Raw genomic sequence first — 72,089 nt, forward strand, 5'->3', positions numbered from 1 at the left:
GTCATTTAGAAATGTGACACCAGTGCATTTCTAGTCTCCTAATATCACTTTGCTCTAGCATAATTCCTCAGGCTAATGTTTGAGACAGAGATATACAATAAAGGATTTACAATATGGGCTTAATTTACTCTAAGATGGGCTATGTATTTTGGTAATCATAGCGCCATCAGAACCATGAACAGGTTGGTAGTGGAGAGAGAAAGAGGCTTTGATTAAACAGACTTCTCCCATTATTGTGATCTTGGGTCCTCTGTAAGATCCTTACACTTCTTATTTGTCAAAGTAAGTTTGAACCAGATGAGCAAAAGATCCAATATTCTCTGAACTTCTACGTTCAGTAGCTCCACACCCTTTCAGACAGATTGATAAGGTGACGATTGGAACATTGAGATGTGTCATTTTATGAAGGCTTCCATAACTGAACCAACCATCCCCACTGCTAAACTTTGGAGAAGAGTTTCTGGAAGGAAAATTGGCTTTCTTCTTCCTCTCTTTACTGTCTCTCAACAAGTAAAGATATGTGTATATGTGTATGTGTATATACTGGCATGGATGTGTGTATGTGTGTCTGTTTTGGAAATAGAAGAGAATTTTGTTTTTAGTTAGAAAAGAATTATCGAATACTGCTTTTAAACTTTCTTTATGTTTTACTTTTTAATAATTATTTTAAAAAACCTTATAGACCACTGTAGACATAACTCATTAATTTTCATTCTCCCAGGCAATGGAAGAGAGAGGCATATGTTATTATTACAGTTTTACAGATTAAGATCTTAAGAAACCCAAGTTTGAATGGCTTTTTCAGCTTCAGGAATAGATCTGACACATGCTGATTTCCAATTTCCATTTGACTCTACAGATATTTCCTATAATTGAGGAAAATTGTATTAACAAGTCCAAATATCTTGAATTTTTGCCTTTCATCACAATTCTGTTGGATACCAGAAAAAAGCATTAATAGCTTGACTGTGTAATACACATACCAAAGGGTGGATTAATGAGAATTATCATCCATGAGACAAAATAATTCAATTCAGTTATTTCAATCAGAGCAATGATTCTTTCTTCATTTAAACACCAAAGTTCATAAATAAGCTGTTCAGTAAATTCATGTTGGAAGCAGGAAGTTTTCAATTTGTATAACTTTCCTGTCTTTTTCTGCAACTCCAAGGTAATATTTTGCATAAAATCTGAGATCATTCCTGCTGCTTTGGTTACTGATAGCAGTCCTTAGGACTGCTGAGTCTGGACTTGAGTACATTTCAGACTTACCTTCCCTAGTGCATCCCTCCTGACCAGACTTCACCAGGCCCACGGACCCTAGATTGACTGCCTGCTTCTGTCTGCCTCATCATCCTTGTAGACTCTGCTTGGGTTTTTTCACAGGATGTACACTTTTTTTCATACTGAATATTAGAGTTTTGTACTTCTCATGTCCTTCTCCTACTTTTCTGGTCATGCTAATATATAAAGTATCTATGGATTGATGCTATCCCCACAGCACTGATATTTAGTTCCTGGAGGCTCTCTCAATAAGTCATTTGTGTAAACCTGAGTTGTTCTTAAATATGTCAATATTTTTTTTTCAGTGAACGTATAAACCAGAAATACACCTGAGGTGCTATTAGCTTAATTTTAATGTGGAATTATGTCCCTTATTCTTTAAGCTTGTGGTTCATTCCAGAACTTTTGTATATTCTTTTCCTAACGTTCTTATATCCACCTTAAAGTTTCCAGCATCCTTCTGCTCTTACGCTCAATAAAGCTCCAGACTTTTCTTCCATCAATATGTACACAGAAAAGTGATAAATATAGCCTTTTTCAATTTTAAGTTTTTTTTCTATAAATATTCCTTAAACTTATATCAGCTGCTTTTGCTTAAATTTGTGTGAGACAAGGTCTGATTTTGCACAAAACTGCACTAGTTATTCGAAGTTTAGCATCTCAACAATTTCTGGTGTTCCACATAGAGCGATAACTCTGGAGCATCTGCTATCTGAAGGGTGAGGACCTCTTATTTGGAGAAGTGTGCCTCCCAATTTATCCACAGTCACAGACTTGACATCTTTCTTTGAATATCTATAGGTCAGCTCTTGGGATATTTCAGGGGGAAAAAAGCTTCCATGGCCAAATCATTGTAGGAATTATTCCATATTTGAACTCTTCAGGCCTTCGTTTTTTAGATGGACCTGCCCTCAAACTTTGATTAGAAAAAAAAAAAAAATTGTCCACAGCTTATTTTCCACCATTTGGGGAGAGAAGTTCCCATGGGCTCCTTTTATAATATAGTTCAGCATCTTAGAAAATTTACTGACCAGAAATTCTAGTATTTAATCTAAGCAGCCCCTGTTTTGGACCTATTGTTGACTCCAATTTGCCATTGATTAAATGCTGTTATTTAGATTGTTAATTTCTTGAAGGAAGAGTGAATATCTTTACATGACTTCTGTGACATGTTGACACACATTAAATATGTGAGTAAAATTAGTACTTCTATCAAATACATTGGTGTGAACCAAATAAAAAGTAGAATACTCTTGTTATATATGTAGCTACCTGGGTAATGGGAAAGGCCATCATCTCTTTCTAAAGACCCTAAGCCTTAACATGGGAATTTTTTTTTTAAAGATTTTGTTTACTTATTTTGAGAGAGAGAGAGAGATAGAGAGAGAGAGAGAGAGCAGGCAGGGGGAGGGTCAGAGGGACAGGGAGAGAGAGAATCTCAAGCAGACTTCTCACTGAGTGCAGAGCCTGACTCAGGGCTCTATATCACAACCGTGAGATCATGACCTGAGTGAAAAATCAAGAGTCACACGCTAAATTGACTGAGCCACCCAGGCACCCCTTAACATGGGAATTCTTAATCCTGGCTGTATAATAGAATTACTTGAAGTGATTTTAAAACTTGTGATGCCCCACAATTATATTGTCAACTGATCTTTGACAAAGCAGGAAAGAATATCCAATGGAAAAAATACAGTCTATTCAACAGATGGTGTCGGGAAAACTGGACAGCAACATGCAAACGAATGAAACCAGACAACTTTCTTGACCATATACAAAAATAAATTCAAAATGAATGAAAGACCTAAATGTGAGACAGGAATCTATCAAAATCCTAGAGGAGAACACAGGCAGCAACCTCTTTGACCTCGGCCTAGACACATCTCTGGAGGCAAGGGAAACAAAAGCAAAAATGAACTATTGGGACTTCATCAAGATAAAAAGCTTTTGCACAGGGAAGGAAACAATCAGCAAAACTAAAAGACAACCTACAGAATGGGAGAAGATATTTGTAAATGACATATCAGATAAAGGGCTAGTATCCAAAATCTAGGAAGAATTTATCAAATTCAGGGCACCTAGGTGGCTCAGTCTGTTTAGAGTCTGCTTTTGGCTCAGGTCACGATTTCAAGGTCCTGGGATTGAGCCCCACGTCAGGCTCTCCACTTAGTGACGAGTCTGCTTCTCCCTCTCTCTCTGTGATCTCTCTCGCTTTTGCTCCCTCTCAAATAAATAAATAAAACCTTAAAAAAAAGAAAAAGAACTTATCAAACTCAACACCCAAAACCCAAATAATCCAGCTAAGAAATGGGCAGAAGACATGAACAGACATTTCTCCAAAGAAGACATACAAATGGCTAATAGACACATGAAAAGATGCTTAACATCACTCATCACCAGGGAAATATAAATCAAAACCACAATGAGATACCACCTCACACCTCTCAGAATGGCTAAAATTAACAACACAGGAAATAACAGATGTTGGTGAGGATGCAGAAAAAGGGGAACCCTCTTACACTGTGGGTGGGAATGCAAGCTGGTGCAGCCACTCTGGAAAACAGTATGGAGGTTCCTCAAAAGTTAAAAATAGAATAACCGTATGGGCACCTGGGTGGCTCAGTCATTAAGCGTCTGCCTTCTGCTCAGGTCGTGATCCCAGGGTCCTGCTCTGCGGGAAACCTGCTTCTCCCTCTCCCACTCCCCCTGCTTGTGTTCCCTCTCTCGCTGTGTCTCTCTCTGTCAAATAAATAAATAAAATCTTCAAAAAAAAAATAGAATTGCCCTAGGACCCAGCAATTGCCCTACTAGGTATTTATTCAAAGGGTATAAAAATCTGATTCAAAGGGACACATGTACCCCAATATTTATAGCAGCACTTTTAACAGTAGCCAAATTATGGAAAGAACCCAGACGTCCATTGACTGATGAATAGATAAAGAAGCGATGGTGTGTATATATATAATGGAATATTATTCAGCCATAAAAAAGAATGAAATCTTGCCATTCGCAATGACATGGATGGAACTAGAGTGTATTATGCTAAGTGAATTAGTAAGTCAGAAAAAGACAAATACCCTATGATTTCTCTCACATGTAGAATTTAAGAAACAAAACAGATGAACACAGGGGAAGGGAAGGAAATAAAAGATAAAAACAGAGAGGGAGACACACCATAATAGACTTTTAACGACAGAGAACAAACTGAGGTTTGCTGGAGGGTGGTGGGTGGGGGGATGGGCTAAATGGGTGATTGGCATTAAGGAGAGCACTTGTTGGGATGAGCACTGGGTGTTACATGTAAGTTATAAATCACTAAATTCTACTCCTAAAACCAATACTACACTATATGTTAACTAACTTGAATTTAAATAAAGTCTGGAAAAAAAAAAGAATTTGTGGGGATTTTAATTCTGGCTAAACCTTCAGGTTCTTACCTCAGGAGACATCACAGTGAGAGCTGAGGTTTTTGTACCCAGGCGTTTTTTCCCCTTTGAATAAAATAACATCAAAAACAAAAACAAAAAACAAAACAACAATAAAAAACCTTGTGATGCCCTGGTCCCATCCCAAACTAGTTAAATCAGAATCTTTGAGGAGCAGGAGGTTATGGGGCCCAGGCACCAGCATTAGAACTCCCCAGAAATTCTAATGTACAGCCCCACTGGTTAGTTAGTGAGCCATTTGTTGGTGAAATATCAACTCATTTCCGATGATTTTCTTTATGAAAGTTGGTGCCAAAGAGTTGGATTTTTCTGCTTAAGGGTCATCTGAGGAATTGTTGTGGACTCCCGGGACTTAAATTTCCCAAGGCACACCTTGGGATATGAGATGACCTCTGTGTGTGCTGCCAAAGAGCTGACATGACCAGCTGGGTAAAAGCCAATCCATGGGCAAACAGAGCCTGCGATTACCCCATGGGAAATGTTCTCTGAGCTTTAGGTTCCCAGGATGGAGAGAAATCAGTTTGGACTCCCACAGGCTTTAATGTCTGAATAGAGTTAAGAGAAAAGAATTTGTGGGTCAGCTCCCTGCTTCATTCACATACTTGCAGACACCTTTCTCTATAACCCCAGGGTCCAGGCCACTCATTTATTTCTCAACTCCCTTTGGCAGTTAGGTCTGATCAACATCTATTGGCTAATTGAAGATACAAGTATGGTTTGCCAACATCATAAAGCATTAATGACAATATAATGTGTTTACATGCAAAAAACCAAAACCATAAAAAAAACCAACCCTGCAATCCATTAACACCTGAGTAACATACATTTGGGTGAGTAAGCAATGGATAGTTTCTGTCAGATTACCCTCTGTGAAATCACCATCTTTCCCCCTTCCCATGCTGTTGATTTCTTTCTGAGTGCCTCCATCTTGGTTCTGAGTGTGGGGGGCCTGCCTACCTAAGTCTGGTCACAGGGACCCGTCACTGTCTTGTCTCTCCCCACATGGGCAAACACCCAGGTCACATGGTAGGGGTGGCTGAGTGGTCTGTTGAGATTTTGATCTCCTCGACCTCCAAGGAGGCTGGATGGCCTCGGGGTGGCAGATGCCACAGGGCAGCCTCCTCCTGGTACTTCAGTATGTACTGCAAATACGATCGCTTTCTATGTGTCCCACGACATGAAAGAGTTTGGGAGGTATATGTTTGCATGTCCAAAACTGAATTATTTTTTTGATTTGAGAATATATGTATAGGCATAGATAAAATATTGTATCTACTTAGTAAATTCCATTTACTAGAAAATAAAACTCTGTATTTTATTATATCACTTAAACCTTGACATGTATTGATTATGTGTTGGGCCATAATGAGACCTAATTTCCATGAAAGAATTTCTTCTAGACATTTCTCAGGAAATTTGTCTTTTTTGAATCCTCAATCTTCAGAAAAATTGGTTGAGAATTCAGAAAAATGGGAAGAGGCATTATGATTCTCCTGTGAAAATTAAAGCTTAATAATCAAGAAGTTATTGGTTTGAAGGAATCCACTGATGTTAAATCAAAAGCAAGAGCAGAAAACACTGACAAGGGAGTTGGAGTGTCTAGAAACTGGAATGGGAGGAAGGGGGAGAGAAGTGGTCACCATCTAATCAGCCAGTCTTGCTTGGAGTTGTTGCCTGATTGTAAGTGTGTGTTTGTGGCCTTGTCTGCTGCTGACACAGCCAGTCTTGCAGATGAGACAATTATTAATAAGTCCATGCACATAATACGTTTTATACAAGTCCTATGAGTGGTCTTCCATGAGATAACAAGTTTTGGAAGAAAATAACTCTTTAAATTGGAAATTTTGACATGTGAGACTGTGTAGTGTTGTTAACTTTGCTAGGTAATCCAAATGTTTCCTTCTTTGAATACTACCCAATAATGTACTCTGTAGTTTTCCAGCATCTGAATATTTGCTGGAGGCTACAGTCCCTTGTAAGTACTTTAGAAGAAAAAATACAAGGAAAAGAAGTGAATTCAGTACTCAGATAAGAAGGCAAAAACCAATCTAAATCTAAATTAGCAAAAGCAATATCAATTTCAACAGCAAAACCAAAATCAGAGCAAGCAGACAAAATATTTTCATCATTCAAAAAAGAATCAGTTCATATGAAGTAATTTGCACCCTAACACCCAGCTTGAATGTACTTTTGGATGTACTCTTACTTAGCATTGCAAAATGAAAGCTTTTCTACATCTTTAATATTTGTCATGGAACAAAGGTCAAGACTATTGGATAAGGTAATTAATGCTTTGTATGTTTAAATTTTCATTTTAAGAGTAGCAGCTCTTAAATATTAAATCTTTATGGTAATGTTTTTTAATTTTTTAAAAGGAATTTTTATTGGTATTTTTGTACTACTGATTTCTTTTAATGTTTCCAACTATCAGATGTTTATATCAGATAGAGATCATTTTTATGTTACTGAATTTTATAATATATATTGTTTTATAATGTTAACAAGTCATGCCTTTGTTACAGCATGTTTCGTTAACAGGAAAACCTCCCAAAGTTTAATAGAAGACCTCAGTCAGAAAAATGATTTGCTTTTCATTATCATGGTCACTCTTTTTTAATTAAAAACACATAAAATGTTATGAAAAATACATAATGCTATGATTTGGGGAATCCCAGAGAACTTCTTGTGTCCTAGTATTGAAGATTAATATCAAGAATTTATACCACTAAGATATAAACAAGATATCCTAGGGGCCAGTACCAGGGAAAGAGAAGAGTTACATGACGCCCCAGCAGGGAAAAGTTGGAGGGTTAAGCCAAGTTCAATTACAGGGTGTCAGGACAGAAGGCTCCAGGAGCAGAATGGCGTGGACACCAGAATTGGAATCCTGAAGACACATCAAAGTCAGGAAACATCAGAGGCAAATGAGGGGGCAGAAGGGGAGTTAAAAAAGAAACTAATTCCAGGGGTTAACATCTTCTGGAATCAAGATTGCCTTAAAATGGCTGAGCATGGATCTCTGTGGTCCTTGAGGCAGGAGATCTTAAAGGAACAGCCTATTGTCGAGTGTTGTCTCCTGCAGAGTTTAAGGATTTAAAGATACACATTTGATAAATTTACCTTCTGGTAATAGACCAGTGGGAGATGGTGATAAGAAAGAAATCTATTTCTATAATCAGAATTTTCCTCACACTTCATGGATTATTTGGCATAACTTTTCCCCTTTCCTAATTTCTAAGCAGAGGACTAGGGGGAGTGGGAAGATAGAGAAGAGAGGGGACAGGGCTGATGGCTGAAACTTGGGGAAGTGAAGTCATTCATTAATCTGAGCAGGAGAGAGAACTGAGGTTTTTATTCTTTTTCTCTTCTCATAGGAGAGGGAAGGGAAGTATTCTTCATCCAAGTTAAGTGAGAGACCTTGACGCAAACAATGAATCATGGAACACTACATCAAAAACTGATGATGTAATGTATGGTGATTAACATAACATAATAAAAAAAAAAAAGTGAGGGACCTTGAATATACTTGTAGAAATTGGAGGTGCCTAAGAGAAACAAAGATCGGCCTCCTGGCCCTCTTTAGACTTCTGTTAATGTGATCTCTGTGACTACTTGGGCAGGAGGAAAAGACAGTTAGAGAGAAATGTCAGGCCAAGAGAAAAGATGAATAGCCCCATGTGGTGCGGCACAGCGGTGGTCTGCTCCTCTGGGCCCCTGCAGTCTATACTAAGTGGCTAGACCTGATCTGATTGGCTGAAGACACACCTAAGAGAACTGGAGGAATGATCCTCCTGCAAGAAGCAGGGAGGAAGCCTACCCACTAGGTTGGAAGAATTTGATATAGGGACATCTCCCATATCAGGTGTCAGTGGAAGGGGGGATCAGCTGCACCTGTGCCCACATGGAGCTCCAGCACTTGTGCGCAGGCCACCGGCAAGTCTTCAGGTACCCAAATCAGCAGAGCTGATTCCAACTGCACATCTAGGGTCTTTCCTCTAGTTTCTTCTAGACAATCATAGTCCAGAGGTGTTTCATTGTCATTCCTGCCTTTCCAATTGTATTGATCTTTTCAAGTTCTTTAAATATACCACACCTCTGTTTGTTTCTGGGCTTCTATGTATGCTGTTCCATTTGCTCAGAATACCTCCTCCTGTTCAGTGACTCACCAACTCTTATTAATTCAAAGTTTAGTTTAAATGTTGTTTCTTTAGGGAGGTCATCCTTAAATCTCTAGTAGTTTTGCCCTCCATAAGTTATGCTTTCTTACCACCCTGAAATTCCACTTTTTAACAAATATGCCAAGGATCATGCCTGTCTTATTCAAAACTGCACTCTAGGATCCACTACTGAGCTTAGTGGTGTATGGGTAATTAATGTACATTCTTCATCTCAACAAATGAAAGAAAGTAACTATAGTCACAAAAGGAAGAATGAGAAAACAGAATTCATACTATGAATAGAAATCAGTTGTATACTCTAAACCACTTGCACTTTGGGAACATTATAATGGCCTGATAAAAAGTCAGTTGTTTTTGTCTCTAGCCATCTACCTGTAGGCGATCACAATTCCTATGTCAGCATTAACAATACTGACTTTGATTGTTCTATCATCTATCTATCTATCTATCTATCTATCTATCTATCTACCTGCCTACCTACCTATTGGCATGGCGCATGGTTGGGAAGGAAGTTATGATTACACCCAAGTAGGTCTTTCACGGAGATGAAGTGAGCTGTGGTTGGTTTACATGACATGCGCTGAAGCATCTTGAAGCATCACTTACCTTAAAGATCTCTACCTCCTTAGTCCTCATTGTGCTAGAAATTCCACAACTCAATTAAATGCTCCTTTAAAGTGAAGGTACTAGGAAGAGATGCATTGTGGGAGTGTTGGGGTTAATATGGATTATGAAGCAGGTTTCCTTTGGTCATCTTGTGTTCATGTGCCATTTCTCCTCAAGGTCTGAATCTCCTCATCTAGTTTGATAGATCTTTCCTGAATGGTGAGCAAAGGGGTCCTGAAGGACACTAGGGACTTTTAGCTTCTTTCTTGGGTTCATCTCCAAGGTCCTCATTAACTTTGGCAATCCATGATTTCACCTAAAATGGGTCAAAAGATCTAGTCTTTTGTCATTAACAACCTTGGGGAGTGTCTGGGTGGTGCAGTTGGTTAAGCATCTGACTCTTGATTTCGGCTCAGGTTGTGATCTCAGTGTTGTGAGATCGAGCCCTGCATCAGGTTCCGTGCTCAGCGTGGCGTATACTCAGGATTCTCTCTCCCTCTCCCTCTTTCCCTCCTGCTTGTGCTTTCTTTCTCTCTCTCTCTCTCAAAAAAAAAAAAAAAATCTTAAAAAAATCCAATCTTGGATGTCTGTTAATTTCTCTGAGGTACAGTTTATTCCTCTGAAAATTAAGGGTTGTAATTTATGATGTCTCAGGACTTTTCCAACCTTATCATTTAGTAAATGTTGATAATTATTCCCAATAACAGGATATAAAGTAATGAACTTTGAAAATTGTCTTATAATAATGCAATTATTCCATCTATTCATTAAAAGCATGGGCAATTGGTACTAAATATGTTTTAAAAAGGAAGAGAGAAATTTATCTAGAACCCACCAAAGTGATTTAAAGAAGAAATCTCCCAAACATGATTTTTTATTACAATGTCCAGCTTTCCTCTCAAGGAAATCAAAGGAAGCACCCAACATTTGAGAAAGATGATCCAAACAGCAAAGTCTCTGGCAGGTTAAGAGAAGGAGAGGGAAAAACAAGATTACCTTTATGAAACACATTTAAGAGAGAAATTCTAGATGACTTTGGCTTTGGCAAAAATCTTCCCAGGAGTTAAAGGTCATACAAATTTCTCCAATAGATCTATGAATGGATTGATGTGTTACCGTATTTCTATTACTTCTTGAGTGAACCTCACAAACTCCAAGTTCTTTACTTCCGTATTAGGAGTTGAAAGGGATAAAAGGGATTAAGAAAAAGTTACCCTTTTGTAAACATTTCAAACCAAGTTTGCCCCCTCCATGTACAAAGAGGTATTAGAGAGGGGCTTACTCTCTTTGAGAAGTTGCTGCATGCTGCAGAAATCTGTGGCTGGGTTCTCAAGATGTCTCGTTTAAGGCCAGAGGTCCCGTTTCTCCTGAAATTCAAAGGTTATACTTTCGCTATAGGAGAGAGGCACACAGGGAAGATTCCTCCACGAAAGGTCGGGCGTTGGCCCTTCCTCTGAGACAGATACCATCACAGGGCAACAGGGGGTCTCAAGATCAGTGGGTTGAATTTCTAGCCTCTTTTTAGGGGCCTTCAAACTTACAAAAATTAATCCGTTTGATTGACTCTGGCTTCTAATCTTGAAGATAAGCTCAGAACATTTACCAGTTTTCAGCACTGCTCACCAGGCCAAGTCTTAGCACCAAATTATGAATTTTGTCATCAGTGACCTTTCCAGTCTTCCCTTTTTACCTGCCCACTTGGTAGCTCAAGTCGTCCTCCTTCCTCCTCTGTGGAAATTTATGTCAAAGTGTTCGGGATTGTTAGAGATTTAAAGAGATCAAGTCATTCAGTCATTTCATTTTCGGAAGAGAAAACTAAGATCTGAAGATGTTAGGTGACTTCCCTAAAGATATGTTTTTAAATCCTCTTCAGGGTTTCAATATAAAGTATCTGAGTTAGTGACTGACGTTGGGGGAATCATTATTAATTGGTTTGATATGTAGGTCACAAAAATTTTAACTTGGTATCACCACCTATCATTTCTAGATACTCAAGTGCCAATGCAGGCATGTTTCAAAATAATTTAAATATCTTTAAATGTTTAAATCATCTCCTGTCACTCATTTTTACAGCTTCTTAGCAAAAACGCTTTTGGGATATAAGTGTTCTTTGCTACTATTTTGAAAACAATTGTAAACTATGAAGTAAAAACTGGTTTCCACTTAAAGAGCATCGTATCTAAAAGAGAAGGGGCAAATACAAGAGCAGTTTGTGAGCCCACATTAATGAGTGACTTTAGTGATTCCAGTGATTTAGTGATTCCAACACAGTAGAGTAGGAAGACTCACATCGGGTGGAACCCTGTGAAACTCATGGTTATTTGCTTCTCGGAGTAAGTGTATAGGTAGTCTTCTTGGGGCTAGTATGCAAGGATGAATAGACTGGAAGGTGGAGGCATCTGACCTAGGATTTCTAAAGTGCTATAAATCTTGCTCAAGATAGCTATTACCAGGACCTCAACACTTTTGTAATCCTGCTTGATGCAAAATGGTTCCCTGGAGACTTGTACTTGCCAAATGAAGGTCAACTTCTTTGTAGAATCGCTAACATCGAACATCTTATGAAAACCTTTTGTCATCAACAGATTGGCTTCACTGCTTTGGGCTCCACCCCCCATCCTTATTCTCAATGTAAAAATTTACCCACCTGCTGCGTTGCTCTTCTCAAGGGTATTTTGTCAATATTGTCAGAGAGTTATGATAGATTTTTAGTGTGGAAATAATAAAATAATAAAAATAAACAAAATTGTATAACTTTTGTGATTTTTTTACATTTCCCAGATGTCAAATATTATTAATTTCTTAATATAAACATTGAAACATCTATAAGTTACTAAAAACATGTTCTCAAAATAATGAGAGATAATAATTTAACACTAAAGAAAATATTAAACTTCAGCACAGTATGTGATTCTTTTAATTTAATGATTATTTTATACTCCTTTTTAATACCCCTTTTGAAAAAGCCAGCATAGAAATTGTTGGTTAACATTCTAATCCTGAATGCAATACCAGAACACTCAGGCCTCTTGCTTTTACCACATCTGCTCTTAGGGCACTTTTCTTTCCTCAAGCACAGTGAGCTAGAAGATGTGGCTTCACAGTAGAACCTTTTTCTAGTTGCTTTGCCCCCCGTCTGCTATTTACATCCTCTGGGGAATCCTGTACCCATTTTCAGAAGTCACCTTTGAGGAAATCATATTTCTTTTTTTATGGAATAGATAAAATTTGAAAAGATAAGTAAAGCCTACCAAATAAAACCATAGACTTTCTGCTTTTCGTCCATATCTGTGAGGAAGTTACTCTCCCTTTTTTCTATTCTTGCCATGAATGGGATGCGCTTGTGTTACAGGTAGTTGTGTTACTTTCCTTGAAGTCATCTTCTCATCCGGTTTCCTAGAATGCATGTGGTTCCCATGCTGGGTCTGATGCTGCGGATTCACTGCTGCACAAAAGACCTTGCTGTATTCTCGCAGAAGCACGAGAAGACAATGTCCTGTGTGCATCCAGGATTGAGAACAATAGAAGGTTAGTCTTCTCTACTGAAGGGGACTTAAACGTCAATCCATGGACAGGAGGTTTCCAAACTTGGGACTGCCAGGGACCAAATGCTACCATCTAAGACCAGAAAATCGGGACGTGTTCCATTAATAATTGACTTCAATGGTGCTGACTCTCCATCGAAAGGCTAATGAAGAGGCTTTCAGAAACCTTGGCTCATGTGGGACACCAAAGTGCCAGTGAGGATGAAATTAATAACTGAGGCTTTTTCAGGGACAATGATACCTTATCAGATCTTAAGCCCCGGGCCACACTCAGAACTCTAAATATGAAGGTAGCTGGGTAGGCTTGGGGACAGGGCTTCCAAATTCTGCTTTCTGTATTGCTGGCTGTGCCACACTCATTGCATCCATCATGTGTGTGTGTGTGTGTGTGTGTGTGTGTGTGTGTGTGTATTTCTACTTCTTTCTCTGAAACTAGCCCCTGTAGCATTGTTTTTCATATAGTGCTCAGAGCCTTTACAAAGGAAGAGAACCAAGAATTCTGAATAATTTGAATTTCTTCCTATGTAGTATGTACCTTCTGGCGACTCAGTAGCACCCACCATATGCAAAATGCCAAGCTGAGGCAGAGTTAGGGGTCATGGGGGAATAAGATAGCCCACTGTTTGGGGGATATTATCATCTGGGATGGGGAAACAGGCAGATCTACAAGTATTTCTTGTGCAGGGCAGGCCATGCTGACAGGTCCAATAGAGGTAGGGATAGCATTTAGAACATGGACTCTAGCTTCAGAATGTTGTGCAAATCCAGTTGTTGCTGCTGTTGTTTTTTAAAGATTTATTTACTTATTTGAGAGAGAGAGAGCAGGAGCAGGGGTGGGAAGTGGGGTGGGGTTGGGAGGGGCAGAGGGAGAAGCAACTCAGGCCTCCACCCCAGCACCCCCATCCCAGGATCCCGAGATCATCACCCGAGCCGAAGGCAGACGCTTTAACTAACTGAGCTACCCAGGCGTCCCATAAATTCAGTTTTTATTGCTTAACATGCATGTGATTTTGGAAAGATTATTTACTCTCTAGCAGTCTTAGTTTTCTCATCTGAGAAACTGCGGTTAAAATGGGATCTTCCTCATGGAGTCATTGGGAGGATTAAGTAGGAGAAATTACACTGAAGTTCCCTTTTTAAAACCCAGTAACTGCCACATAAGCCTTATAGCTCAGTAAATGTGAGCTGTCATTATAAACAAAGTCCCATGGAAATAAGGGGGGAGATAAAACCCACATATCATTGAAAGAGTTAAAAAAAACCTATCTCCATAGAGGATTATAATTTAAGGCTACCTAGAGGTAGCTTTAACTTACACATACTGGTAAGTTATGCAGGTTTTACACGTCTGCTCAGTCTGTTAATTCAGTGACAAAATATGTACTTACAAAGGCAATTAAAGCAACTTAAAGTAGCACTGTAATACATCATAGAATACCCCTGTAAGGAAACAGTTGCTATAGATAATTTTAGATGGTTATGATTTTATGAACATTTTAAGAAGTAAAAAAAAAACACCAGTAAGGTGTAGTGTTATTATTTTTAAACACAGATTTCAGAAATCTAAAACTGTATCAAGGAAGAGCTCTAAAAAGCACTTTTAATAAAGGAAGATGTCTCACTGCATGAAAGATTTACCTTTGAGTACACGGATTGCTGGATGAATGGAATTTGGTAACATCTTAAAATAATACATCTCAAGAATTGTTTTTAATGTTTCAATAAAAAATTTGCTGATGTTAGCTTTTTGTACATGAAGATCATAGCCAGGCTGAAAACATAGAAGGACAGATAATGTTGAGATGATATTAATAAATACCTGTTTTGTTTTTTTTTTAAAGTTTGCCTAGAGAGAAGTCCAAAAAGGAATTCTGACAGTTACACGGACTCTATCACCACAGGAATTGCTAGTGATAGAAGACGTTAAGAAAAGCAGGTTTGTTTTTGGTTGTGGTTGAAGCAGAGGAACTCACCTTCCTCAGAAATTAATGGAGGCTTTCAATCTTGCTGGCACTGCTGCTTTATCATTCATATGACTAAACAGACAATCAATTTAGCCGCAATGTATGGGAATGAAGGGAAGTAGCAAATAAGCTATGAATGATGAGAACAGAAAAATCAAAACCCCCTCCCTTATTCTTTTTTAATGGCTAATACCAACAGGGACAAGGCCAGTAAAAAGAGGTTAATGAATTGCAAAGATTCTTTAGAAAGTGATTGACTGGTACTGAAGCACAGTCAAATCAGTCATAAATATTTACTTTTATTAGCAACAGTGGGTTGCCTGTTATTTTCAATTGATTTTTAAAGCGGGCAAAAACCTACCACTGTGACTATTATCAAATGTTCCCAATTTTGTCAATATTTCTCTGCTCTAAACAATTCCAGAACACACATAGCCTCCTAAACCCTTATTTCAAATGTATTGTTTTCAACACCCTTTCCAAAGGATTACAAATGACAAGTTAAAGTGAGTTTCCCTATATCATTAAGAATAATTATAATCTTTTCATTTTGACATTTTTTCAAATGGATAGAATGGCGGCAATTGTGGGATGAACGTTCTTTGAGAATCTATATTCTACTAACATTGACTTGCTAACCTGCGGTTGTGTTATTTGCTTTACCAAGTGAGAATGAGCCATAAGAGAAACCTCTTTTTTTTTTCTTCTTTTTTAATTTCCAGCGACTGGGAGAGCTATAAGAGTTAACAGGGCAACATCGCTCCAGTTCTGAACAGTGTGCGATACTGCTGTTTGTTTACATCACTGAATAAAATGCTGCTTTATTTTGTAAAATCCAATCCAATATAAGGACATTTTCCTGAAACTTGCTGTCTAGACCATCAAAAAGATGGAAATCATTTTTAACAGGGCGTTTGTAACATGAAGATCCAATAATTCAATTCAAAGGAACATAACAAAAGGAATTTCCTACAGATAACAACAAAGAGTTAATATTTCCCAGGGCAGACAAGTTTCCAATTCAATTAGTTTTAATGAACCTTCTGCTCACTGGTTACTGAACTAGAAAGAACAGCAATAAATGCCCAGAGGAAAGAGGGAGAGGATATTAAAGGAGGGCTAGTGTATAGTATATAAATTTCCAACTTGACTAAAAGAGTAGCCTTGATGTAGTTTTGGGAGCTAAAGACAGAGAATCAGATCCCTCTTCCGAGTTCAGTGTGCAGGGACAGCAAATCTCAGCCAGTTGTTCTGTGCCATGAAACAGACGTACTAGTTCATCCCCCCCATCTGATGCTAAAACAGATAATAGAATAGATAATACAATCATACAGTTTCTTAAAAGAGATGAGCATATTCTATATGGAAAATACAAAATGAATTCTTTACTAATAATCGGCAGACTGGATTTGTTACTTTACAGATACATACATATATATATATATATATATATATATATATATATATATGAATAAACGTGTATATATCTTCCAATATATTTTTTTCAAAGAATTAAGATAGATTATTTTTTCAGTTTGCATGTAACAAAAATTATATATTCACTTGTATAGGGAACCACGTGGACATAAAACTGTGAAAGTAAAAACTGCCATCCACAAGCAATTTCCTATTTGAGATCCAGAGAATGAGTTTTACCCGAAGAATGTAATGGATTTCATATTTTTATTTGATTCTGATAGTCACCTTAAACCTATACTCTAGCACGGCAAACTTATATTTCCAGGATCAAGCTGCAAGTCATACTCTGTGGTTAAACATGACTACCTTCACAGATCTGATTGTATAAATATACAAATCCACTCCAGTTAAATATTTGAAATAAAGAGTAGAGTCCAGTAAGAGCCTCCGTGTCGATTATTGTTTCAAGTAAGCATTGTCAGCTATTTTTCCATTTCTTACACTTCTGAAACATTTTTCATTCCCCATCACACCCTTGTTATATTGAACTATCTTTTTATTCTTAGTTCCAGCCTAGTTCCCACCCATGCAGTGGAAATCTTTTTCTGGATGCTGACTCTGAAAAGTTCTGAATGCATGGTACTAAAGGGCCCCGATGTATCCCATAAGGTGCACAAGGATCCACCTAACCCTGGCGGGGCCCACTTTTCCTGGTGCCAGGGTTAAAGGAGCACAAGTGCGTTGTAAAGCTGACCCCCAGCTTGCATCCCTGTCAGCTTCCTCAGGATCGCACTTGAGAATCTGGCTGCAAATCTGAGCAGCAGCTACAACATTTCAATGATGCATATTCTTCCCTGCAGATGCATTTCTCTTTGAGTTTAAAGTCAAGCTTGTGTTTGTGGATGGCTGCTTTGTCAGTGAGGGGTTGGATTTTGGAAAGGTAGCACCTGGGTTGGTTTCTGAAAGAAAAATGATTTTCAGCTCCATAATCACACGTTTAACCACCACCTGGACAAAATTAGGGTACAATGTGACCAAATCGAATGGAAAGTTTTAGTTTTATAGCATAGTGTCTCTCTTTAAATGTTCTTAAAGGAAGCCCATCACGTAATTGAGAGAAACATCGAAACAGGCCAACTTCTATCTGCGATGCTATCGTCCAGTCCAAGCAAAGACTGTTTTAATACTTTAAAAGTTGTTATCAAATTGTTGATGTTATACAATGGCCTTCATTTATTTAATTTTAGTATTGCATTTTTAACATGAAGAGAAAATACGCGCTCATTGCATATTTACTAAGAGATGACTTCTTTCAGTGGGATGAAAGTGTCGAAAGAAAGGAAATGAAACGAAATACAGAGCACTAATTTCCAGCACGAATCCTTTGTCTTGCAATTATCTCTGTCCTGGCCAGGTAAAAATTATTATAAATAATCAAGTGACCTCTAGCTAGTTAAAAAGTAGAATATAATAGGGCTAACCTCTTTGAAAATATTCATATTCGTATTTATATGAAGAGGGTTAATTCTAGGGATGGAGTTTAAAAATTCATTTTCAGTTTGGACAAATGTTTTGCTTTGTCTTAAATTCATTTGAGGTTCTTGTTGTACATAAGTGGTTGGGTGAATTTTTAGAGCTTCCGAAGGAAAAGGGTTTGGGGAATATAAAATTCATTTGCACTTTTGGTAGTGGCACAGGAAATGACACTTACGGGAAAGGGCACATTTTTTATCAAATGGTAATTAGCATATGAAGTGTGATTATGAACACATCAGTGGAAAAACAACCTTACTTCCACGTGAGGGGGCCTCAAGGTAGTGGGATTCAGAGCCTATTGCTGGCTGGGAAGATAAAGGCAAAGGAACTCCTTCCACAGGACAATAGAGACACGTGAATAGGCAGAGGTAGGCACAAAAAGAAACAGATATTAGACTAAGGCATTTAATTGCAAAATAAGAACACAAGTGTGCAAAACACTAAAGCCCTCCAATACCCAGTTTTCTTAAATAGCAAACGAAACTCTAGAACTTTGCCTCTGAGGTATTACAAGAAACTTTGTCAAGTTGCACATGAGAAAATAGAGCCCACAGCCATATAGTAAGCAAAAAAATTCTGTTTGAGTATTGACATGACAGTTTTTGAAAGTTCAAGCAGAAAACCAATTATAATGAGCACTGGAAAGCCTGGAGCCCTGCTGTTCAATAAATAAAAAGTACAACAAACTATTTTCCAAAAAGGTTCTAGAGAGTTTCTTCTTGTCCCACTACTTACAATCTGATTACATAAATAGTCTCTATTTGCTGTTGAATTGCCAGGCAGCTGTATTAAAGTACAAATCAAATCAAGTCAGGATTAGAAAGTAAAAGAGCATGGTTTAAAGTAATCTATCCCCCAGGAACTGTGCTCAGATTCATCAAACAGAGCTTAAAGTACAGTATATCTTATACCCTCGTGTTTCCATGCTGCATTGCTGCAAAACCAGTTATTATTTTTGATATCCCGAGAATGTTGCTTGTTGCTGAAGAAGGCTCACTTGCTTATTTAAAGGTACTATCCGTATGTGCCACTTATTTATTACTTCTTTTGGTTCAGATTCGTGGGAAGGACATAAGTACTAAAGACTAGTAGTCTCTTTATTGACCATATCTTATCTGCCTCAGCTGTGAATTGTCATGAATATTTCTTGCAGACAGAAGGATGACTAATTTATTCCAGATTTGGAGTGATACACAGTTGTGATGATATTAAAGAAAAGCCGGTCCGTCCTTAGATGCTATTGGCTATTAGGTATTGTGCACACCTGCCCTTGCAAATCCCGTTCCATCCAATTATTACCGAAGGAGAAGGCGATTTAGTCATTTCAACCCGTGATTGTTTCTGATGGAGGGCTCTATATGGACTTGTCAATGGACTCCTCAGTCTTTGGTATTTACAAAATTGTTGTCACCTTCCAGTAGAAGGAACACAATTCAACGAATATATGTACTTTTATCCATGACCATTTTCTACTTTCTTGATCTTACAGGACAAACTTGTTTAAATCTACAAATATAAGCTTATATTTCACCACGTTCCTTGTATTTATATAATAACCAAATATCTATTCAGAGATGTTATATTGGGTTCAGTTGTCATATTCTACATTCATCTCCAAAGGGCATAAAAACAGGCTGTGAAGATAGCTGGATATTGATTTATAGTGATAAATTTATATTTTATGTGTAACATGGAGGGGAAAACAGGCAAAAACGTGATTTCTGTGAGCTGAATGGCTTCAAGAAAATGGGTAATGTGTGTTTTAACCAGACAGCCCAATGATCATTTTTCTTCCCACATCCCTAAGCTAAGGGAGAAAAAGTCCACGGTTGCCATTAGTTAACATTTCTCATGTAAGTAGCTCTACTTGCAAATCATGCCACATTCAAACAAGAATTCAGTGTCATCATTGGGCACCAGCATATTTGAAATGCTGGCACTTCTCCATTGCAGTCTGAGGCTCTTCAGCCCAATTTAAAGTTTAGTTCCCTGCACTTTGCTAACCTGATCACTACCAGTGACGCAGAGCACCTGCGGTGAGATGTAGCCAGGTGACCTGGGCAGCGATGGGAGGGGACGTGCATTCTTACGGGACTCTTGGAGGTTTCTCTGTACGGGACAGAGATTCCTGTCGGCATTGTTTAGAAAAAAATGGGGAGGCTTAAAAATCTTCCCTTCATCATCCTCTTCTAGGTTTATCATGAAAAGGTCAAAAACGGAATTTGCTATTTATTGCCCCTCGAAAGCCCATATGGTGAGTGAGGACCTTGCCAATTTACCAGGGAGGCGACTGCGGACGAAGATCCTCTACACCAGGTATTTACGAGGCGTTTGTGATGCTCGCAGAGTCAGGCCGGACCTCGCTTCTAAGAAACCGGCTGCCGAACCGGTTTGGCTCTGCGTTTGAAACAAACAATTTTTGAAAATCTTTTAATGAAATATTGATTTTATCAAGCGCATCAAACTAAAGGCAAATGCACCATGGTGTCATGATTAAAAAATAACAATATATTACAGGTAAACTAAGATAAATGAGTTAAGTGTTCAGTTTGCGGGGCAAATTGAAACCATATATCACCACCTTTCATTATATTGCATTACTGCTGGAGTACAGAATATGGAAGTTGATTGAATAGTAATATCAAATTAGTAGGGAGCTTTACCCTGCTTCAGTTGATGGCGGACTTTGGAGCTAAAAAGGGATTATTTCCATAACAAAAGTTTCTTAAACATATTTTTGAAGTGAATGTGACTGATAATCAGGAAGACTATGGCACCCTGAAATTGCCCTTCCCAGATCTCACATGAAGAAATGAAGGGGTCTGTATTAATTTTAAAGCTCCCTTTGATTGGGTGAACCTGTCTCCGTTTTGTATGACATTGTTGCCGCAGGTCATTGCCTGGTGCGGTGTACCATGAAACAAACAAATAGAAAAAGGCACCTTCTGGCACTTTAAGTCTCCCTGCCATCTGACTACTACTCTAGTGGTTCAGAATGATGAAAAGCAGAGGCCGGGAGAAATCTTCCTATGGTTAGATTGGGAAAAATGAGCATGATGATCACATGGGCTGGGAAGGGCAGGAGAGACAGCTGAAGTCATCTCGGAACTCAAGAGAAAAGGAGGAGACAAGAGGTCACAATTATATGCTAGTATCACCCTCCCTTTCACAGAGATCTGATATATTCAGTTTGTTCTTGTATGGTGCTTAGGGAAGTTCTAATTAAGGGAAGAAAGAATTTTGACACATGTGAAGCAGAGATCAATATTTAGCACTATAATCAGCAATTCCTGATGGTTTGACAGTGTCACTATACACATTGTAACTATCCATTATTTTCTCAGGGAGGAGAGCCAGGCAGAGGCTAACAGGCTTACGGCAAGCTATCATGAATCACATAAAGCAGTGTCTCATTCGCTTCTATTTGTCTTGCTTTTCATCTTCATTCATCCTTATAAAGAAGGCTGTGCTGCCACCAGCCCCGAAACGCCACCCTACCTCTGAACTGCAACAACAAAAAGCAAAAACAGTTTCTAAAAATGTCTACTGTATAAAGTACAATAGCTACCTTCCAGAGAGATTTAAAAAAAAAAAAAAAAAAGGAAGTGTTGGCTGTTTACCTCTGAAAACATGCATGGTAGGCTCCTTTCACGTTTAACCTAAAGGGACTCTATTAGCCACTAGAAAAATATTAATTTAAAACACTTTTGGGGGAGGTTATGTTTATAATAAGTTACAGGTTTAGAATATATTGATCTCATTTTTCACCCAGACTAAACAGTGTCTGTTCTACAACAAAGAAAATCCCACCATCACAGAACTGAACCAAATTCTGTATCAAATTTTGGGTTTGGCTGTTGAGATGAAACTGTAATAAAATATCAGAATAGCTAGGCATCTGAACTTGAGGGGTGCAAGCAGATGGTAGAGTTCTGTGTTCGGGTTTTTATCCCGCGAGAGATTTGTCAAGCTGTAAATCTTTCTTTATGTTCACCGATGTGAAAAGTTTAAGTTGATAAAGCTCAGATTTTGGCTAAGAAGTATGTTAGCTACCTAGTCTACCCGGATTCAATTTGATTTCTATTTAAGTTACATAGATGATATCGTAATAATCAATGATCATTTTAGCACATTTGATACCAATGCAAAATAAAATGCAAATCCCAAGGCTATTGGGATTCAGTTGATTTTAAATTAATTGCATTCCATCGCTCCAGTTAACTAATTATAAAGTGTTAGTCTTTGTGTTTTTTTAATATTAAAAAATTGTGCCAGGTCTGTCTGGTTAATTTTTAGGAACTCGTTGCCAGCAAGTGAGTTCGAAATTTATCTTATTTCTTTTTGCACATTCGCTTTTGATGGAGAACGTGGACCGGATCACTTAAAGAAATAAATACCCTGTAAGATGTGATGGAATAATTTGACTCCAATTTACATACAGAACATTATTTCCAACATTTTTCCTACCATTCACAGGCGTGCAGCATGCAATGTATGACTGTAGGTGGAAGTGGACCCGGTGTCTTGCATCTCAAACTGTCAGCTGATTCTCACTGCTCTATTCCTGTTTAAGTGAGATGCTGACACAAGCTCACACACTGACTATCCCAAGTAGCACTAATTAAGGGCTGTCCAACCGTGCTTTCTGTTGAGCAGTTTGCTCCAGTGGGTGACAGGAAACAGCCTGAGCTCTGTCTGCAGAATGACATAACAAAGAAGGTTTAAAAAAAAAAAAGAACACAGATCTGGTGGGCTGGATAAAAAGACCTAAGAGAGAGCTAACTTGCCTATTTGTTGCTATGAATATATAATTTTAGATGAAGAAAACTTGCCAAGTCACTGTTTATTGTCCGTTTATTAGGGCACTTCTTGCTAGAATTAGGAATAATTATAGATGAAGAGTGTGGATTAAAAAGGAACTTGGGGATGGAGCATTCCTCTTATCCAAAAGGTTATCAATAAATCTCTTTTTAAAAATGGTGGTCAAATGTTGTCATTATGGCCTAATGGCGTTATTTGTAACTTGGAGAATTTAGCTTAAAAAGCAAAGACTTGAAGGGAATGACTCCCTTGGGTATGACTGTGAAAGTTAATTTATTAACAGCCAGGTTGATTAGGAAAGTGTTATTAAAAAAAGAGAGAGAGAGAAGAAAAGAAAAGAAAGAAGGAAAAAAACAGAACAAAACAAACATTCCTACAAATGAGGAAGTAATGAGCAACGTTAACCTTAAGTTCCTTCCCTCCATTCGTTTTTCTTAAAACTCCAATGAATTCGAACCCGAGATTCTGTGTTTCTCTCTACTGGCTCTAAAAATAACCCCACGTAGAGTCTTAAGAAAAATATATATAAATGAGGCAACTGCCCGCCCCACCCCCCAGCCCCGGGTATTATGTCATTACTTGAAAGTATAATAGATCAGCATGGGTATACGGTCGAAACTAAAGGGGAGGAAAAACACCGACTTGTGTTCTCAAGGTGTTACTGTGTATTCTAATGAGGATATCATCACCATCCTCACCATCTACCAGCAGGCATGGGACTTAGAGCCGAATGCAGTCGATTTCTTGACAGCACTAAGCTGTAACGCCTCCTGGCTGCTATGGTGTGCTTGAGGAATTGGCTGGCCCACCACTGTCCTTTTACAATGGTTTCATTTAATTGTAATCCAAAGATCAAAGGTCTGTAACTCTTTAACCAAATTCCAATGTCTGCCAAATTCAATAGCTGTCATTCTTATAGAAAAAGGCAGTGTAATATGTGTGTCCTGATCTAATTTTATAGAAAAAGACCCAATTTACATACTGTTTATTTAGTTAAGTCCCTAAAATCAATACCTTTGTCTGTACCTCTTTTGTTTAAAATACATCATGACATGGCAAACAGCTATATAAATGAATTTTTCTAAACCACACGCATTGTTAATGTTTCTCTATTGCACACTCAAAAAAGAATAGTTGAAATCAGAGCATTTTATAGATCAACCTAAATGTATTTTAATATTGGATTACTAAAGAATGTTAAGTTTTACATTTCTAAAATTATAAATTTCTTTTGAAAAGGTCAGTCATTTTCCTGAGCCACATTTACCAACAGGAGAACATATTTCAACCATTGGAATAAAAGGAAAAGTGATTATGCTCACTATTAAGAGAAAATAATTCTTAAAAATGTGTCTCTGTAACAAGCAAGTAAAAACCCAAACAACAATGAGCTCCTGAAAAAGTTTCAGGATGGAATGGCAGGATTCTAAAGGACGAAAAACCACTTTTGATGATAAGAAATAAATCCATTCAAATAGTTATCTTACAGATTAATCCATAATTCATTACACCTAAGAAAAGCATGGTTTGCTTTGTGTTACAGTCACAGACATCCCTTTACTGACATTCCTATGGTCACGGTAATATTTCTTTGAAATGTGAAGCAAATGACTATCTTTAGAACAATTTTTTTTTTCCGACTCTAAGAATAGCTATTTGTGTGTTAATTTTGCATTTTTAATGACATGTGGCTTTTATATTTTGATTAGCTCTTTAGAATAATTTCCTTCCTTCATTGTCTCTGGTGTGTAACCATAATTAGTTGGCAAGGTTAAGCAAGATGGATCTAAGTGACACATGCCGTGTGGTTAGGGGTAGTGATCACGTGACAGTGAATACTTAAATGTGTGTGTGAAGACCCGAACAGTCTCCCCTTTAGTGAAATTTGGTGATTTTGTGCTTTAAGAACGTAAAGTTTTCTGTTATTCCCCTTTCAATTAATCAGAGTTAAAGAGCAAATGTATTTATATATTTTCTCTTTTCACAGGAGACATTGAGCATTTAGTTTCCTGTTAACTTTATTTTTCTAGGAAGGATTTTTCCAAGCTGAAATGAGACTAAATCTTTTAGGATAGGAAACCTAAACCATGTATTTTCCACATAAGGACAATTACTAAACCTAACCACCCTGCTTTTCTCATGGGAGGGAAAAGGACTTGAAGGCTCTTGGTGAAGGGAGGGGCCCCAAGTCAGAGGTCTTAATGTTTCTATTTATACTTCAGATTTGTAATTGAATTACTTTGCACTTAACCTTGATAAAACAGCGCTGCTATTTTTTAGTTCATTTTCACAGATTCTACACACTCACTATATTCTAGTCCCTTCATTTCAGTGCTTCAGGGTTCTGGTATTTAGGTTAATACTCTGGCTTGAAGGTATTCTGTAGCTTTGTCTGGAGAGCAGAAATTTCTCCATCTTCCAATAAGGAAAATCTCTTAGGCATTTCCATGCTTCAAGAAAGAAAGTTTGCCTGGGAACCTAAGAATGTAAGTCATTTCTCTTAATTAAAGGATATTTCTAAGTACCTGTCATTGCCACAACTCATCCATGAATATTTGCTTATCCATTCATCTTCCTACCCATCCCTCCATCTCACCTATATTGAATCTCTTCTATATGTCAGGGACCATGTTCAGAGCTGCAAAATCAAAGAGGCCTATGTAGCAAAGCCGCTACTTTCGAGGAATTCTTGCTAGAGTGAAGGAGACAGTCACATAAAAAACTAAACCAAACCGGAACAACCAAACAACCCTCACTCCCAGCTACAGCTATGTTCTCATGTATCTTAAAAAGAGTTTCTATCTTTTGGTAGCCGGAAGCATCAAATCTGTCTGAAACCTGGTGCATATACCTCTTTTCCTGAATCTGAAATACTGAATGATACTAATGTGGAGAGAAAGATGTTAATGGTTCTTCCCTGGCTTGTGAGTTGACTTTGGGAAATGAATATCTCATGGTAACTTGAGTAGGATAGTTGCTTCTAAGGAATCCAACAGGTTGCTGATTTCCCCAGCCTAACATTGGAGGAAATGATCCTAATACTGAATAGCTGTAGTGTTTATATTTCACGTTCATTATGTCGTTTGCCATTTATGGTTTCCATATCACTCTTCATAACAACAGTACGGCCCTCCTCCCTCATCACAGCACTGTGCCCTCCCCTCCCCTGCTGCCCTTATATGCCATTTGCAAGGGCAGTCTCCTGAAACCCATATTTTCTGTGACTGTCTTAGGTGATGTGTGGCCCCCTCCAACTTTCCAGCAAACAACTGCCCATCCCTGATCTCCTGCACAGTCTGGATTATGGGACCTACTCTGTTTCTTGTTACTTATGACCTTGTTTAAAGAAAATAAATATCTTCCAACCTTAAAAAAATTTCCTGGACAAATATATTGTCCAAATAATTGTCCAAATATACGGACAATTGGCAAAACCTTATATCGTTTAATGACGTGCTAAGAGTCATGCAGTTGTCTCTGGCTTTTGATTCTATTCCATGTGACATACGTATGCTTTGTTTAAAACATTTTTCTAGGAAAACTGTCAGGGCACTAAATTGGAAAAGAGGTAGTTCTTGCCTGCTGGGTTCTCATACTCTGTGAGTAATAATGATAAATCCTCCTAAAACAAAGTAGATTAAGAAAATGCAGATTACGCCATTTTTATAGCATCAACAAAATATCAGAGTACGCTGAAGTATTTCTTGATGAGTCACTTATATCCCATTCTCCTTTTCAGACCCTGGAACATGAGCAGCACATGTCCCCTTCAATGTCACGTGGCAATGGAGAACACTTCCTCCTATACTCAGTGCAATGTTTCATTCATTAGACCACATAGCCTTCTTTTTGTGATCCAGTGCCTTCTCGATCCTGCTCTTCCTCCTCCTCCTCCTCCTTCTCTTTCTTCTTCTTCCCTTCAGGGATCCATGTTCTTTTTATTAGACATGTGCTCAGTTCCTTGGATTTTTTAAAACTTAATTGGTGAATTAGTTCTTACTGCTTGTTCTGGGACCAATCCATCACGTGATTTGAGAGCAATTCTCTTCATTCCCAGTAGGCAATAAGAATGAAAGAACTAATACCACTGAAAATATTTTTTTCTTTGGAAATTAATTCACATTTTAATTTTGCATGATATAGACTATTTTGTCCATTACTTTGATATAATGCTATCATTATTTGGAGCTTGACTTAATGCTTGAAGTGGGCAATAGAAAATTGGATTTACTGATCTAACCAGGAAGAATTTTTTCCTGTTGCCATTAATAATTCAAAAAAAAGGACCATGTTAACTGAGAAGACATTCCTCTGAGGGTGGAAGAAGGGCAAGTCGGGGCCTGAGTGTCCCCACTTATTTGATCTGTTTGACAAATTGTTTCAAATCTAAAGTCTTGAGACTTTGCTGATTATAAGCTCATATTCAAGCTGGAAGAAATGTTTTAATTTATATCTTAGATGCTGGCACATAATTATTGCAATATAATTACATGCTGCACTATCTTAAAAGAAAGAAAGAAGGAAGGAAGGGAGGAAGGAAGGGAGGAAGGAAGGAAGGGAGGAAGGGAGGAAGGGCAGGAAGAGCAAGTCAGCCATTGAGCTGGGCATTTCACAGGCATTATTTCTAAGCAAGGTTAGATATCATTATATTCATTTTACAGATTAATAAAGACTAGGTGATTTAAGTAGTTTGCCCCAGATTACACATGTAGTAAGTGCTGAACTGAGCTCTAAACTCAGGTTTGACTGACTTAAATCTACATGCTTTTTTTTTTTTTTTTGGAAGTAGGATTCATGAGTAAATGCTTTGAGAGACCTGGTAAGTAAAATAGGTGTGTGAAACACTCAATCCAAACAAGAGACCCCTAGTAAATTGTAGAATTCTGCATAAAGATATTTGGTTTCAGAAATTTTGACAGTCCTATGCTGGCCAGTAATCAAATCCAAATAACTGCAGTAGTCACCAGATGGGCAGCGCGAGTGAGCGAGCAGCGGCTGTGGGAGCCATATTCTACATTCGAGGTGTCCTCTGCTTTCTGCTAAACTCTCCCTTCAAATGACTGCCCTGTTTTCTAGATTTTTATTTCAGAAACTCATAACTGGAGGATATGCTCATTGCCTGTCAATAATATCTGCTTTCACTTGCGGTATAATTTTCTATGTGTTGGAAAGAAGTCAGAGATGGCTTGAGTCCTGTGGGGATTCATAGATGGAAGAGGAGGGACAAAGGGCAGATGTGGCAAGTGGGGGAGAGAAGGATTATTTTTTCTTCCATTTACATAATACCTTAGTAATTCCCATTATGCTTTTGGTCTTGGCTTAGGCATAACTTCATTCAAGAAGCATTCCTTGATCCTGCTAAGGTTATATTCTTCTGTAGCACCGTGAACTTACCTTTTCACAGAATGTTATTCTCTATTCAATTGCCTATATATTTGCTCTTTTCTCCTCTTACTATCAACTTTGTTGGTAGGAATAACACCTAGCTTGCTCATCGTTGAATCTCTAATATTGTATATGGCATCTCCAACAGAGCTGGTGCTCAATAAATATTTGTTGAATGAATGAGGGAATAAGTAAATATTAAATGTTATACTTTTCTCTTTATGCACATTTATTTATATTGCTTTTGAAAACATTTAACTCTTCCCATGACTGCTAATTTATAGAAATGAGAACCTTGTACAATTTTCGGAAGCAAAATATTCTATGTTTATTCTAAGTAAGCTGTAGGACATTCAGAGCTTGGGTGTTATTTGTCAAGGTTTGGTCAGGAAAACAGCACTCTAGGTGTTTCAAACCAGGTAGGGTTTATTTGGTTTTACATTTTTAGGAAGCGTTTAAATTCAGGAGCTTAAGATCATTTGGCAGAGCTGAGGATGTGGTGGAAGTCGTGGAAAGCTGTTGCTAGGTTTCAGGAAATCAGAAATTTGTGGGAATTGCAGATGCGCACTGCCAATGGGTCTCGCTGCCTTCAGCATGAGAAGCTGAGCTATAGAACAGGTCCTAGGAGCTGCTGCCAAATCCTCTGTGCCTGGACATTGCTGTTAGAAGGAAAACAATGATTTGGATTCTCTTCCGTGTCCCAAATTTCATGTGATTGCCCCCTCCCAAAGAGAGGGTGTTTTAGTTTTCTGTGGTCGTAACAAACTATCAAACACTTGATGGTTTAAAACAATGTATACTATTCTCTCATAGCTCTGGAGGCCAGAAGTCTGACCTGGGTTTCATGGGGGTGGAAATCAAGGTGTTGGCAGGTCCATACTCCCTCCAGAGATTCTAGGGACAAATCCATTTCCTTGACTTTTCCAGCTTCTGGACAGCATCCCTATTCTTTTGTTCATGGCCTTGCATCACACCACTTTTTTCCCTCTTCTTGTTTCCCTTCATCATACTGACTTCCTGTGTTTCAAATCTCCCTCTGCCTCCCTGTTCTAAGGACATGCACGATTACATTTCGGGTCAACCTGGATAATCCAGGATTATCTCCCCATCTCAGGATTCTTAATTTAATAACATCTGCAAGGTCCCTATTGTCAGACAAGGTAACACTCGCAGGTTCCAGGGATTAGGAGCTGGATATCTGGAGGTGAGGGGGGTGAGGGGTGGAAGGGGATTATTCAGCAGTATAAGGGAGAGTGTACAAGGAAGTGAAAATGAACGATGGCTATAAAACAATCAATACCCAGCACAGAATTCAGTAAGAGTAAGTTGTCAATAAAGTTAATGAATTTTTATTTTGGGGCGTAAGTAGAAGATATGTGTCCCGAACAAAAGAGGAGGCCATATTTCTGTTCTAGTCTGTATTTGTTGGATCACATAGAGATCAATGGTTTTAATTCTGAGTATAAATCTTTTTTTTTTTTTTTCTCCTGAGTGATTCTAAGGTAGGAAGTAACTAGAAGCTTTAGTTCAAATGAAAGAAAGACTTTCTAATGGTCAGAGTTTTTCTATAATGGAATATGCTGCCTTGTGAAAATAATGACCAAGATATTGGTGGACATGAAATTAAGAGGGCGTATAATTACCATCTATGAAACCCTTCAAGTTCGATTCATACCAGTTTCACTTAATGGTTCTGCAATTCATAATTAAAGAAAATATTTTCAGACTCATTTAAATTTTCAGGTTTACCAATTTTTGAGTTTCTAATGAGCTCCTCATATTTATTATTTACTGAGGTAAGTACAATTTCTTTTTAGTTTGCTCTAAATTTAATGGGCTTAATTTTCAATGGATATCCCTTGCCCCATTAGTTCTGAATTATGCAAAAGTCGTTGCTATCAACTAATCTCTCAAATTAGAGTTGTTCATAATTTCTCCTTTCTTATAATATGCACATACTTTTCAAGCAAATCCTATGGTTTCTATTAAACCTATATTTACTTGATTGATATCTTTATACTTTTAATGAGTTAATAGGTTTTGCTAGTGCATTCTTTCAGTTACCTGTTATTCACACAAAAAATGTGTAACTATTTTACTTTGATTTTAGTATAGAGTGAATGTTTGTATGCCCCCTAAATTCATTGGTTGAAACCCATCCCAAAGTGATGGTGTTTGGAGGTGGGGCCTTTGTAAGGTGATTAACTCATAAAGGTGGAACCCTTGTGAATAAGATTAATGCCCTTTTAAAAGAGACCCCAGAGAGCTCCCCCCCACCTTCTGCCATGTGAGGACAGAGGGAGAAAGACGGCCATGTGTGAACCAGGAAGTGGGCCTCTCCACATACCTAATCTGCCAGCACCTTAATCTTGGACTTTGTAGCCTCTAGAACTGTGAAAAATAAATTTCTATTGTATATAAGCCACCCCACCTATGGTATTCTGTTATAGCAGCCTGAACAGACTAAGATATATTTCTTTCTCTGACTTCAATTTGTGCTTTAATTGGTCTCCAAAATTATTCTGGTTCTACAACATCATTCTTGAGGTAAAAAGAAAGTATTCTAGAAGAGTATTCAATATAACTTATTTTTAAGTGTTTGTGTTCTATTTCAGTACCTCTTTTTTTTTTTAAAGATTTTATTTCTTTATTTGAGAGAGAGAGAGAGAGAGAGAGAGCACAAGTAGGGGCAGAGAAAAAGGGAGAAGCAGACTCCCTGCTGAGCTGGGAGCCAATGCAGGGCTTGATCCCAGGACCCTGGGATCATGACCTGAGCCAAAGGCAGACCCTTAACTGACTGAGACAATCAGGGCCCTGTATTTCAGGACCTCTGGATGCCTACTGATCTGTTGAGCAAAATGTAACATAGTGAATATGTTTCAGGGTGTGACTGCAGAGAAAGATTTCATTGTTGGGGTATCTTTTTTGCTAAAATATTTATAGGGCTCATACAAAAGAAAGACTGAGTCCAGATTTGGTATACACTTACGAAATTTTGTGGGTTGTATTATGCATTACCATTCCAGAATGTTGCAGTTAAGAGACATTTCCCCAGATATGTTACTCTTCCTAATGCTTCTTATTTTTTGTATACTTTCTAAGTATAGGTCTAGTTACAGTGATTGCATGCACCTAATCAGAGCCAGGGAGATAATGAAAATTTTTTTTGAAAATCCTGGAAAAGAGTCTTTTGCCTTTTTTTAAAATCAAAATTAAACATCTTGTCGCACCAAAGGCACAAACGGCAAATGAAAAAAATAGACAAATTGGACTTCATGAAAAATTTAAAAATTGCGTTAAAAGATGCTATAAACAGGGTAAGAAGGCAACCTACAAAATGGGAGAAAGTATTTGCAAATCACACTGATAAGGGATTAATATTGAGAATATATAGAGAACTCCTAAAACTTAATAACAACAACAACAAAAATAAACAACCTGATTCAAAAATAAGCAAAGGACTTCAGTAGATGTTTCTCAAGGAAGCTATACAAATGGCCAACAAGCACATGAAAAGATGCTTAACATCACTCATCATTAGGAAGTGCATATCAAAACTGCAATGAGATACCAACAAACACCCTTTCGGATGGCTTTGATCAAAAACAAACAGAAGGATTGGAACTCTTGTGCTCTGTTGGTGGGAATGTAAAATTGTAAAATGGTACAGCTGCTGTGGAAAACAGTAGAGCATTTCCTAAAAAAACAAAAACAAAAACAAAAACAGAAACAAAAAAACCGCCTGGATGGCTCAGTCGTTAAGAGTCTGCCTTTGGCTCAGGTCATGATCCAATGCCCTGGGCTTGCGAGCCCCACAGGCTCCCTGCTCAGTGGGAGGCCTGCTTCTCCCTCTCCTACTCTCGCTGCTTGTATTCCCTCTCTTGCTCTCTCTCTGTCAAATAAATAAAATAAATAAAATCTTAAAAAAAAAACCCAAAAAACAACAACAAAAAAACCCCACAAAAGAATTACCATCTGACCCAGCATTTCCACTTCTGAGTATATATCCAAGAGAAGAAAAGCGAGGTCTTGAAAAGATAATTGTATACTTATGTTCATAGCATCATTGTTCACAAGAAGTAAGATGTGGGAACAGCCCAAGTACCCATTGATGGATGAATGGATAAGCAAAATGGGGTATATGCATACAATGGGTTATTATTTAGCCTTAAAAGGAATGAAATTCTGACATTTGCTACAATATGAATGAACACTGAGGACATTACACTAAGTGAAATCAGCCAGTCACAAGAAGACAACTACTGTATGATTCCACTTGCGTGAGGTACTTAGAGTAGTTAAAATGGTGGAGACAGAAAGTAGAAGGGTGGTTGTCAGGGGCGAGGGGAAAGGAGGGACTGGGAAGTTAATACTCACGGGGTCGAGAGTTCCAGTTTTACAAGATGAAAAGCGTTCTGGAGATGGATGGGGGTGGCAGCAGCACAACATTGTGAATGTGTTTAGTACCACTGAACTGTACCCTTAAAAATAGTCAAAATGGTAAATTTTATATAATGTATATTTTCACACAATACAAAAATTGAGAAAAAAAGGGCAAATGAGAGCATAAGATAAAGTACTGAAATGAGGGCATAAAACTGAACACCACATTCAGTACCTTGCTGCCACCAGGGTAACCCTGAAGCTGTCGAAAGTCAACATGTTGTGCTTAGTGACGGAAGCCAGCAAACTAGAAGACAGGGACAAGAGAAAAACCTGGTTTCAATGACATCATTTGAACTTCTGAACTCCTGTTGTATCTGAAGCCCAACATACTCCTTGGACCTTTCAGTTATATGAACCAATAAATAATCTTTGTGTAAGCCAGCTTAAATTGGGTTTTAGAAATAAAAAGACCCTTAATGGATACATCCTGGTAGTTATCGAAATCACTGTGCATATATCAACTGTATGTCACAGCTCTATTTAGACTTACTCTTCATTTATCCACTTACTGCATCCCTGGGCTGTCTTCCCCAGGATCTAGCTAGCCATTCCTTTATTCCCTGCCTCACCAGAACGTTCTGCAGTGGGCATCCTAGTCCTCCTCTCCCTCATTCTTTGTCTAACCATATTCCCACAGCATCTTGACTTTCCTGACATCATTCTCTCCAATAGAAATAAGCAAAGGATGAGTAGCTTTTAAATTTATTTCTGCCACTTCCTCCCTCTGAAATCAAGTGTAAGTACTGAGAAGAGAATTTCCTAGAACATTTGAAGACAGAAATTGCGTAAAAGCGTGTAAATGGTCACAGTAATTATGGCAGTTCCTATGGGGAAGATCTGGGTTCTCAAGAGTTACAATAAAAGATGGATGGTAGTTTATTAGGGCTGAGTATCTTTGGGGTGGTGGGGATTACCGAATGGCTGTTCCATGCTGATTTAAATTATGGTTTGTTTCTAGTGAAGATGTTGTGCTTTTTTTTTGTACAAGGGGTCACTGAAAAGGTGGGTATTCCTTACTACACAGCATGCATGAAAAGCTGATGCTTGGTTTCAGGAATCTTCAAAGAACCTACTGTGCACTCTCTTAACTCAAAAATGTGTGGTCGCCTGGAGTGCTGGTTTGGAAAGAGTATCTCTGTTTCTTATGGCTACTTATCTGGAGTATCTTAGTGCTGCTACTTGTTCCAAAAGTTCACCAAATGCCTTGTTGTTTGAAGCTAGTACTTTTGTGTGTGACTAATGTTCTGCATTCCTCTTTCTCATAGTTGGCCTATTTCTTTTTGCCATTTTATAATTTGTTGAAAGCATTTTATTCTTTGCAGTTACTTGGTGTTTAAACATGCTCATTCTTTACCTAGGTGATGCATACTTATCCTTCTGCCATAAAGGAACTTCTACAAGGAATATTCTCTAGCCCATTCCCCTACCTCCCAGTTCCAAGTGTGGGTTATATGTTCCTTCTATATATTTCAGTATCATACTGCACTCTCCCACTTTAAAGCATTCAACACACTGCAGTGTGTTGACCTACCTATTTATTTACCTCCCCATCTCCCATATGGAAGTGTTACAGATGTCAGTTAGGATCCCGTAACAACCCATGTAAACTCATCACGTGATTGAAATACGGATAGACAATGGTTTTTGTTTATTGTTGACAACCATTCACAACAAGTTTTTCAAAGAAAATGAATTTTGTTTCTATTAATTGCATAGAAACCAATTCAAGACAGATGTCTAAAGTTGTTGACAGAAAAAACAAGATTTTCATGGCATTTTTATACATGGCTGGCATTGTTTCCATTGGTCTTCCCTCTTCTATACTTGCCCTCCTCAGAACTCTCTCCAGTGTGATTGTTTCATGTCATAAATCTGAAAATGCCTTTCCCCTAATTAAAACAATTGGCCTTGGGAACATGCATCCAATGTCTCCTGCTTTTCTCTTCATTTTCTCCTGGAATTATTCTCCCCATTTCTCACCAAGCTTCAACTCTAGCTCTTTTAGTTCCATAAATTAGTCAGATAATTTCCTAGCAAAGCCTTCACACATGCTCTTGTCCCCCAGTTCACCAAAAAGCTTCTTAGAAACTTTCTAGAAACTTTCCCTGACCACACAGTTTGGAGTGGGTCTCCTTCCTCTTCCTTCTTTCCAAAGTACTCATCAGAATTTATAATTAGGTACTTATTTGTATATTTACTTTCCACCCTATAATACTTTAAACTACGTGAGGGTAAGGCTGACATGTCTCTTACACGCTGCTCTACATAGCATATCTACCAATATATCAGTCTACATTTTGAATAAACGAATATATATTATATAGCCATGTAAATGTGAAGTTCAAAAACAGTAAACCTTGCATGAGTTCGAGTTCTAGTTGTTAGTATTTATCACCATAAATGATTTCTAAAATATTGAGTATGGATTCTGAAAAAAGCTTGTTTTGAGATGTGTGGAATAAACAAATGCATGTTGAAGTAACTCCCGTTTGAGGCAGTAAGATGTACTGAATCACAGCATACCATTTCCAGGTGAATGCAGTTCCATGTTTCTCCCTTTTTCAAATGGGAAATGTAATCTCACTTGGGAAAACACTGCAAGAGTCTATAAGCATGTGCATAATCTCCGTCTGGTTGTGCTCATAAGGGATTTTCAATTTAGCTGCTAGGTAGATACCCCTTTTTCCATTGGTTGGGATTTTCTCTTATAAAACTGAATCTTTTCCTACCAAGGAATGGAAATTTGATTAAGGATAGCTAGGCACCAATATTCTGTATTCTTCCTTTTTCTATGGTGATGGAATTATAAAACAACTTGGTCGGGCTAGACTTTTACTGGTAGGTTTGTTGATCAGCATTATTTCTTGAATTCTGTGAAATTACATCACTGGCATGTAGAATCAGTTTTTCAAGGACAGCTGCCATGGACAAAGAGTGAAATATGTTTACATTTCCTGGGAGGGGGGACCTTATATATGTATACATTTGCACTTCGGCTTAAGATTTTAGTGTTGATTACAAAATATTTACTTTGATTAACATTTTCCATTGATCCCTGAATGCACTGAGGTGTTTTTGTTTCTCAAGGTGTTTTCTGTGAGCGGAAATTTGGAATTAGAAGATTTAAGTTTAAATCTAAATAAAAGACAAATTAAATGAAAGTCTCTTTGACTTTGTTGCTTGCAGGTGTGATTTCACTTAACACATACTGCTAACCCTACATTTACTCACGCACACATACGCAAATATACATTGTAAGTGTCATATTGTTTTCTTGGTTGTGTAACATGAAGAATTTTCAATAGACACTAAAGCAACTTAAGGTATTCCTTTTGGGGAAGAACTGTCAGAAAACTGTTTAGTTTCCCATTACAACAGCATTCAAAATTCAGAATAGTTTGGGAGAAATCAACTTATTTGGTGACCTCAGTTTTAGACTGCTAAATTGTGGAGGTTTGACTATAAGCTAGGTCAGTAAAATACATACAAACCCCACCAGAGCAGTGGCTTGGCTTTGGTCACTGTTGTATTCTCAGTGCTTGGGAGAACGCTTGGCCCATAGAAGGCACTCAGCACATATTTATCGAATCAATGAATCTTTCTTCTTTTGCCCAGACTGCCCGTATTTGTTGGTGATACTGTGTGATAGGGACAGCAGCAAAGCTGAGAAAATGCATTTCTTTAGCTGACTGACCAGACTTTCCACAGATAATAACAATCTGGTTGAACTGGACTGAACAAACCACCCGGGGAGTCTTTGGGAACATCTGGAGGGAGAATGCTAATCTTAGCTAATGTTTGCATAGCAGTTTACTCTTCTAAGGGCTTTACTTATATTAACTCGTGGTATCCTCACAACACCCAAAACTAGAGGTAGGAAATATTCTTCACTTTACAGAAGAGAAACCAAAACACCGAGAAACTAAGTGACTTGCCAGAAGTCTCATCTCTAATAAGGGGCAGAAGTAGGCTCTAAAATTTGCTTTCTTAACTCACAGTGCTATTGTGTCTCTCCAATCTGAGTAATATATTAACTTCAATACTGAAAGACAAGTGGACATATTTTGAGCCCCAGGATAAAAAAAGATATGTCATTACAGGCACTTTTTTGGTACGAAAAATAGGTTAACTTTGTGATGACTCTGTTTTGTCATTTTCATGCATGTTGATCCAGACACATTGTATATACATACATGCATACACACCCACAGATATAAAATCATACATGTATATAAGATTTCTTCTATTTTGTGTTTGACTATATATATGACCTGTTTCTCATTTAGTTTTGTGTGTGTATAGCATATATTAGCTTTACTTTTAAGAATTTATTTATTTATTTTAGAGAGAGAGAGAGGGAGAGTGCATGTGCAGCGGGGGGAGGAGCAGAGGAAGAAGGAGAGAGAAAATCCCAAGCTGACTCTCTGCTGAGCACAGAGTCTGACGTGGGGCTCCATCCCATGACCCTGAGATCATGACCAGAGACAAAACTGAGAGTCGGACACTTAATCCACTGAGCCACCTAGGTGCCCAACATATTTTAGCTTTTTAAAAAAGCTTTTAGATGCAGATTTTCAGAGAGAGAAGGGAAAACAAAAGCTACCATCATCTTGCTTAAACAATCAATTCTTTTATTAAAAAATTATAAAAGAGGCAATTATGTGTAGAAAATTAAAATGATTCAAAAAGGGAAAAATCAAATTGAAAACTTCCCTTCCCCTCATCACAGACCCCTGACTTCGCTCAAAAGTTTAGCAGGGAGGACTTTATAAGGGAAACAATAGATTGGAGATTCCCAAGAAAATACTATAAGTAACAGGTGGATAAGCTAAACTACAGAAAGGTGGTCTAATTACATGATAATTATTTTCGGTAGTCTTCCATTCTTTAGGTTTGACTACCACTTTTAATTACATTCTGGCACATACATTTAAAAAAGTAATACATTCTTTGTCAGGTTCTCTCTAGGCCTGTTATTATTTTTTAAGCTGAGACTTTTGTGGGTAAATCCTCCATGTTTGCTTTCCTTTTGACTTCTAAATTTTGGGAAACCAGAATTAACGTGAGAATTTCTTAAAAGATTCCATGAGTAAGACATGAACAAAAATATTCCATACTGTGCTCTGATTATAATTAAAATAAATGCTCTTCCTTTTACTTATAATTTTAGCTCTGAAGAAGCAACTAAAGCAACTGAATCATTTCCTTTTTTTCCATTTTTATGCACTATAAAAATTTCCATATTATTCTTGGTAAAAATATCAACAAAAATATATCCATCGAATCCTTAATTTATATAGTTGTCTCTTTAAATACTTCTTTTTAATCCTAACATGTTCCAATATTTTAATTCTAAAAAATTTTTTAAAAACTCATGGAAATCTGAATTTAATTTTTTATGTGTAGTTGATATTAATTACTCAACAGTGAAGATATTTTTGGGTAAATGTGCCCCCATAAGAATCCATTAGTAAAAATATTTATACAGCACATATCCATATATTTCAATTCACATATATTTAATAAACTCCTTTTTATGTGAATCTATCCTTTAATATTAATCCTGGGAATTTTTATTGCTGTACCATATCAAATTCTTGAATTTCATTGAAATACTTTTGTTGTTTTCATATATTAGGAAGCCTACCATGATATTAATTTCATCCTTCCTGATTTCATTCTAGAAACTATTCTTTCTCTTGGTGTCCATGTTGTCATTGGCAATCCCATAATTTCAGGACATCAAATTTATTTTGAAAATTGGATCTTTTGGACTATTGTTAGTTACTCCAAGTGTATAATTTATGCAGAAGCAACTAATTGGTTCCAAATAATCAAAATTATTCCAGCTTTTAAATTCTGTAATCTATGTTTACTTTCTAGACATTTCTAAATTTCACCATGATTTCAGGTTTTACATGACTTCAAATAATTTCTGTATGCATTTTTCCTCTTAAATTTTTTAGTTAGAACTTGAAATTTTGATGTATAAATTATGACATTTTAAGTAACAGAAAATTAATTTGAAAAATTAAGCCCAATTTTTCCTAAAAATGTATAATGTTCAGTCAGCATCTATATTTAGGAAATTAACATAGAGAAAAGGGATAATTTTTCATATCGCATTTAGAAAAAATTGTTGCTATTATAAAGATCTTAGAAATGTACTCTAAATGTAATTGTTAGAATCTTCATTTCTTCTTGTATTAAAACACTAACAGCATGCATATTTTTAAAATACTGAAGCTATGGAACAACTTTTCTGTGCACTTACAAATTAAAAAATATTTCTGTATGAACCAAAAGCTAAAAACTTACTACACTGTGCACATTATTTACTGTTTCTACCAGATGCTAAGTGCCTTTTGCTTAAAAAAAAAAATGGTATTAAGGAGCTTAAATTTATAGTATTGTTAAAATAAGGAAGTGGATTCTTCTGTGTAATCCAGATCATTGAATTAATGACCCCTCTCATTGTAAAACATCATATTTTAAATGCACCACTGATTGTATTACTCATTTATTCATTCATTCGTTCCATAAAGATTTGCTTACTTGTCTAGTGATATATACTAAATATATATTATGTACAAAACAATGGGAATATTGACAGGAAAAAAGAAAAGATTTCTCAACTTGTGGAAAAGAAAGAAATATAAACGCTTAAGATAATAGTATAGTTGAGGACAATGACAAAAGTGTCCATGAGAGTCATAGAAACCAAGGAGATGTGCATCCAGCCTTACCAAGAATACTAAATATTAGATTCAGGCAATGGAGGGGAGAGGCATGAGAACAGAGGTAATGGTATTTTGTGTCCGGGAGAAATCTCTACGGATTCTGAAATATAAAAGGCAACTGACAAGTGTGAGGAGAGAAAGAGACAAAAAGAAGTAGCAAAATCATCAGTGCCAATTAAAACACATTTTAAAAATGCCTTCCATAATTTTGGAAGCATCACCTCATACGTCCCATTATTGCTAAAAGTTTTTGCTCACAAAATTAAAGCCGTATTTTTCCCTAAGAGAACGAATCTGTAGTTCTTCATTTAATTTACTTAAGGAATAAATATTAGTAAGGAATGTAGGTGGTCATTTCAGCTTTGGGGTATCAGGGCTCAGAAATTTTCATCTTAAAGAAATAAAATGCCAAAATGTACAGTGAAAGTTAACTAAGACAAAATGGGAGCATTAGATCCAGTCACCTTGGACATTAAAAGTCAAAGTTCTTAAGTTTTGAGGACACAAAGATCTGCTGGCTGGCTCTTTGCAATGTTAATTGGTTCTCAAATGAAATAAATTTTATAATGCCTAAAGCTCGCGCCTAATTCTTTTGACATTTGAGAAACTAAAGTATTTGTAAAGATACATTCCACCTGCTGACTTCTTCAGTAATACCTTACCATTCAGTCTAGGTGGGTTTTTGTTTTGTTTTGTTTTTTTTTTTTAATTGTGCTCCTTCAGTCAAAAGCTGACACAACTGTCAAAATATAGTCACTCATACACTAGTCAGTCACACTCCGATAATGTGTCTGTCATCATGTTAAAACAGTCATTTGCTGACATATTTTATGGCTATGAACATGTTTCAGAAACCAGCAAAAAGGATTGGCCTTTAAAAAATAAGCAAGAGTAGCATTTCCTTCTAGTGAAACGACATATAATTTGAAATAATAGTGTGTCAATAGTGACCATAGGAAATTGCTAGAAAGTGGACATTTCCAAGTCCACTTTTATCTGGGAAAAAGTAGTTCTTTAAAAAAAATTTTTTTTTTAAAGTAGTTCTTTTTAAACCAGCACACACTTTATTGAATTAAAAGCATCTTTGTCAGATTCTGAAAATGTTTATTGCACAAAGCGTGGAGTTCTGTACTTCTCTAAATATGTGGAATGGCAAGTTTTTAAAGAATAAATGTAAATGTTGCACAAGATAGCATTCTATTCTCAATACCTTTTCATTTGTATTAGACCATATCCGAATTGAGTTTTGCATTTAATAACCTCTCGGCAAGTGTTAAGAATAGGCAGGGAAAATTCATTTGGAGAAGCATAAACATTCACATAGATCAGCTTGTGTCCAATGGTTTACTCCCAAAGTTCTTAAAATATGTCATAGATAAACTCCAATTATGTAATAGGTAGGAAATAGTTTTGAAAATAATAAAGCTTAGACAGGTCCAACAAGATTATATATATACAAATGCACACTGATTTTTTACTTGCCATTGAAATTGGCAAAATAAATACTTCAGTGGATCCCTAAATAGTTATAAGAGTAGTAGCTCCTTAGAGTGAAGAATTTACTTGTTAAAAATGCCTGCTAGTTCCCACTCTGCATTAAAATTCATACAAAGAAGAGCTCACATTCTGTTCATAATACTATTATGTTTTGATTCATCGGAATCTTCATATATAATTCTAAGGTCTTATTTTTGAAATATGAAAACCATTAAATATGGAACTATGAAAATGATTTACTTACTTCCTAAAATGCTCGCAAAATTAGGAAACTGATCACAGTCCTGAAAACTACTACGTCAGCATTGGCAACCTATTGGAGTTGTGGGTAGGAAGATCATACACTTCTATGTCAAACGTTCATGAAATTGTAGTGACTTTCTTATCCATCAAGATTTGTTAGTTCTCTTCTTTTTAAATTTTATTTTATTACGTTATGTTAATCACCATACATTACATCATTAGTTTTTGATGTAGTGTTCCGTGATTCGTTAGTTCTCTGAAAGCAATTATTTAAAAGTATTTCGGTGTTCCTTATTAACACAGGCATTTAAATCTATTCTCAGCTCCCTAGCAAGCATGGAAAGCCAAACTCTCTTTCAGATGCTATATCCACAGAAGCAGGTTTGTAGAAGAAACATTATTTCACTTCATTTCACTACCTGGCTTCTTTGTTCATTAAGCTAATTACTCTAGTCTACATTCATGCCTTTCATCTACCTTGTTTCTTGAGCTTGATCCTTTCCCAACCCTGAATCGACTGTTACTGAACAGTTGAAGCTGAACAGGAAGGAATTGCAGGTGTCAACTCACAGTTTACAAATATGACATCTCCTCTGGCATAGCTGGAAATATGAAATATTGATTTATGTGCAGTAAAAGGTCTTATAAAAATGATCACATACACATGAGAGATTAATGCGCAGGAGATCAATAGAAATTTCATTCTTGACGCTAGACTGTCACCTATGGTGAAATGCTAAAATACAGAAATCAATATTATCTATGAAATGTCAAATTTATTATAATTATGAGGATGAAAGCTGGCCAAGTGGCTCCCAGGAGAGAAGGAAGGATAGGTTACTGGGCTGAAGCATCCTTCATGTCCCTTGTTCACTTGCTGCCAATTTGCGAGCAATATTGGTGCAGGGGGTTTTCAGGCATTATGTACAGCTGTGTAGTAACAAATTCCTGCTGGAATATTTAACTCTTGAAACTGACAATAATACAAGTGTCCACATAGTCAAAAGGTGCAGAACTTTTAGCTCCAAAATATGGAGAACGTTTTAAGCATAGATCTTACTGTGGTATGTGTACCACAGCCCATTGCTTAAGAAAATTGAGCTTTTACAGACTGAAGATTAATAAGATCTTGGTGCAATTTTATTCAAGCTCATGTTCTGTTCTCTCCAGTGGTGGGTTGGGGGGGAGAGGGGAAATCCTAAATTATCTATTAGTGGGCTTCACATTTTCTATAGTTTAAGCCATTAGCTTGATTCTTAGAAATTGCCATTCAATTTCCACTGCTAGGCAGCGATTCTTTGAAAAGATTTTTATGAGTTTGTGGCAGCCTACCAGTCTCATGTATCAAGTTTAATAGAGTCTTTGAAAAAGTAACACAAAGCTAAAATTTTATGAGCCTATACGAAAACAATAAAATGAGAGTATTTTGTCTTGCCTTTTAAGTGGGGAGGGGGATTTTTCGGAGTTGAAGTTAAAAGCATAAAAGAAAAAAAATGCTTCTTTTTACGTATTCTCCGTGTCTACAGAAAAGCAGAATATTAAACCCTTATTAATAGCATTATTCCTCATAATAAGTATAGGTTTTACAAATTAATGTTGGTGATGATACACTGTGACTCTCGCAGGGATTGGGACCTGGTATGGGTATAAGAGAGGATGAATGTGTCTGACCAACAAATGAATTAGGAATCTTGAAGGAAAATCTGTATTCCCTTGTAGGTAGTATAGGTGATGGATAGATTGTGTTATTTGCTGTCGGTTAACACTATTCATAAAGCCCTTCTGATTCAAATTTTAATGATTCAGTTTTAAATAAGCAGTGTGCTCTGCCAACCATGCTTAGAGGAAAGCACAAAGAGCCTGTTCATTTTGTTACTCTGTTGCCTCCACATAGAAAGTCCTCAGAGATTTGTGAAATTAATAAATGAATGAATGAGTGAATGAATGAATGAAACATTACTTCATCCTATGGTGCTTTGGTACCACACGAGCGGTGGGGGATAGAATTTCTTCTCATTTGGACTTAACATTCATTTATTTTTAGAATTATGATTCTCTTTTCTTTTTATACCCTTCTCAGATCTAGACAGCTTTTTGGTAACCAACACTTCTAGTTGGAACGTGGGCTTGAGTACTAATTGCTATATATGAAAATTTCAAAACATAACATCAGCCTCGTATAGATAGATGTCTTTCACCACACACCCTTTAACGTATGGTCTATCACTGAGCTTTTGCCTGGAATTACATACAATATGGGAAATTTACTTTCAATTAGTAACGTTAATTTGTTTTGTAATAACTATCATGAGTTAACAGTCTTGTTATTCTATGTTTCTGTGCCTCTTCCTAGGTCTAAATTAATTTTAGAGCTTTGTCTTTAATCTGATCCTTAGGGAGATGTTTCTTGTCTAGACTTGGATTTAGTTGAGGACATTTTGACTGAGGGGATTTCTCAACACTAATATCTTGCATTTATTCTTGGTTTTTAGGTATTGGTACAAAAAATGAGCAGTGCCACTTCAGTTAGCAACAAACAGGCCCCGTCCCACAAATAAATTACCATTTTTCTTGGGTTCCGGTTTTTCAGGGCTATTGTCTAAATCGACTGTTTTTGTTCATGACATATATTTTCCAAGTAATACTTCTATATTTGTCATGGAGGAGCACGTACCAGAGGGGCCACAGAACTGGCAGAGTTAGAGATCTCTCACAGAGAAGCACAAAGAAGAGTCACAGGGAGGTTCTGTAAATGCTCAGAGAGACCCCATGTGCATGTGATTAAGGTCAATAAGCATAAGTTGAAGGTCTACCATATACAGGAAACTGGGATGAAAAGATGCAAAGGGCACAGATAGAGCCCTCAAGGAGTTCACAAAATAGTACAAATTGGGTGATATTTAGAAATGGGAAATATTTAGAAAAGGAAATTGCAAGACTTGGACCCTATACAAGCTATCCCGAATCCTTGGATTGGTGTGCTCTCGGCTCAAATAAAACCCATTTCCATATCCTTTAGAGAAGAGTCAGTCCCTAGATATTCTAGAGACATAAATACAAAGTTTTTTCTCATCTATTATTACTGAATTATTTACTCTTCCTAAATATTATCTCTTTTGGCCAGAATTGTAAGATTATTATTACTGCCAAATATGATGGAGGATTCATAAACTTTCCTCCAGTTGGTAATATAAACACTTTCTTTTTTTTTTAAATCTGGAAAAGAGATAAAGATTTATTTACTTTTTAAAAAACACTGTAGCATTTACACAATTTATAAATAGAGATTTGGGAAGATTTTCCACTCTACACAGCTTCTTAAGGCTTTTTTTCCCCCTCTTCTGTACCTCAAGTACCCAAAGCAGTTAAAGTTAATACTTAATGCAACCTAGTTGAAGAGATAGGCATTTCTTGCAGTCAGGTCTCAATTAAGAGATAAAAGACAAAAAGTGCAAAGCGCTTGATAAAGCTAAGAATACAAGGCCAGCCATGGATGTGCTTGAAGCTGTCCATAGCGATAACTGGATAGTCAGCTGGAATCTTCTTGAATTGAAGTGGGTGCTCTAACTTATCAAATTCCACATATGGGGAAATTATTGGTGCCTACAGTGGTGATTAACACTAACCCACTGGGTCAGAAACAAGCTGGGATAAAGGTGAAAACTGTATCTGACTATCAACACCAAATACATCCATTTAGAGAAAGATAGCAGAGGGTTTTTTTCTCTTTTTATATCTTCAGTTGTGCAGGTTGTCAGGCTGGTCACACAGTTAACGCTGCATATAGAGTGCTCTCTATAATGTGCAAATTGCAATGCACATTAAAATGTAATCTACTTTAATAAGTCACATGAAGATTACATTTTAAGATAATTGTTTGTGTGTTTATGCTATACACCAAAAATATTTCCCTGCTTTGTTTACAGTATTTTCTCTTTGCCTTTAAACGTAATGATTGCAACCATTAGCACTAAATAACTCCCTTCTTCAAATGGTTGGGGGCAAAGTTATGAAGATTCAAATTTTGGATTCCTGGAACCATGGTTCATGGTAAAGTGTTCAAACTGCTTAATCTTACCGAATTTCCCCCAATTAAATTTGTTATGATGTTATGATCATCAAAAACCTTACTCTGCATCAATAATTAGGACACTTGACTTGAATTATCCAGATTGTTTTGTAAAGTTGCCCACTTTCCAATTTCTGTGTAGACAAAAATATGACAATTTTTGAAATACTTATAATGAATATCATAACCAGAGCTTTCTGACAAATCTATTCATTTGGAATATGGCCAATTATCAATGATTTATTAAAATGGGTGAGAAGGAAATTAGAGGAAAATGGAAATGACAAATAATCTCCAAATTTCTCATTGTTCATTCATTTAAAAGTCCTTTTCCATTCAGCCACCAGTAAAGTCATTTACAGGTGATGACATTTAACTGAAAAGATTTTCATCTCTTTTTTTCTCTCTTATCCATCCTGCAAAGGAAGTACCAATGAATACTAAAATAACCCATTGGGTATAAGAGGCAAAATAAGTGCTTACTAATCTATGTAGATATTGTGCATTCAGCAAGAAACAAAATGACTGGCCAACAGTTGGTATCCAACAAACATTCCTTTTTTTTTTTTAAAAGATTTTGTTTATTTATTTGACAGAGAGAGATACACAGCGAGAGAGAGAACACAAGCAGGGGGAGTGGGAGAGGGAGAAGCAGGCTTCCCGCAGACCAGGGAGCCTGATGCGGGGCTCGATCCCAGGACTCTGGGATCATGACCTGAGCCGAAGGCAGACGCTTAACGACTGAGCCTCCCAGGCGCCACCCCAACAAACATTCTTTAAATGAATGAATGAATGAATGAATGAATGAACAGAGAACTGAAAATATAACTGAATTATGAGTTGACTGAACTATGTATTTTTAAAATCTGAAATTATTATAACGCTCAAAATTTGCTGCATTTATTTTGATTGGCTTATGTCTATCTTTGAAGAATAGGCACATGACTTAATCATATGTGGCCACTTATTTAATTGTATTAATGTTACTACTATACATCATGTTAACCCAGAAAGATTGTAATAGCTTTGCTCTGGAGCCATGGGACACTAAGTTAATGCAGTTGTTCCCTCACTAATCTCTGGATTAACAGGTAAAATTTCCAATCTACTTTCTGTTGAAATAATTCGGTGATCATTGTTTTTGTCTGTTTGAATATTATGACATGAGATCCTGACATTTTGGAAAAGTAATGGAGCAATATACTGACAGAATCTTTCAGTCCCAGATGATAGAAAACTCAATTGAATCAGTCTTCAGAAAAAAGGAAATATTAGTTTATATATGCAACCAAAAATTTGGCAGGAGGTCTTCAGGAATAGCTAGATACAGCAGTTCAAATAATGTCATAAGAATTCATAATGTCTTTATTCTTGGCCATGATTTCCTCTGTATTAGCATTCTATATGGGCATCTCTTCCCACAGGAAGGTTAGATAGCTCTCAGGAACTCAAGGCTGCTTTATTACTAACCTCAATCCAAAGGAAAGATTATCTACATTTCAATAATGCCACCAAAAGATCTGGTTGAGCTTCATTGGCTTGCTTGGGTCCTGTGCCCATCCTTGACCCAAACACTCTGGCCAGATGGGTGAAATACCCAGTTGTAACATCTGGATCACATGTCCTTTCCCAATTCAATTTGTGTTGTCAATGGGATGTGGTGCTCTGTCTTGAGTCCTATGTCTAATGCTTGGATTCAGAAGAGGATTAGTATAAACTGAACCACAAGAACTGAGTGTGAAGGAATATGACTCTCTAGGAAACATAAAGGTACATTTGCAGAGGAAATGGATCTTGGGGGTGACAGGAACAATAGATGATATTGCAAGTAGTGTAGATGAAGAAATCAAAAAATTAGGAGAATGATTACAAAGAATGGAAGATTTCAGAAGCTCTGAAATCGTATCTACTAAATGACTGAAGTTTTCTGAACAGCTATATCCTACTGCTGTGCCCCAAACTATAGAGCATTACTAAAGATCCAGGTCTTCCAAAATATTTTGGAATATATTCATTTTTTTTAGTTGAGAAATGTGATCAATACATTATATTTTTATTTTGGTTCCTAAGAAAAGAACCAGCATAGACTTTCCTGTTTTTAATTTAACCTGGACTATGGTTTTGAAGGCAACTGAGAGTCAAAGCTGGGGTTGAACAAAACGGGCTCATTTTCCCCATATAGTTGCCTCTTCATCTGGGGGCATATGCGGATTGCTCACATCACACTGAATTCCACTGCCCCTAGAGGACATTATTTTGAATGTCAGGAATAAAATCACATTATTGAATGAGAATGGAAAGAGAAGAAAAATGATTGCTTTGATGAGTTTCAGTTGATCAGCTAAAATAATGTTCAGATATAAGATCTCATCAATAACATTAAGCAGCATTTTATTCTAGACTCTTAATGTGACTTAATGAGTTAAGTAAAAGATGGCATCTGAAAGTTTTGGGACCTAGAATAAATTAACTTAAATTTAATGTAAATTGTGAATGAAGTCTTTTATATGTTCTACTTTAGTTTGGAAACTTTGCTCTGTCCTTTGGTAACTACTATTGAAAGAAGAAATTACTGTTCATATTTATATTCTATTGTTTCTAGCAAAAGAAAATGTTCCTCCATCACAATTCTAAGCACTATTTTACCAGAATTTCTAAATTCTAGACTTTAGAACGACAGTGAAGTCTCTGTGATCTTGGTATGATTGAACAGACTCAGGGTTATAAATCTGTTTTGTAAATGATTTTTCATAATTCCTTCTTGATCTACTATTACAAATATGCAGTATTTCTCTTCAACAAGCCATTGTGTTTTACTAAACTGTGCCAAACTGGGTAACCTATTGCACTTCTTAATCATTTTCTAAATGATCTCAGGTCAAAATCTATATGATTTTGGAGTACTTTGTATACAGAATTAAGATGATATTACAAGGTTTGTATTGAATTTTAGATAAGGCACTACCTTTCAGTTTTTCATGAATTGTTTTCACAGTTTAGTCTGGGCTGACTTTATGAGCAGGAACCTATGTGCTATAGTTGAGGGGCAGCCAAATTGCCCTCTGGACTTACAAAACTTCCTTCATCACAGCATCTCTTGAAATAAGCACTGTAATTCCCATCAAGTGGGGTGCCTTATCATTAGCTCATTATTCCTAGAGAGCCCTGTGAGGATAACATATATGGCCATTAACAGAACCATTAACATTTGAAGCCAGGGAAGGTATGGTCGCTGAAGAGGACATGGGTAAAGGATAGGGTCTCAAGCCCTGTGGTTTGAGGAGGAAGATCCTGTTTAATTGCAGAAAAAGAACTAATTTACAATTTTGTCTTCTTTGCCATTTTGTGTAGACTAGAATCTAAGCTAGGATATTATAAAAAAGAGAAATTGGCTTGAGATGTAAAGATTTTACACAATATTTAATTCATATAGTTTTAGAACATATAGTTTGTTTTTCTAGTGATATTTTGCTTATTCATCTGTTCATTCTTTTATGTAACAATAGTTGTTTTTCAAGTTTACTATGTGTCAAATTACTATGTGTAGTTGTATTACATGTATTATCTCATTAAAGCCTTCTAAACAACACTTTGAGATAGGTACTATTATTGTCCCATTCTACAGGGTAAAATGACTAGCATAGACATTAAATTAGCTACATCACATGCTAGTAAATGATGTGTGTAGGGGTTGAGGAGTTTGAAAGACAGCAAACAAATAACAAGGACGTGAAAAACTAGTACATGTAAAAAAGAATTAAAATAGGTGATGTGACAGAATAATGAGATTTGGGTGCAGGAGGGTAGAGATTATAATATGTCAGGTGGTTAGAGAAGGATTTGGGGAAGGTGACATTTTAGAGAAAGCCTGTAGGATAAATAACAATGAGCTATGCAAACGCTAGCGCAAACTTCCTAAAACAGTCAAAGCTTGGTGTGTTTGATGAAAAGAAAAGGGAACTCCTGTTAGCCATGTCTCAAATATAGTGCTTCTCCTACAAAATCTTGGTCTACTTAGAGATCTAGCAAGATCAGAGGAAGAACAAGTAGTTGTTTCTTAAGGTATGTTCAATTTTATTTGTTCTCCCCATATCAGCAAGTCCTGGGTACTGGAGTATCTTCTGTCCTTTTGGATTTCACATGGAATTTCTCTTTCTAGCCTTTCCCATCCCAATCCTTCTCCTATAGGTGTACATACTAAGGTTCCACAGCATTGAGCTGCGGAGCAACTTCTTTCTGTATTCAGCCTTCATTAAGATCAGAGTCCGGACTAGGTTAAGAAAGAATTGTATAAGACTGTTGAATCACAGACCTGTATCTCTGAAACAAATAATACATTATATGTTAAAAAAAAAAAAAAAAAGAAGAAGAAGATAGCAGGAATGGAAAAATGAAGGGGGAGAAATCGGAGGGGGAGACGAACCGTGAGAGACTATGGACTCTGAGAAATAAACTGAGAGTTCTAGAGGGGAGGGGGGTGGGGGGATGTGTTAGCCTGGTGACGGGTCTTAAAGAGGGCACATACTGAATGGAGCACTGGGTGTTATTCGCAAACAATGAATCATGGAACACTACATCAAAAACTAATGATGTAATATATGGTGATTAACATAATATAATAAAATAAAATAAATAAATAAATAAAAATTCTTCCAGAAATGTTTAAAAAAAAAGAAAGAACGTGTTTCTTTAATTCACTTAAACACTAATCCAAGATCTAGTTAATATATATACTCAGGTTAATACCAAAACAAATTCATCATAAACACTATCCGTAAGAAGTTTAAAGTCCAATATAATAAATATTAAAAAATATTTACTTTTAAATTTTTTATATCCCATCAATCATTTTGTCTTGTGATTCCACTATCTTTGGAAACTGTGGACTATTCAGAGAAAACAAAGAAAGTAGTTATTCACGCTGAAGTTTCAAAAGTGATTTTAAGTTAAGGAAACAAGAATATTAAAAAAACAAACTTTGTTGAGAAACAAAATGGGGTTCAAAGTCTCAGAAGTTTGTCTACATATAACTATAAATATAGTTTTATATGTATATCAAATGAGCAAAGCTTGGAGATCTTAGAGTCTTATAAAGGATAGTGTATGGAGATTATAAGACATGTAACAAAAGTTCTTATCCAAGCAGCAGGGGAAAACTCTTTTTGTTCTGGTGGTATGAAAGCACAGAAACCTTAAAGAACTGGGGGAAAGAGAGATTACCCAGGCAGCTCAAAGGCTCTCTTTGGCCTTGGTCCTAGTTATAGAAAGAAGGAGGAAATGAAGACAATATATAATTGAGATAGAAACTATGGGGTTTTGTGCCTCCTTTCCTCTTGGGAACTCTGGGAAGAAGACTGTCACTATAGGTCACCATGTACCTGTGAACATAACACAAATTTAGGGGATATTAGTCAAATTATAGTCTATCTCAATTGTGCCTCTGGAGTTGTACATTGCTCAGCTGTAATTCTGAATATGGTGTCTTTGACTACCTGCTCATCCCAGAACAGAAATGGCTGCATAGGATATTTAGGTAAAGAGGGACCAAAAATAATTCTCATGCGACTCCTTCTTTCACATGTGATAGAAAGGATTTGAAAAATTCCACATATCTCCAGTTGAGGAATGCAGAAGGAAGATATTAATGTTGGGGATTTAATGGGGATCATGGCCAGAACACAGGAGATTTGTAACACCAATGAGAAAAGAAGGGGATCTTGGAGAGCAGGTGGGTGGACAAGTTTCCTGGGAGAAATTACAGTTCCTTTCCCTTAGGAGGGAACAGAACAGGTAAATTAAACTACAGCCACTTCAGGACGAGCCATTGAGGACAGAGGCTGTTTGCTCCTTACAGGCTAGTGGGATGAAACACCAAAAGGGAAGTAGAGCACAAAGTCCCTTTTTCAATGCCATGAGGTGTGGCCAGCTTCTCTTCGTACCCAGATACCATCTTGGGAAGGAAAAGATGCCTTGAAAGGAAGTTGAACTTTGATTTGTTTTCATAATTACCAGAAATGGGTGATTCTGAACCAGAGGAGATGAAATTAATACTATTTGATAAGATGGAGTGTTTTATTACTTTTTTCCTTCTGGATCCCTCTCACAATAAAAATAGTTTCTTTTTTTCTCCCTTCCACCTCCATATATGCATATGTTGCTAAATATAATACAAAATATCTAACAAAATTTTAATGAAGTGATTTTGAATTCAGAGGAAAACCAGGTTCTTTATAGGTGGAAGTAATCTAGTTTTATTAAAATCTGTGGGCTGCTTTTGTTTTCTTCACTTTAACAAATGATTTCCACGATGGATGTTCAGTTAATTTATGTACTTGGGGCTTTTTATGCTTTATTGATCAACTTTTAAGGTTCATTTTGATTTTGAATAGATAGTGCTTTCAACAGTTAAAGAGGGATTAGTTTTATTACTGAGAGTTGGAGTTCATTTTGTTTTCCAAATGCATTAAATTTCTCCACTGTGTAAAGAAAGTAGAGGCCTAGATAGATTTTCATAGCCTCAGTGGGTTAGTTACCTAGTGCCAACAAAATTGCTTTAGGGTTTTCCATAGAAAATGGGGCAAATGAGATCTTTTATGAGTATCTGCAATGAACTCAATTTAAATTTCTAGCAATAAAATTTGGTTTATTCTAGTAAGGTTTGGTTTCATCTCTTCTTTCCTGTTAATTCTTTGGAGAAATCTCCTCCAAAAATTGTGTTTTTAAGGTGAGCCACAAGCAGTATTTAAAATGTTTATCAACTATTATTTCTTATTACCAACCAATTAGACCCCCCATAGACTGAAATGAACCAATATGGCTCTCTGCACTAGGGCTAGCAGATTGTTAACCCTGGTTTGGGCTAAATAACTTCAGCTTCATTTGTCATTTATTAGAGTTGACACCAGTAGTACCAAAAAGTTGATATTATTATGAAAAATGGGGTTTTCTGAGACTCTCTCCTCACTTTTTGGGGAAAGGGCACACACCCATCCATTTCTGAGGTCCTGGGCCATATATAACTAGGAAAATCAAGTTATTTGTTTGTTCTCTGTTTCGCTTGGTAATGCAGACAAAAGAGAAAGATATTGTTGTAGCATAATAACAGAGGAGTTGTGTAATGGGGACAACCAATCTCAGCAGGAAAGGGCTTGATTTGTATTATAAATTATTTTCATGGAAGCTAGACCAGGAAGGACAATTTTCCTTCATGTCCTTCATCAGAATCTGTTAGTCTGTTCCCTTTCCCTCAGGTCACTGGTAGATAGACTACATGGGCCAAAGCATAGTGGAGGAAGACTCAACCTTGGTGGAGCTCAGAAGGAATAAAATACAAGGAGATTTCAGAGGACAAGGAGAGGAATGCTCAGAGAGGGAAGTGATCCTCAATGCCCACAGGAAACACACTGTCACTGAGAGGGAATGGCAGGCATACATCTATATTCTGCACCAGCTCTTGGACACTTTTCATGCTTGATTGTCTAATAGTAGTGCTTTTAGTAATGGACTGTATATTTTCATTCTTTCTAATATAAAGGGCATAGCTTAATAATGTGTGTGTTTGTCTTCCCTATGGTGAACTCTGTGACAGAGATGGAGGATTGCTTGAATTCTGTTTTCCCATCAGCACCTACCACAGTATCTGACACATTCTCAGCAAATGAACAAATTACAGTGAGTGAAATTCCAAAATTATATATTTGTTCTTCATGACTCTGAACATCAAATTTTCATCTAGTTATTGGCCAATGGATCCCTCTAGGGCACTTGAAGATACAAGGTGATCAAGATGCAATTTGATACAAGTCTCTTTAAAAGCAAACTCCAGGGCACTCCAGGTAAAGAAGGCGGAGCACAGTTTCGGCTTTTCGTTGACTACATTCAGCCCATCTGGTAGACTTGTCCAGATTGAATATGTTTTGGCTGGTGTAGCTGGAGGAGACCCTTCAGTGGGAATTAAAGCTGCAAATGATGTGGTATTAGCAACTGAGAAGAAACAGAAATCCATTCTGTAAGATGAGCCAAGTGTACACAACGTGGAACCAATTACCAAGCATATAGGTTTGGTGTATAGTGGCATGGGCCCAGATTACAGAGTGCTCGTGCACAGAGCTCAAAAACTAGCTCAGCAATACTATCTCATTTACCAAGACCCCATCCCCACAGCTCAACTTGTACAGAGAGTAGCTTATGTGATGTAAGAATACACTCAGGTAGTGTTCATCCATTTGGAGTCTCTTTACTAATTTGTGGTTGGAATGAGAGGTGGCCATATTTATTTTAGTCAGATCTACCTGGAGCTCACTTTGCCTGGAAAGCCACAGCAATGGGAAAGAATCATGTCAGTGGGAAGACTTTCCTGGAGAAAAGATATAATGAAGACCTGGAACTTGAAGATGTTATTCATACAGCCAGATTAACCCTAAAGGAAAGTTTTTTAAGGGCAAATGACAGAAGACAACACAGAGGTTGGAGACTGCAATGAAGCCAGATCCAGGAGGCTTACTTCCACTGAAGTTAAGCATTACTTGTTATAGCATAATAATGAAGGGACTGAAAAATCCGGAATTTCAGATAATCCCTCTACTTAAACATGTTTAAAATACATTTTGCTTTGCAGACTTCTTGCATACTTTTTTCTGCATGGTTTGATGGACTGATGTTTTTAAAATGACACTTATAAATCATAATTAACTGTTAAATCCAAAAAATATATAAATAAAAGCAAACTCCAAATGTTGTATGAGGTTTTCTTTTTTCTTTTCTCTTTTCCAAATTATAAGGAAAAAGTAACTTGAAAAAAATCTCAAGAGACTTAGCTTATTATAGAACAAAGATGAAATGAGCTATTGTGTTTATAGAACATTGTAGTAGAACTGTGGTAAAATGTATTGAACTTTTTCCATTAGGGATAATCTTTTACATGGTAATACACTGATATAAGATCATCTTAGCTGTCTTCCCTTTGGAACATTCTTTGGCCACTTAATTTATTCATTTCACAAATAATGTGCCTCTATTATGTGCAAGTCACTATTGGTCAGGCTAGCAAGAGAGTTAGAGTAGTGAACAAGACTTTCCTGCCCTAGTGAAGCTTAGATTCCAGTGGGAGATACGGGAAATAAACAGAGTAAACAAGTAAATTACAGGATATACTATGATTACTCATATCTGACATCGTAAAAAAAATTAACTCAAAATGGATCAAAGAACTAAAATGTCAGAGTTAAAACTGTAAAACTCTTAGTAGAAGACATAGGAATAAATTTTTATAACCTCAGATTGGGCAAAGAATTCTTATATATGACACCAGAAGCCCAAGCAACAAAAGAAAAGTAGATAAATTGGATTTCATCAAAGCTGAAAATTTTCATGCATCAAAGGACACTATCAAAATAGTGAAAAGATAATCTGAAGAATTGGAGAAATATTTGCAAATCATATATCTGATAAGAGTCTAATACGTAGAATATATAAAAAATCCTTACCACTTAATAACAACAACAAAAAGATGAACATCATAGTTAAAAAATGGGTAAAAGACTTACACAAACACTTTTCCAAAGAAGATAAACAAATTGCCAACAACTATATCTAAAGATGCTCAGTGTCATTAGTCATTAGGGAAATGGAAATAAAAATCACAATGAGACACCACCTCACACCCACTAGAATAGTTATAAAAAGAAAAAAAAACAAAGTAAGTGTTGGCATGATGTGAAGAAATTGATAATCTTTGTATATTGTTTGTGGGAATCTAAAATTGTGCAGCTACAGTGGAAAGCAGTTTGACCATTCCTCAAAAAGTTAAATGTAGAATTACCACATGATCCAGCAACTCCATGCCTAGGTGTATACCCCAAAGAACTGAAAACAGGTGTTCAAACAAAACTGTACAGGAATGTTCATAGCAGCATTACACACAATAGCTAAAAGGTGGAAGTAACACAGATGTCCATCAATGAATACATGGATAAAGCAAATGCAGCATACCAGAACAACGAAGGATTGTTCAGTCACAAAATGGAACCAAGTACGGACACATGCTACCATGTGGATAAACTCTGAAAACATGACTCCAGGCGAAAGAAACCAAACACAATAGACCACATCTGGTATAATTCCATTTATATGAAATTGCCCGAGTCGGCTGTAGCGTAGGTGATAGAATTTGATGACGGGTTATATATGCTATATTAGAGCAAGAAGAGTGAAGAATGACTCCAAAATCTTTGGTTGCAATAACTGGAAAAATGGAGTTGCCATTTGTTGAGATGAGGAGGGTTGGGGGAAAATGAAGAACCTGGTTTTGGAGAGAAGTTCAAAAGACCTATTTGATGCCCAAGGGGAGGTGTTGAGTAGGTAGTTGGATATTCTATTCTGGTATTCAGGAGAGTGGTCTGAGCTCGATTACATTTAAAACTGTACAACTTGAATCAAGTCACCAGAGTGGTTAGATGTGAGAAGAGTTACAAAGACTGAGAGCTGGGACATTTTCACCTTTAGAGCTGGGGAGCTGAGGGGCTGCAAAGGAGCCTAAGTAGAAGCCAGCTGGGATTTTGTCCCATTCTGATGGCTCTAACAATCATTTTTCTTCAGGTAATTATTAAATCTAAGTCACCAGCTCCAACCTCTCCCTAAGCCCTGGATTGCATTTTTCGCTGTCATTCAGACACTGTAACTTGGTTCTGGCAGAACCTCTAACTCAATATACTATGTTGCTGATTCTCTGTCAACGCCTCTGTACTATTCAGTCCTCATTCCTGCTTTTCATGTGCATTCCATGGGGAATAGCAGCACCATTTTCTCAATGACCCGGGCTTGAGACATCAAAAACACATATGACCCATTCTCCCTAATCCCACATCGTAATTCCGACTCTCACCTAGACACTCACCTGGACCTTTACAACAGGTTTCCAGGCTATCTTTCCTTCCTCTCGCTCTCCCTTCCAACCAGTCCTGGGCATTGTTGTAAGTTTGAAGCAGATCTCAGTAATGTTATTCTCCTCGCAAACCCCTTAATGTTTCCTCTCTGCCTACCAGATGAACATTTCAAGGCCTGTCCAAATGCAACCACATCTTTATTTACAATCTTGTGTTCATTTTCCCTGTAGACACACTCCTGCAAACACCAAACTCTTCTGCTTGTTGTCCCTTTCATATCACTCTATCTTCCTCCCTAATCTTTATCTAAATCCTAACCATCTTTCAAGGCCCATTTCACATGTGCATTCAAACCTGGAGCACATAACTTTTATTATCCCCAGGCCACATGCTCCTGAGAAGGGTTTACATTTGATATTTCTTATAACCCAGTGAGGTTTGGTTCGTTTTGTCAGTTGAGAACTAGGTCTCCCTCTCGTAACAACATCGGGAGTTTCTCTTGGGGGAGCTATTTATTCCATATTCTTCTCCTGGATGATTTGGGGGGGGTACCAAGGGTACTCTGTTTGGTACAGAGACAGTGATGGATTCTAGGCTTGCCCAAACAGTTCTGCTAAAGCTTCAGGGATGGACAGGCCACACAAGCTGGGCAGGTGAGTCACTTCCGATCCTTTACCCTGCTTTAATTTTTTTAATAGCCCTCATCATGAATAATTTTACAGATTTATTTCTGTATTTGTCTAATATATGTTTCCCCTCCTAGAATATGAGCTCCATGAGGGCAGGTGCTTTGTCTATTTTGTTTATAGTTACTGTATCCTCTAAGTCTGGAACACTGCCTAATACTTACTATGTGTTTAATATTTGCTAAGTGACTGAATAAATTAATGACACCAGGTTTACTGCAAGAACTATTAGGGAAAAGACTTGCTTAGCTCCGGGTTTGACGATCTGGCAGAAAAAAGTATGGAACTTGGAGTGGTGATTTTGCCACCACATAGGGGAGCCTGCCTGAGAATGAAGCCAATCCTGGGCCGAGATATAACCAAAAGACGGATTTCTGTCAACATGATTTGAATGCCTGAACCCAGCTGGGTGTGGACTTCCTAATGCTTGAAGAATTTGCCTTTTGTGAAGCAATATATTCATTTCTTCCCCACATTTTTTTTTCCTTAAGCCAGTTTTAGTTATCTGCAGTAGTCATGATATACCATTTATATTGTACTCCAATTTGTATAGTGTATCATAGAACTGGAAATTTTTTTAGCTCCTCTGTTAGATGTCAGCTGCCTGAGGGTAAAGACTATATGACTTATACTCATCTTTACATTCATATAACACTGACCCACTGATTTCCTGTAGTCACCTGGTAAACATCTGATCGTTAGTTGAATTAAAATAAAATTATCTGTCTTCATGTGAAAGTCAGAGATATATTTTCTTACATAATATCTTGAAGAAAGGTATTGATATTCCTGAAGAAAATGTTTGCAGTATGTCCACATTTCAGTGTTCTTGAAAGGATAAGCTTCCACCTCTTGAAAATATTTTCACTAACATTTTATACTATATTCTATAATAATATATTAATCATGTTAGAATTTTGGATGAATCAAAAAAAGTTTGCTAAAATTTGGCTCCTTATCAAAAGCCTCAGAAAAATTATTGAAGTATCTCTGAGTTTGTAACTTGATATGAGTGCTTCTTTGGTGTGCATGGATTGAAAAAGGGGGGGTTCTACTCATTTAACAGAAAGCATGATGTGTTTTTGGATTCATAGATTCATGTAATCCTAATGGTCTGCTATCAACATTCTCATATTTTGGGCTGTATTTCTGCCTATGAAATTTGGGCCAAATGAAAGGTTATGGCTGTGCCCGAGTTCATTAATTCTCTCTCGCTCTTGCTAGTGACCAGCAGTACCTATGGGTCTGCTGTCTAGAGTTAGAAGCCAAATGATCTCCCTCAGCAAGAAATCAGCAGTTTTGATCTCCAAAGCTCAGGGTTTTAAATTAATTGAAATAAGCAGCCAAAGATAAGAAGGTAGTCTATTCTGGTTCATTAGTATTTCAAGGAGAAGAAAATAAAGACCATCTATTGCCCTCGAACATACCCACACGCCCATGCCTTGCCCCCTCATTCACTGCCTCCTTGTCACTTGAACATTAATGCACGTATGCCTGAAATTGTATTCTAGCCAAGAAGTCAGAGAAACGTTTGACCCAGAAGGAGATTAGAGATCCTTGGGTGCAGAGCACAGACCTGAGGTGTGCAAGACGTCCGTGCTCTAGGGAGAAGCCTGAGGAATGAGACCTCGCCTTCCTTCTATGCTCACAGGCACAGCGTCTAACACATGGTAGAAGCTCCACAACCTATTATTTTGATTAGTAAATGAAGAAATGGAGTCCAGCCACTGTCCTTGAGGCAGAATTATAGGCTATAAAAAACTTGTTTTCTGTTTTGTTCTGTTTTGTTTTATTCTTTGAGGCTTTCTAAGTGGATTTGGTACTGCTCACTGATTAACAATAATTAGAGTCAAGATCTTTCGTATTACATTTCACTGATACATTTACTGTTGCCTGTCAAGATTATTATTATTGTTATTATTTTTAGGGCAGTGCTCCATAAAGTCAGAAAACAGCTGCTTAACACCTTTTTTTTTTTTTTATAATTTCAATTTATTCATGTAGAGACCTCTCAGACTTATTTTCCCCTCTAGGTTAAGAAGCCGTAACTCCTCGGAAAACCCCCAGCATTCTTTTTTTTTTTTTTTCCTAATTACCTTTCTCTGGATAATCTCCAGTTCTTCCAAGTGCTTCTTTCAAGGGTGTAAAAATCCATTGCTGCAGGCTTTCTTGGACAATAACAATTCTGTCCTTGCCCTTTGGTTGACAGAGTAACGTGCCCAACGTTATGGTGATGTGAGGGCCAAGGGACCCCAGAGTTGTTTTCTCCCCATACTCAGTTGCCAGTTTAAATACTATCAGTGTTTCCAAATTTACTGCACTGTGGTCTCACGTTGACTGAAAATTCTTATATGGAAGCAAAAGTTTTTTTTACCATCGTCCACCAGTTCTGGTAATATAAGAGAGGCAATTTTCCAATTCTTGCAAACACCCCAATGTCAGGTGCCACAGTTCAAGCTTGTTTAAATGGAAGAAGCTGGTCAAGTACCAAGCACCTGCTCTAAGTATTCCATATGGTTTTCCTCCCAGAAGGAATGACCAATCTGAAGCAGCTGTGGGTAATTTTATTCGCCAAAACAAGCTGGAAGCAAAAAGGAAAAATAACATAATTAAAATCTTAAATGGAACTCAGTACAATCTCCTTAATAAGCTACAAAGCATTTAAATAGCTAGTGTGCCTATGTTCTTGCCAGTATTACCACATCATCAGGAAAGTGAAAAATGGACATACATGTTATTCATTAAATCCTCAAAGGTAGGAAACTTGTGGGCTGATTAATTCAAGTAGGTAATTGAAGCCAAGAAGTATGGATCACTTGATGGAAAATAACCAAGTAAATCCATTGCTAGCTCACCTGTCCGCTTGGTGTATGATATAGAAGATATATGTATTAAATGTATTTATTATATAGAATTAAATATATATATTTATTTATTTGAGAGGGGAGGGGCACAGGGAGAGGGAGAGAGAAAATCTCAGACTCCCCAATGAGCATGGAGCCCAACACAGGGCTCAATCTCACAACCCTAAGCTCATGACCTGAACCAAAACCAAGAGTCAGATGCTTAACTGACTGAGCCACCCAGGTGCCCCTAGAAGAGATATATATTAAAGGGTGCTATTAGAAAAGGATACATTTGCATCCTCATAGAAAACTCAGAGCAAAATTATGTGAGTTATCAAGTCAGGAAACATTTCCCGAATGCCCATTCATTGTTGTGTTTCAGGCACATTGTTGATTGCTGGTAGTATTCTCTCAACTCCAGAGTGCTAAAATTTAGTAAGGAAAATGTTCAATAGAAAATCAGAAAATTCCAACAATTGCTAAGCCAGAAACAATTTATAGTAGATAATTAAAAACTCCTCCCGTTCCTGTATGGAGATGGCTTTATGACATGACCTTGAATCCTCTCAACCAGTGAACTTTATTTCTTCACCAATTGAATCTGGACTTGCCCTTGTAACTTGCTTTGGCCAAAGGAACATTAGTAAACGTAACTCAAGCAGAGGCTTGAAAAGTCTTTGTACGTTGGGACCTGCGACGGTTGGTTGTTTTGCGTGTCACTTGATTGGGCTAAGGGATGTCCACTGAACTTGTTAAACATTATTTCTGGGTGTGTCTGTGAGTATGTTTCCAGAAGAGATTAGCATTTGAATTGGTGAAAGACATGGCATTCTTCAATGTGGGTGGGCATCATCCAAACTCTTGATGGCCTTACCTGAACAAAAAAGAAGAGGATGGGCAAATTCACTCTCTCTCTTCCTGAGCTGTCTTCCTGAGCAAAGACAGCCATCCTCTCCTGTTCTTGGTTCTCAGGCCTTCAGAGGCAAACTGAGTTATACATTTTGAGAACAAAATGGTTCTCCATTTTGCAGATGGCAAACTGTGGGACTTCTCCACTTCTGTAACCACGTAAGTCAATTCCTATAACAAAAATCCTCTTATATGTGTATCTCTATATATCCTATTGATTCAGTTTCTCTGGAGAACCCTATTCTAGGGCCTTACTCTTTCTCCCTGCTGGGAACCCCGAGAACTCCAAGTGAAGAAGCATGGGCTACTCTAGGAGAGAGACCAGAGAGAGAGAGAGAGAGCAGCTCAAGCACTTCATTCTCTCCATTCAAACATCATGCAGAGAGAGGCTCAGCCATTTCAGCCATCATGGCCACAGCCCCAGACATTTGAGTGAAGCTAAGGTTGACCACCCAGCCCTTGGTTTAACCACCCTAGATCAGAACTGCCAAGACCCCCACGGAAACATGAGAAATAATAAATTGTTTTTGTTTTAAGTCACTAAGTCAACAGCAAAGGCTAATTGATACACAACAAAATAATTATTTACATAATTAAAATTCAACTGTAAAATGTGATATGTGGTGGTGGAATGATTAGAAGAATTACACAAAGATGGGGTTGGGCTGGAAAAACCTCAAAAGCCAGTGAGGTTTGGTGATTTTGTGCAGAGCATTTTGCAAGGATTTTTTTCTGCTTCATTTTCATCCCCAAACTATCTGAAAATCCTGGTCACTTTATATTTAGATTCCTGCAAACACCTTCTTATGCATCTTCCATAAGATTTGTCGTTTTGTCCATAATCCAAATAAGTATGCTTAGAGCCATTTGAGTTATATATAAATTCTTTGAGGAATGGAACTATACTTAGTACCAAGATTTTTTGATTGTTCAAATAGAGTATTTCAGCTTAGAAGCTAAATAGAAAATGTGGTGATTTTAAAGTATGTTCACTGATTCCTTGACCAGCACCCCCCACTTCAAAAGATGGAGCCCATTTGCGAAGTAATTAGTTTCCAGTCAAGTTAATCTGTTTAATGGGTCTCTGCATAAAATGTCATTTGCCTCTTGCTCAATTGAAAAAGGCTGGATTTAGGGACTTGCTTCTAATGAATAAATTGTAGTGGAAGGGATGCCAAGTGACTTCTGAGGTTAGGTCATTGAAAGGATAGAGTTTCTTTCCATCTTGGATCATTCACTTTGGAGGAGGGCAGCAAACTCGGGGCGATCGAGTAGTCCTATGGAGAGGCCCTCCTGGTGAGTGACTGTATCTCCCACCATCAACCAGAACCAACTTATCAACTCATGTGAATGAACTACCTTGGAGAACGATTCTCCAGCCCAAGTCCCAAGTCACAGCCCCAGCCATTATGTTGACCACTACAAAATGAAGGGCTACAAGGCGGAACCATCAGCTCAGCTGCTCCTTAATTCCTAGCCCTGAGAAACTCTGAGATTTAAAATGTTTCTTGTCTTAAGATACTAAGTTTTAAGGTAATTTGTTTTATAGCAATAGATAACTAACATGGTCCTTTTAAAAATAAAGATTATAAATCAATCAATCAAATTTTGGTTCAACAGCTACAGCAAGGAAAGTTCCAATCCTTTACCTAAGAATCCAAATGTGGATTCACACACATTTTTAGTATTTTACAATGACATAATGCCATTATCTAATCAGCAGACCTTATTCAAATTGTGGCAAATGTTGCAATAATCTCCTTCAAAGAAGGACATTGATCACACATTACAGGTAGGTATTATGCCTCTTTAATGCCTTTTAATTTTGAAAAGTCACAAAGCCTTTATTTTTCTTAAATTAAAAACAATATTTGTTTTCTTTTTCAACTTTATTAAGGTATATTTAATATGCAAAGAGTTGTACATATTTAATGTATATACATTAATGTATATATTTTGGATTTGGATATTCTGCATATACCCATGATACCATCACCACAAACAGTATAATAAACATACCTATCACCTCCAAAAGATTTCTTGACTCCCCTTGCTTCCCCCCCACCCCTTCCCGTGGTAAGAACACTTAGCATGGGAGTCCAGGATAGGCAAATATATAATGACAGAAAGTAGCTTATAGGACAACTAGGAAGTGATTGCTAAAAGGTATGGGTTTCTTTTTGAGATGATGAAAATATTCTACAATGGATTGTGGTGATGGTTGCACATCTGTGTGAATATACTGAAAAGCATACACTTTAAATGGGTGAATTATATAGTATGCAAATTCTATCTTGGTGAAACTGTTACAAAAACTTCAGCTAACTGAACACTGACAACATGCTTTCAGACTCTTTTTAAATTTTTTTTTAAAGATTTATTCATTTATTTGACAGAGAGAGACACAGCAAGAGAGGGAACACAAGCAGGGGTAGTGGGAGAGGGAGAAGCAGGCTTCCCGCGGAGCAGGGAGCCTGATGCGGGGCTCGATCCCAGGACCCTGGGATCATGACCTGAGCTGAAGACAGACGCTTAATGACTGAGCCACCCAGGCGCCCCTCTTTTTTTAATTTTTAAAAAATTTTAAAAGACTTATTTACTTATTTTAGAGAGAGAGAGAGAGAGAGAGAGTGGGAAGGGGCGGGGCAGAGGGAGAGGGAGAGAGAGACTCAAGCAGACTCCACGCTGAGCACAGAGTCTGTTACGCGGCTTGGTCTCACGACCCTGAGATCACAACCTGAGCTAAAACCAAGAGTCAGACGCTTACCCAACTGAGCCACCCAGGTGCCCCCAGACTCTTAACTAATGTGTATGGTGTAGGTACTAACCATTTAATCTGTGATTGTTAATTTTCAAATTTATGTTTCATGTTAGATTTGTGTTAGAGTATACATATCATAAACTTCAGGAATAAAGTTTCCCAAAGAAAGTTTTATTAGAATCACAAGACTAGAGTTGGGGTAAGCAGAGCAGGCTCTGGATTAGAGTTTTTGCTCACACTAACTGTGGATCCACTCTTCGCATACAAGCCAAGACATCATAACATCACAAAGCAAGAACAAGCTACATCACTAGCTAAATGAATCAAATCTTGAAAAGTTAAAGGCTTTTTTACTTTTCAAAATAAAATAGATGGAACACTATTCCAGAACTTTGGGGACAAAATCTCAGAATACAGATATTGATGTTATTTAAACCATGTTTAAGCATGCATGCCAGTATAATGGCCCTACCCATCACCAAATTAGCTCAACCCCAGGACACTTTCCTGGATGGTTTCTCCATGTCTTTTTGTCTGTATTTTCTTTTCTACAATCTATCACTAAAGGCTTCTTATCCATTCACTACAGTCTACAAGCTATCACTTTTATCTTCCATAATATATCACTAAGCATTATTAATTATTCCTTAATAATGTATTAAAGGCTATTGTATTTCATCAATCCACAAATATGTGGCCTACTTTAATGTTGAGAGACAGCTTCTGTTGGTGTATTGTCCCCCAAGTATGATAGGTTTATGTACTACTTAAGGCCCTGCAGGTCTGGGGATTCTTTAAATTAGCGTAAGATTGGGAAAAGAGGTGAAGATGGTTGGAAGGACAGGCAGACTTGATTTGGGGAGGCTCTAGGGAGAAGAAGAAGGGTGGAAAAATGGCACAGAAGAAAAGGACTGGGGTGTGGGGGAATGGGGCATGGCAGGCAACTGCTGTAGTGGATTCTTTTTCTTTTCCTTGCTACAGATCCCTAGTGTTGATGGCAACCTCTTTCCATCACTCCCTTCCCAAGACACTTCCCTTGCTTAGGCCACACTTGAGAATCCTGGGTGGGGTGAGCCAGTAGAGGTGATAATCCCCAGGAATGTTCCAGAGGCCAGAACGCTCAAGTGCCTGAGGAAGAGGGCGTGATGATACACAGCCAAGATCAGGTGCTTAAAGTCTGCAATCAGAAGCCTGGAAGTGCTGTAGCCTCCAATTCCCAGACAGCAGAGCTGGCTCTTAACAGACAGTCTGGAAGCAGATCTTTGTTCAGATCAAATTTCTACAATTTACTAGCTGTATAATCTTGGGCAAATCACTTCACTCCTGTGAAACTGATTCATTTTAACTGTAAAATGGGAATGATAGTAATATCCACCTCATACAGTTATTGTGAGAATAACAATTCTTACTACTACTACTACTAAAATAAGAATAGTGTCTGATACATAGTTAGCAGCAAATAAATGATAGACATTTTTATTACTGTGTTTAGACATTATGCATCAAGATGGAAATGGGGCCCTAAACCTTATTTTTCCATTCAGCCAAACAACAAAGGTTGAAACTTTTTGATCATCTTAACATCCTGACTATATAGCCATCTGGAATACTCACTGGAAATATTTTGAAAGACTTGACAAAAGCTCATTGTAATATTTTTTTCAAATGAAATGACAGCTGTGAATGGATAAGAAGCCCTTTCCCATCACATTGTGGGCAGTTCTAAAATATATAATGTTTTCAAAGAAGAATAAAATCTGGAGGTCACTTTAGATAGCTTTTCAATCTATTTAGCAATGCCAATTTGGTTAGAAATTAATTCTCAACATTTCACATTTCCTTTTTTTAAGGTTTTTTAAAATGTATTTGTTTAAGGGAGAGAGAGAGCATGAAAGCATGAGCGGGGTGGTGGGGGGTGTGGGGAGAGGCAGGAGCAGACTCCCCGCTGAGCAGGGAGCCCAACATGGGGCTCCATCCCAGGAACCCTGGGATCATGACCTGAGCCAAAGGCAGACACTTAACCGACCGAGCCACCCAGGCACCCCAGCGGTTCACATTTCATTGAAGGAAGGTAAGCATCTCTTGGCCTTTTCTTCCATATACCCACAGGATTTGGGATTTCTTGATACTGAGTAAAAGAGAAAATAATTTTATTGACAGAGACTATCTCATATTGTGCCAAAATAAGTGGCATCATGGTTAACAGTCTCTAATTAATGACTGGTCATAAATAGTTCTATGCTTTCAATTGAGGAACTTATTTTCTGGTATGTGGTATTTGAATTTGTAGTTTATATAACAGCAAGTGTTAATGGTTTTAATTTATGTCAATGACAAAAAGTTTTTAAAAATCTATTATTTTAAAGTGAGTTATTTTGAAGAACAAAAGAAGAAAATATAGGTCAGCTAGTACGTGGATATGGTATGACAGAACCCAGCCACCATATATTTGTGTCCCTAGTTCACAGCACCTGGTTTACCATGTACTTAGCAAGTATTTTATGAGTGAATGAGTGAGCAGGATTCTGCCTCCCTTTCCAGGACATCCCTGTCATGTTCCCCAGTTCTAAGAAATGTGCTTTCTCTGAATCTGCCAATTTGTGAGTGTGCTTTTACTTCCTGGATTTGGACCTGCATTTGAGTCTTTCTCTTTTCTTTATTATTTTTAAGCATTTTTGAACAATTTGAGATCTAGGGCAGTTTTGTATTGTTCTTTGTCTTTGCTCTTTACCCTTTTCTTTTCCCATGCATCAAAAGCTCAAATATCCAGTTTCTAGGACTTTTGCTGCTATATACCTTTTGTATTCTCCAGGACATAGCACAGTGTCTGACATGGAAGTGCTAACTACAGGTTTAAGATGGATCATACTGAGTGCCTCCGTGCATTCCAACCTGGTAGAACTGTAAGTGCTGCTTGCGTATGCAGGTTGGCCAATTCTTAGTCCTCACCTTTCCTTATTTTCCTATTACTTGCCACCCCTTTCTTGTTATTTCTTTCTTAAAACACATTTTTCATTTTTCTTCCAGGAACCCATTCTCTCCTGATTTTCCTCCTACCCTACTTGCAAGTCCTCCTCAGTCTCCCTTACTTGTTCTCCTCTTCTTTTCAGACTGTTGATGTAAGTGTCCTAGGGCTCAGTGTTTGGACTTACTATTTACACTCACTTGACAAGCTTATCAATTCTTTCAGTTGATAAGGCCAAAAATGTTGGAGTTATTCTTGAGTCCTTTCTTTCTCTTTTAGATCACATGTCTAATCCTTGAGCAAACTCTATTGACTCTATCTCCAAAATATATCCACACGTCTACAAGGCAAGCAACAATTATATTATGCTTAGATTATTGCACTAACCTTCTGAATTAAATGTTTACTTATATTCCTGTCTCTCTGTTCTTTATTCTCAAAAGTCATTTAAAAAATCAGTAATATCATGTCACTTTTCTTTCATTTTACATACATAATATGTTTTAATTGTTCTCCAGTTCTCTTATCATATTTATTTCTAGCATCAGTATTGATTTGAGGTCTAGGGCAGCTTTGTGTTCTTGATATGTATAGGTATTATAATTTATATGTAATCTGTATGTATTTAAAGTGTCCAATTTGATAACTTTTGACATATGTGTACACCCATGAAACAATCACTACAATCCAGATAAGACATTCATTACCCCTAAAGTTTCTTTTTGCTCCTTCTTGTATTCCATCCTTTCTGCCCTTCCATCTTCCACTCCCATTTTCCTGGCATCTACTGATCTGCTGTCACTATAGCTTGTTTGAATTTTCTAGAATTTTATATATGGAATGATATGGTATATATTCTATTTTTGTCCTAATTCTTTTATCCAGTATAACTGAGATTCACCCATGTTGTTCTGTGTATCAATTGCCTAGTCCTTTTTGTTGTTGAGTACTAATCTCTTACATGACTATACCATGGTTTTTCCATTATCCATTGATGGACACTTGGGCTGTTTCCAATTTTTGGTACTGATACAAGAGCTGCTGTGAAGATACTTGTGCAAGTCTTTGTATTGACATAGTTGTCCGTTTCTTTTGGGTAAATATCCAGTCATATGATAGATGGCTATTTTACTCTTTGAAAAACCTCTAACCTGTTTTCCAAATTGTTTTACTAATTTACCTGTCCACCAGCAGCGTATGAGAGTTCCAGTCCAGTTCCTCTACATTCTCACTAACATTTGGTGTGGTCAGTCATTTGATTTCAGTCATTCTAATATGTGTGTGGTAGTATATCAGTGTGATTTTAATTGGCATTTTACTGATGACTAATAACTAATAACATCTTTTCATGTGCTTATTTATCACCCCTATATCTTTGGTGAGGTGTCTTTAAAATCTTTTGCCCGTTTTCTTATTGGGTTATTTTCTTATTATTGAGTTTTGAGAGTTTTTAAAAAACTATTTTAAATAAAAGTATTTTTTATCAGATATATCATTTGCAAATATTATCTCCAAGTTGTGGCTTGTATTTTCATTATTTTAACAGTATTTTTTGAAAAGCAGAAGTGTTAAATTTTGACGATCCAATTTATCTATTTCTCTTTTAAGAGTCCTACCTTAGGTGTTTAAGAAGTCCTTGCCTAAGTCAAAGTCACAAAGATTTTTTCCTATATATTCTTTCAGAAATTTTATAGTTTTAATGCTTACATTTAGGTTCTATGATCCCTTTTAAGTTAACTTTTATGCATGGCATGAAGTACAGATTGAAGTTTCTTGTTTTGGCATATGAATATTAATTATTCAAGTTCCATTTGTTGAAAACACAATTTTCTTTCCAATAAATTACTTTCTCATCTTTGTAAGCAATTAGTTGTCTGTTTATGAGTGGATCTATTTCTAGAATCTCTATTCTATTTCACTGATGTATCTATCTTGATGCCATATCCACACTGTCTTGTTTATGCATCATATTCTAATGGAACAAACTGTATTATTTCCCCATTTATTTAGTTTATCATCTGTTTTCCCCAACCCCTAGGAAGCAAGCTCCACAAGGGAGATTTTTGTCACTTTTCCTCTCTGCTTTTTCCCAGAATACTACTTATTACAATGTAGTTACTTGGTATTTTGTTAAATAAATAAATGAATAGAGAACTCAAGTGAAGAGATGATTAGCTTTTGTCAAATTGATGTGACAGCAGAACCTCTAGGGAGAGCTGGCTTTTGAAAATATGAGACAGATAAGAGATAGACATCTGGGAGATATTTGTATAGAGGAGAAAATTCTTGGGGTCTTTTCGTTGTTTCAGATGACTTAAAGACAATAGCAAGGATATTCAGATTCTGGGTGTTGATCCTCTGGGAAAGCCAGTCATTGGTTTCTGCATGGCATAAAGAGTGGAGAAGGCAGGATTTCCCCCTTTGAGTGTTTGATATATGAGACTATGCAACTCTCGTACTTGTCCTGGTTTAAAGCCCACACTACTAGCTTGACATCTGACTGAGGCATGATCCCTTTCTTTTCTTTTCACTCAACCTTGATCTTCCAATTGGCCTTTGACTGCTGACTTCTGTACTTTACTTGGTTCCAGACTGTCTGCTTGGCTGACCCTGTGCTTAATTCCTGACCTCTCCATGACTCTTAGGAACCAAAGCTTGAACCCTAGACGGACTGCTGTCCACAGTTCAGTCAGAAGATGGAAACCTTTAGAATAAATGAATCCTCAAAGGGAAGAGAATATATATTAATATAAAAATAGGTCCCTGGGTCAAACCTTGTGAAATGTTCAAAGTAGGGGAAAGTAAGAAGGGAATAAAGAGGGAATAAAAAAACCCAGAAAAGGTGGGAGAGCATAAAAGAGAGTTTTAAAAAGAGAGAAAATATTTTCATGAAGAAAAGATTAGTCAACTGAATGAAATACCATAGAAAATAGTGAGTCAAGTCCATTGGACTGTGCAAACAGGAAGTCATTGGTGACCTTTAATTGCATCCTGAAATTTACTTGCTAGATAATTTTGGTACTGGTTTGAATGTGCTTCTTCACCATTTAGAAATGAACATATGTTTCTGTAAGTGTAAATGTAAGCGTTTTGAAGAGATAATTTGGCTTAATCCTTACTGGAGGTAAGACGGAGTAGTGTGTGTATGTACTTGTGGTGTGTGTGTGTGTGTGTGTGTGTGTGTGTGTGTGTGTAGGTGGCTATAGGGAGGATAAGCACTTAGAATTTAATTTTTTTCCCCTTTGTTTTCTTTTTCCTTCTTCTTCCTAAAATTAAATGGCACAGAATTAGGAAGCAATGGTCTGGTTTGAGGGATTTACTCTGGGTCAGGCAAGTATTTTCATGTTTGCTGTGAAGAAAACAACCCCAGTTTTTTGTTCACCCATCTCAAACTGTAATTTACTGCTCTTCAGGGCTAGCAGCATTTGGAGATCTGTGTTCTACTTCATTCAATGGACTTAGACCATTCAGATGGTTTACATGACAGAATGGTCGCACGCAGTTCTTTCAAGAGTTTAAATCTGGGCTTAAGAAGCTGAAGTTGGCAGCAAGATGTGATTAAGCATATCAGAAGGACAAAGATAGTCTTGTGTTTCCACGACAGCCAGGGTTTAAAGGAGTTTATTCCAGAAACTTCTATGCATATAAAGTTTATATATATGTAATATATATAACATATTATATGTATATAAGTTATAGCTCTCATATTAATGAAAATAGTATGGCTTGATAATGTAAGAGGATGACTAATTTAAAACCAAATGTATTTGGACAAATACATTTTAGTTTTTGTAACTGAAAATGCTTTTGACCGACATTTTAGTGACCCAATTTATAGGTTGCTTTTGTAGTATACAAGACATACGTAGACACACACTCACACACACATTTAAGATATGGGCTAGGAGAAAAAGTTCTAGTTTTGGAGACCTTGTTTAATTGCATGCCACAATTCAAGGTAAGCAGGTGGCCTAGTGCAATATAAAAGACTTGCTAAACAAAGAATTTTATTTTCTGGTTGGTGCCTGCAGGGGAGGAATTATGAAAGGAAAGCAGAAACCTGACAGCCAAAGAGAGTCCAGAATTTTGAAATGAAGTGTTTTTATTGATTTTAAAAGGTATGCAAATTAATTACAATTTACAAACAAACCTAAGCTTTTGAAAATGATAGATTATTTAAAAAAAATAGTAACCGGTGGAAAAAAATAGTTCATTAAACCCTGCAAGAAATTATAGCTCTAGCTCAATAGAAGGGTGTTACTCTATTTTACCATAGCTAACAGGTTTTCTAAGAAGCCAAATAAGTACACAATTTGAAAGAAAGCGTGGTTATATTGCTTAGTTACCTATTCTTTTGTATAAGCTATTAGTGAATAGATCAAATAGGAAGAAAAAATCTTTGGGGGATTACACCACGCCAAATTCTATAGTGTTTTGTACCACAAACTCTAGCTTCAAATTATTTCTAATAGGAAAGACCATCTACCTCAAGCTAAATAAAATCTTCATTTTAGTAGTCATACTGAATAAATACTGTGTACTCCTTGCATTTCTGAAATTAATAGTTACTTGGAGCCACAAATGCCCACATTTGTTTTCTTATTTTCATAGATGATTTCACTAAGCAGAAGCCCTTGTTAATCCTACATTCACATAGATAGAAGGTCAAAGTTGGTCAGTGAGCCAAGAAATACCATATCAGGATTTCTTTCCTCTTCAATTGAAAAAGGTATAAATTGTGGAATTAGTGTATTGATTGAAGGCTACAACTTCAAGCAATCAGTTTTTCTGGCTTGACAAGATTATTTTATCCTACTTTTCTTTTATTATTATGTGTAGTATTTGAGTCATCCTTCAGGCAGATGAAGTGACAGCTTGATTTAACTCAATAAAATCCACCAGTTAGGTAACCTACTGAGCTGAACAAAAGATGAAAACAACTGCAAGGGGCAGGTGCACTGTTAGTTTAAGCGAGCAGAGGAGTCTGAAGAAGAAGAAAATATTAACAGAAATTATGCTCTAATCAATGCATTTCTATGGAAACTTGAGAGAAATTTATAAAACCTCCTTGCTGGGCAATTGGAGCAGATAATGCCTTTGCTTTAAAAACAAAACAAAATAAACACATCTTTAAAACCAGACTACATGCATGAAAAGCAATGTCTCCATAATGGCTGTGCTTTTGTTTAATTGCAGCAAGTCAAATAATCTTTAATTTCTTGGTATAGTTGAGATGAAAACACTGCATGATGGATTTGAGGTAGTTTGGAAACTAAAACTATAATTTGTGCATCTTTCATTGAACCTTTGCTTTCTCACACTGTATCCAGTTGATATCTTTTATGATTTCTTAACATGTGAGTCTTTAAACATTTACAAATAACATCAATTTGAATTTTCCTAAGACACCTAAACACACAAGTCCTTGTGGATATTTTGTTTGTAGAACTGGAATAAGAGTCTTATCATTTTAAATGTTGACTTAATGGAAACAAAGTTTTTATTTTAAGCTCTTCAGACCTAAGGATGCTCATTGTTCTTTGATTACATATAAGGCTTTCATTAATGATAGTGAGAATATCTCCATGGGCAACTGGGAGCAATGTGTGTGAACAGAAGTTTGCTTTTAAATTAACAGATTCATTAATGCTCACATTTTGGAGTTTTAGAGACCACATTATTTATTGTACTGACTGGAATAATATGCGGTTGGAAATCCTGGAGAAGGAGAGGTAAGATATTTGATGTGGTTTTGGGGTGGAAGATGAGGAGTGGTTTCACTATCATAAGGAACATATTGGGAATTCCTTTCACGGCAGAACTCTTAGGTTTTATATGAATCTGGCCTGGTCTTTGTAGA

At 37.1% G+C, this 72,089-nt stretch overlaps 1 pseudogene; it reads left to right on the plus strand.

Annotated features, from left to right (window-relative positions):
* Nucleotides 1-9,397: 9,397 nt before the first annotated feature.
* On the plus strand, nucleotides 9,398-53,713 carry LOC116631443 (annotated as a pseudogene).
* Nucleotides 53,714-72,089: the final 18,376 nt, after the last annotated feature.

This window comes from Phoca vitulina, unplaced genomic scaffold, assembly GCF_004348235.1.
Source record: "Phoca vitulina isolate PV1807 unplaced genomic scaffold, GSC_HSeal_1.0 scaffold1, whole genome shotgun sequence".
Lineage (NCBI taxonomy): Eukaryota > Metazoa > Chordata > Mammalia > Carnivora > Phocidae > Phoca > Phoca vitulina.